The sequence below is a fragment of the Gossypium hirsutum genome, chromosome D03 (genome assembly GCF_007990345.1).
Source record: "Gossypium hirsutum isolate 1008001.06 chromosome D03, Gossypium_hirsutum_v2.1, whole genome shotgun sequence".
NCBI lineage: Eukaryota > Viridiplantae > Streptophyta > Magnoliopsida > Malvales > Malvaceae > Gossypium > Gossypium hirsutum.
The window spans coordinates 33,789,339-33,861,427 of record NC_053439.1 but is presented as its reverse complement, the minus strand read 5'-3'; the positions used below and the strand labels follow the sequence as shown (position 1 = coordinate 33,861,427).

Sequence of the window (72,089 nt, the reverse complement as noted above, 5' to 3'; positions counted from 1 at the left end):
AAAATTATTTTGTCAATTTTAGCTTATATTCAAAAATACTTTTAATTTGTTATATCAAAATCTTTTATCAAATAAAGCTTAGTTCGAAAATTTTGTGTTATTTATAGCATGGGGGTATTGTCATGATGATGTCTTTTTGAAGAATGAATTTTGTATATTTAAGCTTATGCTTTTGAAACCGTAGGTTTGATGAAAATTCAATAAAGTTATTATGTTTTATAATAAGCCCAAATTTATTCAACTTCGATTTATCAATGCTTCATGCCTTTTATATATAGATTTATATATATATGTACATGAGTAATGGTGTAATTTAAATTTTGGTGTGCGCCTAATATGATTTTGAAGAAATAGTGATTTCAAAGCAGTGACACACCATTCTTGGATCCTCCTTAAGGATCAGGTTTGGGGCATCACACATTGCTAACAGAAATGAATTTTCACTTTAATGATGAGGTAGTGGAGTTACTTGTTTTTAGCTCCGGTTTCGATACACGCGATAATTATAAAGCTTTTCGGGTGGAAGATATCTTCAAGCTTATGAAAGATTTTTATCCGGGCGATTTTACAGAGCAAGAAAAGCTACACATGAAGACTCAATTGGAACATTTTCAAATTGATGCTCATCAAACCACTATCGGGGAACTTGTTTCAGTCCATATATGGACTTCTTTAGCTTGCATACCAAGCATTCACCATCATTGGAGGAGAATCCTTCAAGTTATTTCAGGTATACCTCTTCCTCTAAGTCACCATTGAAAAAGGTGATTTTCACATCTATTTCTTGCAACTCAAGGTCAAAATGAGCTACTAATGCTAACACAATACGCAAGGAATCTTTCTTAGATACAAGACTAAAAGTCTTAGTATAATTGATTCGTTCTTGCTGAGTGAATCCTTTCGCAACGATTCTAACTTTATGTCTTTTTATGTTTTCCATTGAGTTTTTTTTAAGACCCATTTACATCCAATGGCTTTTACGCCTTCAAGAAATGACATAAGATCCCAAATATCATTACATTTCATGGAATTCATCTCTTCTTTCATAGCATTGTACCTTAATTCTAACTCTTTGCAACTCATAGCTTGTGAAAATGATTCAGGATCATTTTTAGCTCCAATATTATAGTTAGACTCTTACAGATACACAATATAGTCACTAGAAATTGTCGATTTCCTTTCTCTAGTAGATCTCCTCAATGTTGAACCAATATTTTCTTGTAGATCATGTTGTTCAATTGTTGTTCAATAATTTTTTGGTTTTCTTGAATAGTTTGATCTACTAGAGTGTTTTCAAGAACTTGTAGATTTTCATTGATTAGTTGTTCAATACCCGGTTGAGCTTGAGGGCTGTTATGTATGATAACCAATCTCTCACCTAAAGTGGAAGATTAACCTATAAGAATCGTGTCCTTAGATAGATCACTTCCACTAATTGAGTTATTCTCAAGAAATTTTGCATTTATCGATTCTACAATATAATACTATAAGATAGATGATAAAATATGTATCATTTGGACATTTCGTCATATCCAATGAAATACCCACTAATGGTCATTGGGTCTAGTTTCTTTTCTTGTGGGTTATAAGCTCTTCCTTTAGACGGACATCCTTATACACGTATATGTCGCAAACTCAATTTCCAACATTTGAACAACTCAAAAGTTGTATTTGGGACAACATTAGTTAGAACTCAATTTAATAAATACATAGTCATTTTGAGAGCTTCAACCCATAAGGACTTAGGCAGCTTAGAGCTACTAAGCATACTTCGCACCATGTCCATTAAAGTTCGGTTTCTTCTTTTTGCCACAGCATTCTGAACAAGTGAGTCTTGCATGATGTATTGGTCAACTATACCATTATCTTGAAGAAACTTCACAAATGGACCAAGTGCTTGTTCATCCTCAGTGCATCTAACATAATACACACAACCTCTATCGGTTCTTACAATCTTGGTTTACTTATCGCATTATTTTTCTACTTCAGCCTTGAAACCTTTAAAGGTTCTAATGCTTCGCTCTTATGATGAAGCATGTAGAGATACATGTATTGTGAGTAATCATCTATGAAAGTGATGAAGTATCTATGACATTGCACATCCATATCTAGGCAACATATATCAGAATGGATGATTTCCAATATGGTCAAACTCCTTTTGGCACCTTTCTTTGACTTGTTAGTCTGCTTGCCCTTAATGTAGTCTATACAAGTATTGGAATCAGTATAATCTAAAGTACTGAGTACCCCATCATTTACTAATCTCTTAATCCTTTCAATAGAGATGTGTCATAATCTCATATGCCATAAAATAAAGGAATCTTCATTTATAACACAACGTTTAGTACCAGTTTGAACGTGCATAACATTATAAGTGGCATTATTTTTCAAATTAAGAGAATAAAGACCATTAGAAAGAAGACAATTTTCCAACAAGTTCAAATTTATAAAATAAACTGAAATTAGTGTTTGAGAAACTAAAACAATACCGAAATGGTGCAAGTCTTGAAATAGAAACTAAATTTCTAGAAAAACTAAGAATATAAAAAATTATTTTCATCATTTACTAATCTCTTAATCCTTTCAATGGATATTTCCTAATCTCCAATGCCATGAAATAGAGGAATCTTCATTTATAACACAATGTTTAGTATAGTTTGAACGTGCATAACATTATGAGTGATATTATTTTTCAAATTAAGAGAATAAAGACCATCAGAAAAAACACCATTTCCAACAAGTTCAGATTTACAAAATAAACTGAAACCAGTGTTTGAAAAACTAAAACAATACCCAAATGGTGCAAGTCTTGAAATAGAAACTAAATTTCTAAAAAAAGGGAATATAACAATTCTTTTCTAAAATTGAAACAAATTCATTCATAAGCACTAATTCACATGTTCCAATTGCTTCCATATGCGACCTTGTCTTATTTCTTGAATAGATGTGTCGCTCAGTTCCCACTGGTTCCCTCAGGTTTCTTAATCCTTGTAAGGAATTTGATATATGGATTGTAGAACCAAAATCAATTCATCATGTGTTCATGTGTTATAACTAACATCAACCATATTTGTCTCGAAGCAAACAAGTGAGATTGATTTACCTATCTTTTCAAGCCAGCTCTTAAACTTGACACAGTTCTTCTTTAAGTGACCATTCTTTTTACAAAAAAAAAAATACTTGGACTCTTTCTTTATGTCAGTTTGAGGTTGCATTTTGGCCTTCCCCTTTTGCTTATCTTAAATCGTCTTCTTTTCTTAAGGAAATGTCAATGCACTCTCTCCCATCTCTAGTATGAGTCTAGCCTCTTCCTGATCACACATGGTCAAAAGCTCATTGATAGACCACTTATATTTATGTGTGTTATAGGAGATCTTAAATGGCCCATACTGAAGTGGAAGAGTGTTCGATATAAAGTGCACTAGGAGACATTCACACATTTCAACCTCAAGTGCTCTTAGTCGAGTTGTTAAATCTCCCATCTTGTTGATGTGATCATGTACACCTTTCATGATAGTGAGCTTCATTAATGTGAACTTCATGATTACGATGCTGGCTAATGACTTTTGAGAAGTTTTGAATTGTTTTTCAATAGCCGTTAATAATTCTTAGACATTCTCATAATGCTCAATTAAGCCACAATCATCAGTAGAACCTTACTTTTTATGAACATGATACTTAAGTGATTAGACCGCTCCTATTTTTCATACAAAGCAAGAGCAACCTGAGTGCTGGTTTCAGTAATATGTGGCTCAATTTTCCTTATGGCATAGTCAATATCCAAGCACCCCAATTGGAGAAGAATACTCACCTTCCAGAACTTAAAGTTCTCACTAGTTAATTTAGGGATCTCTACTCTATTATCAAACATATTCACAAGTTGTAAAACTGTAAATAAATGAACATACATGCTTAACAAAAATTTGAGGTAAACATAAATCATAATTTACCAACGCAAATTATGTAAATAATGAATCTAGTAACATAAAAAATTTGTGTGGGCTAAATTTTTAATTCAATTAAATCCATTTTATGATTAGATTATTCACTATCCTTTTGATAAAAAATATTAAATTCATTTTCATAATGCCTGTGGATAACTATGAAAAGTCATTTAATAATTTATCTTAATAAATTATGCAATGGAATTTAATATCTATGCTTTCCATGTGTAATTTTTAACTTTAATAATTTTATTTAACTAAAGATATTGTGACTAATTTTTAACTAAATAAAATTATGAAAATCACTTAGCTAAATATTAATCCTTAAAATTTTATTCAAGATTATTGCTAAGTCATTATGTAATATATAATGTCTATAAACCTTATAAGATCCTTGCTACAATAAATAATTTCATTTAATTAAAGTTGTTGTGGCTAATTTTCTAATTAAATAAAATTATTTGGATCCCTAGACATATATTCTAAAGTTTTATTACTAAATACCTTATGCAATAAGTCTAAAAAAAATTTATGCACCTAAAAAAATTGTATGTAAGTAATAACCAAATAATTCACATGCAACCATTTACTCCAGGCACACACAAAAAAAAAATTCAAACAACAAATTTCTAAAATTTTCACTAAATTATTTATAACATAATTAATTTTAGAAATTTCACTTCAATAAAATCCAATGATTTTGCACAAAAGTTTATAATAAAAATTATCAAAATAAAAATAAAAAATAATTCAAAGAAACATGGGACTGTTATTTTGAGAAATTTACAAACTTTTAAAATCGGACAAGGCAAAGATTAACCATGCTCAGATACCAAATATAAGCATGAATAACAGTTTAAATGTTATAGTGCAGTGGAAAAGATAGAACATAAATACCTCCAGCTATTACCTGACCCAAATGCCAGAGTCCAAATATTGTTACACCACTGTTGAGCACGTCAAACCACCGACGAGGTCGTCGAATTTAGTCGTACGAAAAATTGAAAATCACCAAAGTTTTCTAAGCACTTGAAAACCTCACTAAATGAAATATTTTTTTTGTTTTTAATTTTTCGGTGCATAAGAACCTTAATCTTAGTTGATATTTATAGTGGTAGTTCCCAATCAAAAATCACCAACTATATGTTTAGAGGTGATCAAGGGTTGGGCTACCCGGCCCGGCCCGACGGCCTACTTAAAAAATGAGAGGGTTCGGATAAAAATTTAGGCCTGAAATAGGGGTTTGGGCAAAAAATGAAATATTTTTTAGCCGGGTCCCAGCCCGGCCCGAATTATATATTAAATATATATGTTTTATTTTTAATCAAATATACTTTTTAATCAAATATATATTAAATATATACTTTTTTGGTGTTATAAAATTTAATATGGGCCGGGCCGGGCTTAGCAATTTTATTTCGGGCCGGACTTGGACAAATTTTTAGGCTCATATTTCGGGTCAGGCCGAGTCTAGGCCAATAAAATGGGCCTAAACTTTTGCCCGAACCCGACCCATGATCACCTCTATACATCAAAACGTGAGTTCATTCTCACGAACCAAAAGCAGCTCCAATACTTTACCAAGCTCAAACAGCTAGATCAATGCTTGCCTCACCAAGCCGAGGAGAACCAAGCCATATAGGCTTAGGAGATCAGGGAAAAATTACTGGTATATCTCCATTATCGACTTTAGCACCTTTAATGACCAAGTATGGTGGCTCAATAATGGGCCTTTGAATCATATTGGTAGCATCATTTACAGGCTGACAAATGACCACAACTCGTAGGCAAGTTTTCAAGCCAGGGCCATCCAAACTAATAGCATACTGCATACTGTCAGTAGAAGCTAAAGATAGGACCTCTGCATTAAAAGACTCGTCAATTGTGCGACTGAATCACTCTAAAAAAATTTATGTCATCACTTTAATGACTAAATAAAGATTAATAACATTATAAGATTAAATTATATCAATGAATAAATTTTATTTATTATGGGTGCATGAATTTTATGTACCATTAATTAATAATAATATGATATCTTATCATTAAATAAAATAAGAAGATATAAAAGACTTATAAATAAAATTAAAATTTTATTTAAATATAATTAAACATGACTTAATTATAATTATTATAAATAAATATTAGAAATAAATATTAAAATTATACATTAACATTGATACAATCTAAAATATTATGCATCAACTTTAATTTGGTGCATTTGTATATACCAAACTTTAATTTTAGTTCAATTTTCACATTTCACTAACCCCATTTTATGTGGTACAATTTTTCATTAAATTATGTGTAAATTGTTAACATAATATTTTATTGGATTAAAAAATAAACAAATAAATTTAAATTAAACCTAAGTTATAGCCTATTGGTCGAATATTCATCTTCTTCAGAAATAATTTTGGATTTAATTTAAATTTATTTGTTTATTCTTTAACCTAATAAAATATAATGTCAGCAATTTACACAAGACTTAACGAAAAATTGTGCCATATAGATAATGAGATTAGTGAAATGTGAAAATTGGATCAAAATTAAAGTTTAATGTTTACAAATACACTAAATTAAAATTAATTTATAACATTATAAATTATATATATATATCAAAGTTCATGTAAAGTTTGGTATTTATCCCTAAATATCAATAACTCAAATTGAGCGTTTAGGACTCTAGTTTTTGAGCTTAGAATTTTAGTATGTATTTATAATTATTTATTATTTAATAATATTTAAACAAACTCATTTATAAATCTTCCTTTCTTTTTTATTTTATTTAGCAAGGATGTGCCATGTTATTATTTATTGATGGTAAATGAAATTCTTGTATTGAGGATACATAAAATATTCTCCCTTATATCGAAGTATAAAATATTTTTTTAATATACCCTATAAAATAAATGTAATATACTTCTATAATTTTCCTAAGTAAAAGTAAATTATCTAAAACGTCAGCCCCTAGTCCTAATAGTCTCCTCCAATTGGATTATCTGTATCCAAATTTTTTGTGCTCAAAGTAACTTCAAAGCTATTCTTTGTTCCTGGCTAGGCCTTGATTTGCAGAGGAAGAACAGGCTTTTTTTCTCTATTTAATTTTCTTTATTTAATTTTCTTTTGTAATTAAGGTAATCTTTTTCTTGATCCCTGAAATGGACCCTTTAAACTTCTTCTTATTCTTCGTCTTCCTTCGACCAATTTTGACAAATGGTGAAATCTGCCCTGTGTTTTCATGCGGCAATGTAATAGTTGACTTCCCTTTCCGGCTCCCATATTCACCTCACTGCTGCGGCAATCCCAACTTCAACCTCTCATGCAGAATTGGACAGCATAATTTGCTAGATCAAACCATCATCAACCTCCCAATTTCTGGTGATTTTAGGGTCCACGCCATCATTTATTCCACTGCCAAATTACTGATCACTGACCCTTGCATTCCCAAAGGTCTCCTTCAGGGATTCCATCTCTCCGGTACTCCTTTTCACCCACCATACCCTGAAACCTACATATTTTTAAACTGTTCCTCCCAATCCAATATCTCAATGGTCTATCCTGGAATACGTTTTTCTTGCCTTAGTGGTATTAACTTTTCGATTTGGGGTATACCTACAATCGATTATAACTCATCTTCCTCATTGAGTTGGTGTGTAGAGATAGCAAAGATTATGGTGCCCCTTAGGAATCCAAATCATAGGTACTTCATTGATGATATTGTGTTAAAATGGAAACATCCCGGTGGTAATTGTTCCATAAAAAAAAAGAGAGGTATTTTTCCAATAAAGACATATTTATTTAGATGATATATGCCATATGGAAGAGACCCTTGAATTTCGGGCTTAACTTTTATTAAATTACATTCGTTTTTTAGGTTTTTCAAGCGGTACCAAATATGCCTTGATTTTTATCCTGGGAACACCCATCACCTTGATTGTGCTGTGTATTATTGTTTACAATGTTTTTCCTTGCTGTGATCATGGGCAGCAGCCAAATGTTGAAATCTCCAGCTTCACTGGGGAGCAGACTGTAAATGGTCTCGATGGTTCAAGGATCGAAGCCTATCCAATTACTTTGCTTGGTGAAAACTTCAAGCTTTCAAGGCCTAATGATAATACATGTCAATATGTCTATCGGAATATGAAGCCAAAGAGTCCATAAGAACCATACCTGATTGCAGTCACTACTTTCATGCTAATTGCATTGATGAGTGGCTTAAGTTAAATGCTGCTTGCCCTGTTTGTCGCAATGCACCGAACCAGACCGTTCCACATCCTCATTATCAAGACCACCACTATAGATGATTAATTTTGTATAATTTTTTTTTTGGGGGGTTCAAGTGTGTTTGTATTATACGTAGTGTTATAATCTTCAATGTATTAGAATTGATTTTTTTGACATGCTTGATGGCTAATCTAGCTCTTTCCAAAGGTTCATTGCCGTACCTCAAGTTCTTCATTTTCCCTGAACCTTTCATATATGTTTTTCTTTCATGATAATTTGAACCCAGGATAATTAAAACAAAAATTTGAGCATTTAATAGTCTATGTATAAAATAATTATAAATAAACAGAATTGTATGCATCATAGAATTATTATATATAATAGAATTTACTATGGAAACTTCTACATTAAGAGTCAAATTATATTTTTTTATTCAAAAAATTAATAAATTAACATTATATATTAAAAAATTATAAATTGATTATTCTATTAAAAATTCACTATTAAATAATGACAAGGTAGGAAACATCCAAGGCGAAATTATTTTTATTAAAAAATATAAAATCCAAGCTTGTATTATGGGAAAAAGAAAAAGAAAAGAAAATCATTGATGCTCACTGCACTAAGAATTGGATAGGATTTTGTCCTTCTACTCAAAAAATGAGAAAATTAGTTCATGTATATTAAATCAAAGAGTAAATTGATTCTATGATTAAAAATTCATACATTTCTACTGTTAAGTGTTGGCGTTGCTGAGGGAGCAACCGAACAATGACATGTGGATGCTACCTATACTTCATGTTGATGTGTACCTCAAATATTGCCATGTGATAAAAAATATTTATTAGGATTTTTTATTTTTTTTCAAATATTGTCATGTCAGTATAAGGTACACATAGCATGCATCCAAGTGTTTTTGTCTGGTTGCTGTGTCAAACACGTTAGCACTTAATAGTATAAATGGATAGAATTTTTAACAATAGTACCAATTTACTCTTTGATCTAAGGTACACATAGCATGTACTTTGATAAATTCTTGAATGAGATGCTACTAATTTTGGGTTTATTATTTGATTTTTGATTAGATGCAAAAGCAAACTCGAAAAGTAAAAAAGAATTGAAAATTTGGTTGCCATAAGAGTTTTGGTCCGAAGAACAAGTTGATGGACAATGATCTATTTTAAAACTTTTATTTTGAGGATTTATTTTTAAAAATAATATTTTAATTTTTTTATTATTTTATCTTTTAGTACTTTAGATAACTCTTTGTTTTATCTGTTTCGTTGTCTGCCCTTAGTAGCAGGTTAGGGGTTTTACCCAATTTTTTCAAATTGATTAAGCTTTCAAGACGAGAGAAGAGGTCGCAAAAGGTTTATTTGGTATACAAAATCATGGAAGACAAATTGGTAAACTTGAGTCTGGTAGAGAAGGAAGAAGATTCGGTTCATGATATCGAAGAAGAGGAAGAGTTTGGGGAGGAATTTAATCCATGTCTGGTTGGAAGAGTTCTAACTAATAGCGCTGTCCACTTTTCATCATTGAAGAATGTACTTGCGGAGTCCTGGCACCCAATTGAAGGAGTTACAATTTTTGAAATTGAGGACAAATGGATCGATTTTACAACGATTTAGATCTAAAAAGGGTAGAATATGGTATTTTGTGGTTTTTTAAAAGACACTTAATTCTTTTTTCATAGATTGGAGAAAGGAGAGGACCCAAGTCAAGTTCTTGTATTTCATACAATTTTTTGGTGCAAATTCATAACTTACCACCAAGGTGTATGTCTGAAGGAATGGCAAGGCAACTTGGAAATTTTATACGCGTATTCACTAATTACAATAAAACAATTGTTACAAGAGGAATTAGGAAGTTTATGCGCATCAAGGTGAAGATGGATGTTCGATGCCCATTGAAAATAAAAAAGTGAATTATTCATAGGCAGAACAAATCTTCGTATGCAACATTCCAATATGAAAAATTGTATCTATTTTGTTTATTGTGTGGAAGACTAGGACATGGGGAGAATTTGTGTCCCTTACGCCTTTCCCTAGGGGTGCAAGATGAGTATGGTTAGGATATTTCTCTAAGAGCACCCCCGAAAAGAGTTGAACAAACACCTAATAGATGGTTAAGGGAGGAACCAAAAGAATGTGTTCGAATGGAGAAAGTTATGGGGGAACGTGAAAGTAGACGGCAAAAGGAACAATTAGGCAAGGGGCAATAGTATAGATCTAGAGGAAGAGGAGGGTTAAGTGACATGAATAAAAGGGAGTTGGAAGAGAGTTACGGATTTAGGGTTAGAAGGGAAGCTAGGTAGGAAAATGAGACAAATATCGAGCATAAGGATAGTCCAATCAGTAATATCGACAGAAAAAAAAAGACAAAGAACTAACCAAGAAAGCGATAACAATAGTAATAAACCAATGGACACAAATTCATCTAATGATTTATCGGTTGCTGCTGGCAAACAGGCCGACCTATCGTGATGAAAATTCTAAATTGGAATGTTCGTGGTCTGGGGAAACCACAAGCAATAAGGCGTCTCAAGAACAGCTTGAGACAAAATTAACCCCAAACTTGTGTTTCTTATAGAAACAGAAGTTATTTCAAAAAGAATGGATTAAATAAGGGGGAAGTGTGGTTTTTCAAATGAAATTAATATTTGCACAAAGGGATCAAGAAGAAGTCTTTTGTTAGGATAGAAAGATGAGTTGTCAGCCTCCTTAAAAAGCTTTTCAAATTCACACATCGACGTTGCAGTAAATAAGGGTAATGGGGAAGAAAATTAGAGATTCACAATATTTTATGGCTCTCCAATTAAAATTTTGGGAAAGGATTCCTAGGACCTACTGAGATAATTGAAGGAAGATATTCGTATGGCTTGGTTAGTGGCGGGAGATTTCAATGAAGTAATGTTTTTATTCAAAAAAAGAAAAGGGTGATTAAGAGAGGAACATCAAATGTCAGCCTTTAGAAAAGCACTTCAAGATTACGATCTAAAAGACTTGGGCTTTTCAGAACAGTGATTCACTTAGGAAAAAGGAAAATTTGTAGAGAATAACATAGGAGAAAGACTTGATATAGGACTGGAAAATTCGGATTGGTGGGTCTGTTTCTCGAGTTACTCAGTTTATCATCTATCCCACAACATATCAGACCATTACTCGGTGATTGTTGATACAATATGTGGTAAAAAAAATTTCAAATTCAAGAAGATATCCCCTTTCGATTGAATGCAAATTGGGTACTTAAAGAATGCTTCGAAGACTAAGTGAAACATGGATGGTATTCAAATGAGACAGAGCTGCCTTTGAAGCTTAAAGAATTGAGAACGAAATTAAAAAAATGTGCGAAGGTCAACAAAGGAAGAAGGCATAAGAAAAACGAGGTGTTGAATACTAAGTTGGAAAAGCTAAACAAGCAAGACCCAATTAAGGAAAGGCTGGTAGAAATAATGGAAGTAAAATTAGCCTTAAACATAGAAGCTGATAAGGAAAAACTCTTTTGGGAACAACAGGAAAAAACAAAATTAGTTTCACATGGGAGACCGTAATACATCATTCTTCCATAATTCTACTACGCAATGAAGGAAGAAGAACACAATAATGCACTAGAAGATGATAATGACAATTTGGTCGAAAGGGACAATGAATTACTCTCATTAGCCATGAGTTATTTCAAAAATATTTTTGCGTCCAAATCAATACAAGATTGTGGGTACCTAATGTCTGAGTTTCAACCATGCATCAGTAGTCGCCTTAATGAGGAGCTCATGGAAAAATTTAAAGATGAAGAAATGTTGGAAGCAATTAAATCAATGGCTCCTCTCAAGGCTTCAAGTATCGATGGTTATCCCGCTTGTTTCTTCCAAAAATTTTGGCATATAGTGGGGAAAGACGTTATTAAATTTTGTTTAGAGGTATTGAACAATAGGAGGGATTTACATGATATAAACAAAACAAATATCGTGCTTATCCTAAAAATCTTAGCTCTAAAAAATATGGGACAGTATAGACCTATAAGCCTGTGCAATGTGATTTATAAAATTATTTCCAGAATGTTAGTTAATAGATTTAGGAAAGCCCTAAGCTTTTGTTTTGATGAGACACAATGAGCATTTGTACTAGGAAGGTAAATTTTCAGATAATATTTTAGTAGCCTATAAAGTCCTACATTCTCTTAAACAGAAAAAGAATGGAGGAAGTGGATCTTTTGTGCTAAAGCTTGACATAAGCAAAGCAGAGTAAAGTGGGAGTTCTTGGAAAAAATGATGAGGAGTTTGGGATTTTGTGATGACTAGATATCATTAATTATGAGACATGTTACAAGTGTTTCTTAAACAATCATATTGAATAACAAAAGAGGAGAAGAATTCAAGCCGTCAAGAGGGTTGAGGCAATGATATCCGTTAACCCCATATTTATTTATTATCTATGCAAAAAGATTTTCAAGACTAATACACATTGTAGAAAGGAAAAAGAAGATAGAGGGGATAAAGATGGGAAGAAGAGGATTATCAATTTCATATTTATTTTTTACAGATGATAGCATACTGTTTGGAAAGGCAACCATAGAAGGAGCTCTAGCCACTAAGGCAATTGTGAATGAGTATGAGAAATGTTTGGGACAATTGGTGAATTTTGAAAAATATCTAATATTTTTCAGGTTTAACGTGGAAGAAGAAATCAAGAATCAAATTGGAAGGATGCAGGGAGTTTGTATATCGAACAACTCGGAAAAATACCTAGGGTTGCCAACGATGATTGGTAAACGAAAGAAGAATGTGTCCGTAGAGATAAAGGAAAATTTTATTAAAAGAATAAAAGTGTGGAGTATATATAATCTATCAATTGGAGGAAAAGAAGTGTTCATTAAAGCCGTACAACAAGCTATTCCAACTTATTCCATGTAACGTTTAGTTTACCAATTTCTTTACGTGCGAGTTGGAAAATCTTATGCGAAAATTTAGGTGGCATAATTTAAAGACCAACAAAGCTATTCATTGGTGAGAATAGAATGCAATGTGCACCCCAAAATCGCAAAGGGATTGGCTTTAGGGATCTTACAATGTTTAATACGACCCTATTAACTAAACAGTAATGGAAACTAATTGTCAAACCAGATTGTTTGCTTGTACAAGTTCTAAAATATAAATACTATTCGAGGGGAGAATTTTTGAGTGTGAGATTAGGGTCTTACCCTTCTTTTACTTGGCGAAGTATTTGAGGGGCTCAAATCCTGTTGGAAAAAGGCTAGGGTGGAGAATTGGCAACAGTAACCTGGTAAACCTTTGGAATGACACATGGATACCAAGTCCTGGAAATGACAGATTCGAAGGTCAGAACATTGACATAAGATACACAATAGTGGCAGATCTCATAGATAATGAATTGTTTACCTGGAAAAATGATGTGGTTCAAGGAATTTTCCACAAAGGCCAAGCAGAAAGAATTCTAACCATTCCGCTAGTGAACACATCACAAAACGACGAAGTTGTGTGGAAGGGAGATAGCTCTAGAGTTTATACAGTCAAGAGGGGATACGATGGCTTATTACAAAGGGACAAACCTCTCAAAATTTCAACAATACAGACCACACTGAAGATACATATTACTACTTTACAAAGCTATGGCAATTCAAAATTCCAAGTAAAATCATGATCAGTCTATGCAAAGCTACACATAATTATCTACCAACACTAAAAAATCTAGTAAATAGACGGCTTCGAGGTGAAGTCCTCTACCCAATCTGTAGCAAGGAAGAGCAAACGATACCACATGATTTTCGAGATTGTACCTTCACAAAACAGGTCTTGAATGAAATCGAAATTTCCCCACCAAGTAGTGACATGTAGCAGGAGTGGAACCAATGGTTAGTAAATTTTTTTTAGAAATAATAATCAAGAGTAGTGCATAAACTTAGCCATCACTATTTGGGAATTTGATATAATAGGGACTAGGTATTCCATGAAGGTGTTAAAGACTCTTTACAAAATGTGGTGGGATCCATCCAAGCCTATAAGGCAGAAATAACACAGTTGGAAATACTAATAGAGAAAAAAGCTACTACAAGCAAGAGCAATTGAGAGCCAGTAGAAGTAAGTCAAGTGAAAATTAATTTTGATGCATCGTTTTTAAGACAATCAAACAGAGCAATCGCAAACATTATTATCAGAAATGGTACATGATTAGTTATGGAAACATGCGTTTACTCGTGGGATAAAGTGAGCGACCCGACCACTACTGAAGCCAAAGTGTGTCTGCAAGCAGTGATCTTCGCAGAGGATCTGAGATTCAGAGAGGTTAGTGTCGAAAGTGATGCTTTGACAGTGGTTAATAAATTTAAATCTGAAGAACTTGACAGATCGACTATTGGGAACATTATGAATGAAATAAATTCTCAAGTTTATTGGATGCTAACGTATTGTTATATACAAGCAAGGAAAGAAAGTAACAGAAAAATAACTACTAACTGACTAACAAGAAATTAATTTAAAACTATATGATTAATAGCCCCCTCAAGCTGGAGAGTGAATGGGAATCAGTCCCAGCTTGGACAAAAGAAGCTGGAAGGGAACAGCAGCCAGAGCTTTGGTGAAGATGTCAGCAAGCTGGTCTTTGGAAGAACAAGGAAGTAATTTGACAACACCGGACAACACTTTTTCATGAACAAGATGACAGTCGATCTCAATATGTTTAGTACGTTCATGAAACGTAGGGTTTGCAGCAATTTGGAGAGTAGAATTGTTGTCGCAAAACAAAGCAGTAGGCCCAGAAATAGACAGATGCAAATCAGACAGAAGAAATCGAAGCCACTGAATTTCACAAACAGTAGATGCAAGAGCCCTATATTCTGCTTCTGTGGAAGAGCGAGACACGGTGCTTTGCTTCTTGGCTTTCCAACTAACAAGGGAATCTCCATAAAATAGGCAGTAACCAGTCACAGAACGACGTGTGAGAGGACAACCAGCCCAATCAGAGTCACTAAATGCCTTCAGTGTAGGCGAAGAAGAAGCAGAAAAGAAAATACCAAAGTCAATGCATCCTTTCAGGTAGCGAAGAATGCGATGGGCAGCTTGAAGGTGAGTGACTGTAGGTCGGTCCAAGAATTGACTTAACTGTTGAACAGCAAAAGCAAGATCAGGTCTAGTAGAAACCAAATACAATAGGCGTCCAATAAGTTTTCTGAAAATAGTGTTATCAGGAAGCAATTCGTCAGAAGCATTGCGAGGGATTTTAGTAACCATAGGAGTTGTAACAGGCCTGCAATTTGAGAAACCAAAATCAGCCAATAGATTGAGAGCATATTTTTGCTGGCAAAGATGAATACCAGCAGAACTACGAGCAACTTCAAGGCCAAGAAAATACTTGAGATCCCCCAAGTCTTTGATGCTAAAGGCAGAATGCAAGAAGGCTTTTACCCGTGTGATTTCTTCCAAAGAATTACCAGCTAGAATAACATCATCAACATAAACCAATAAGGCAGTAAAGGAAATTTCATCCTTTTTAACAAACAGAGAAAAATCTGAAGAAGATTGAACGTAACCAATTGAAGTGAGAGCTGCAGTGAGTTTGGCAAACCACTGTCGACTAGCCTGCTTGAGACCATATAATGATTTTTGCAACTTGCAAACCTTATGGGAAGTGGAGAAAGCAAAACCATGAGGTAAAAGCATGTAAACCTCTTCAGTCAAATCTCCATGCAGAAATGCATTGTTAACATCAAGCTGGTGCAAAAACCAGTCTTTGGAAGCAGCAATAGCAAGCAATAATCGAACAGTAGTAATCTTGGCCACAGGGGAAAAATTATCAAAATAATCAACACCCTCAGTTTGTGTGAAACCTTTAGCAACCAAACGAGCCTTGTAACGCTCAATAGAACCATCGGCTCGATATTTCACACGTAGACCCATTTGCAACCGATTGCAATTTTGCCTGGAGGTAAGTCCATAATGATCTAGGTGTTATTTTGTTCAAGAGCAGAAATTTCAGCTTGCATTGCTTCTTGCCAATAGGGAATTTTGCTAGCTTGTAAATAGGTTGTAGGTATGGGAGAAGCATTGATAGCAAGAGTAATAGGTGTGGCGCATCGAAGATGATTGGCAACAGCTTTGCTGGAAAAGCAGTGATACTGGTCTAAATATGAAGAAGGTTTCCTAAGACGAGTTGGCCTAGAAGGTTGTAAAGGAACGGGAGGTGAAGGTTGTGATTGAATTGGCAAGTCATAGGTAATGGTGGGGTCAAAGGTTAACTGTGGGATGGAAGAGGAAGAAGATGGTTGTTGAGAAAAAGGGAAAACGGACTCATGGAAATGGACATTTTTGGATATAAAAATGGCATGGGTTGATAGATCAAAAAGAATATAGCCTTTGACATGAGGTGGAAAACCAAGAAAGACACACTCACGTGCTCGAGGATCCAACTTATGACGATGAATAGTAAGAGTGGTTGCAAAACAAAGACAGCCAAAGAAACGAAGGTGCTGAAAAGATGGCTTAGTTTGGTATAATTTGTCAAAAGGGGTAAGGTTATCCAAAATGGGAGTAGGGGTACGATTAATAAGAAAAACAGCATGAAGAATAGCATGTCCCCAAAAATGCTTAGGCAAATGAGAATGAAATAAGAGAGCCCGTGTAACATTATGATTGTGTTGGTGCTTGCGTTCTACAAGACCGTTTTGTTGTGGGGTTTCAACACATGTAGTTTGACGAATTGTGCCTTTAGAAGCATAAAAGGCTGGAATGGCAAACTCACAACCATTGTCAGATCGAATGACTTTAATTTTGGATGAGAATTGAGTTTCAACAAGTGTGAAAAAATTCTGAATGTGAGTACGAACTTCAGATTTTGCTTTCAATAAAATAATCCAAGTAAAGCAACTAAAATCATCAACAATGGTTAAAAAATAACGATGACCAGTAATGGAAATAACATCAGTTGGACCCCAAATATCAACATGAACAAGTTCAAAAATTTTATTAGAAACGGAAGCGCTTACAGGAAAAGATAATTTCTTTTGTTTGGCCAAATGGCAGGCTGTACAAGGTGCATTATTTGACAAAGACAAAGAAGGAATGTAAGGGAAAAGTAGTTTTAGTCGAGAATCGGAAAGATGACCGAGACGATGATGCCAAAGGGAACAGGAAGATGTGTTGGCTGACAAGGCAATGGGAGCAGAAATGGAAAAAGTTTGAGCTGGGGAGTCCAAAATATAAAGACCATGGAGCACTCTAGCTATACCAATCATCTTCGAAGAAGGAAGAGCCTGTATAGAACAATGAGTTTTATGAAAAGTAAAGGAACAAGGTAATATAGCAGTGAGTTTAGTAACAGATAAAAGATTAAAGGTAAATTGAGGAACATAGAGAACATTAGTAATGTAAAGACTATTATTGAAAATGACTGTACCAGAAATTCGGGCACAAACTTTAGTGCCATTTGGAAGGTTGATGTATATAGGTTTAATGGAATGAAAAGAAGAAAAAAAACGATAAAGAGTGAGCAATATGATCAGTGGCACCTATGTCAATGATCCAATGATGGGATTGAAGAGAAAAGAGGTTACCTGAGGATGGGGAAGGGTTCGGTTGTGAGGAAGAAGCAGTATTGGTAACATGAAGTGGGGAGGTAGACGCTGGAAGTAATGCAAGTAGCTGTTGCAACTGATCTTGTGTCAAAGTAACAGAAGGATCAGATGGCAAAATATCAACATGCTGCGAAGAGTCCAAAGGTTGTGAAGCACAATCATTAAGGGCTGCATGTGCACGAGAGGCCCGACCTCGAGACTTGTAACCAAGGGGATATCCATGCTTTTCATAACAAGTATCAACAGTATGCCTGGATTTACCACAGAAAGTACATTGCCGTGAATCAGTAAATGATTTAGCCTGAGGTTTCTTTGAAGAACTGTGGTGGCGCAGTGTGTTGCTAACAAACAACTAAGATGAGCCAGTAGGAAGGTGACGTTCTTGTTGAATAACCAGGGAAAATACTTTGTTGATTGGAGGCAAGGGATCAATAAGCATGATTTGAGAACGAACAGCAGCAAATCGATCATGAAGACCCTTAAGAAAACGAATAGCGTAGTCGTTATCATGATATTTTTGGATAGTGACAAAAACACCGCAATAGCAAGATGGTGAACAAGAACAAACTGGAATTGGTCAAAAGTTCATCAACTCATCCCAGAGAATTTTTAACTCAATAAAGTAATCAGTAACGGAATGATCATCTTGCTTGAAAGCATTGATCTCTTCTTGGAGAGCAGAAATGCGAAAAACATCACCTTGAGAAAAGCGTTCACGAAGATCGCGCCAAACATCATAAGCAAAGTCGAGCCAAAGAACACTGTTCATGATCGAGGGTGAGATGGAATGGTGCAACCAAGAAAGCACTATAGTGTTACATCATTCCCAGGCAGAATAAAGAGGATCCGTTCGAGGTGGAACCGTGATGGTGCCGTCTACAAACTGAAGCTTGTTCTTGGCTAGAAATGCCATTGTCATAGCTCGAGACCAAGAGTGATAGTTTGAGCTTGATAAGACAGGAGAAACAAGAACCAAAGCTGGATTTTCATTTGGATGCAGATAGTATGGGTTAGAAGGCAGCATAGTATCATGAAATGCCATTGGAAGAAAAGGGAATCAAGAATGCAGGTTATGGAGAAAGCAAAAAATAACGTCTGATACCATGTAGAATAATAAAAGAAAACTTCTCAAGTTTATTGGATGCTAACGTATTGTTATATACAAGCAAGGAAAGGAAGTAACAGAAAGTAACAGAAAAATAACTACGAACTGACTAACAAGAAATTAATTTAAAACTATATGACTAATAGATCGACTATTGGGAACACTATAAATGAAATAAAATGCAAAATTCAAAGATTTATATACTTAGCTTTCAAACATATCCCTGGAACAGCAAACGGAGTGGCGTACAGACTGGCGGTTTGGGGACGACAGTTCGACTCGCCGAGATTCTAGGTGGAAGAGATCTCTTCAGAATTGGGTCACCTTTTAAGTGAGGACAGAAATGGAGGATAACTGTTTTTGGACAATAAGGTTGAGTATTGAAACCGGAGGAAAGGCAAGGCTTTTGGAAATCTGGGGAATCTCAGCAGCTTGTGAGACTATGGAACACGGCAAAGTATAGAAATATTTGGGTCAAGGTCACCACAATCTCACCTTGAGTAGTATCGATGCAAAGGAAGGGAAGATTAGGGGAGGGCTAAGCCACTCATTAGGGTTTCTTATTTTCTTAGGAATTTCTTTAGGTTTGTTTGGTTTCTTTTTTGTTCTATTGCTTTTACATTTAGGAGATTTGATTTAATGTAATTAGGGCCCGATGCACTACCCATCAAAGATAATGGATGAGTGAAAGATGGAGGCCATGTAGATTTTTGTTTTTTGCTTAGCCTTTTTCAATCGAATGAATGTATCAGGTCATTTTAAACTCAAAAAAAATTTAAAGAGTTGAAGTAGAATTAGACATTTATATTTTAATATATATATGCGTGGGAGGGGTGCACCTAGACCTGCTCATGGGTCGGGCCACCCGGCTCGGCCCGAAGGCTCGCCCAAAATGTAGGAGGATTTGGGAAAAAAATATAGGCCCGAAAAATGGGTTTGGATAAAAAAAGGCTCATTTAAAAAACGAGTCGGGCTCGGGTAAGGCATTTCAGGCCCGGGCCCGGCCCGAATTCACTAAAGGACAAAAAACTATTTTTTTAATATTATTTTCTTGTTGTTTTCTCCCTATTTTGCTACCATTTTACTATTATGTTGCTACTATTTTGTTGTTATTGTTTGGATATTGTATAAAACTTATTTTATTGTTAATTTTGTTATTATTTTAAAGACATTTGTTATCATTTTAGAGACATTTGCTTGTTAAGTTGCATCTATCTTAGTGTTATTTAAGTATACATATTTTTTAAAATTTATTTTCAATTTGTTGGGAAATATTTATTTTGATGCTTTTAGTATTTTTGATGTATTATATATATATATTAAAATTATATATAATTAATATAAAAATTAATATGGGCGGGTCGGGCCGAGTATAGGTTTTAGCATTTTTATCTTGGTCGAACTTTGGCAAAATTTTAGGCCCATTTTTCGAGCCGGGCCCGGGCCTAGCAAACGGGCTTAAATTTTTAGTTGAGCCCGGCCCGGCCCATGCACACATCTAGGTGCGCCCCCTGTACTTTGAATTTTAATAGGAATTACTACCTTTTTAATTCTGTTTCATGTTCTTTAGTTTTAATTTAAAATTCCTATTTAGTTTTAGGCCAGTAGAGAGTTAATAAATTCGTAACCACACTTAAAAACTTTCATATTGGTATTTGTTATTTTTCTAATTTAGGAGGTAAGTACCATCGTCTTATAAAATTGTATTGATATCAAATTAAAAAGAGCTCATTAATTCGGTGTTGATAAACATAGAGTTGGAAGAAGTGATATGATCGTCTATCGTATTTGGTCTATCGGGGAACACATTGGTGTGTCCAGTGGTTGGTTGGATCCGTCAAAGGAAATAGCAATCGGGTTTAAACGACCCGCGCAGTTTAGGTTGTTGGTTCGAGTTCGACCCTTCTAGTTTCCAAGGCTACCAAAGAGCTAAATCATGGACGTGTGTTTCGTGGTTGTTTGTTAGGTAAGGCTACGGAAAGATTGGTGGTCTGAGGCATCCTCATTCACTATAATCGATTTATCAGTTGAAGGAGGAGACTTGTTATCAAGTATCAGTTTGAAATCATAGCAAAAATCGAGCTTGAAGCTAGAAATTTCATTATATTGGTTTATTTAATTTAATTTCTTTTATGCTTATTTTTATTGTTATCTAGATTTTAATTATTTTTACCTTTATCATATTTAAATCCATCATTTTTACTTTTGCAGAAATCGTCACATGTTGTGGGCATAACAATTGTCTTGTGCGCAACTCAGTTAAATCGAAACAACAATTTTAGATATTATAATCTTTATGGGATCGATTATACTCTCTATATTGCTATTTATTTATGGTTTAAACATAAAAAATATTATTTTTTATGGATTCAAAACCCATCAATTAATATATGTTAGGATCGACCCGATTAAGTAACAAGTAAAAAAATAGCGGAATAAATTGAAAAATTAAACACACAAATTTAACGTGGAAAAACCCCTCCAAAGAGGATAAAAAACCACGGGCAAAGATAATTTCACTATAATGGCAAAAGAACGAAGAGTACAAAAGCTGGAGATAAAAACTAAACCCCGAAAACCCGAAAACAAATAACCCTCAAAACGTAAACATAAAATTCTCTAAATGTGTTATGAGTTCTAATCTCTAATGGGTATGTTTTCTAAGGTTGTAAAATAACCTATTTATAGGCTAAATTAGTAAGTCAAATAAACTATGTTAATAAATGCTAAACATATTATACTAATAAATACTAAATCTTCTAGAAAGAAAATATATTTTGTTTAACTTAGCTTGCAAGCAATCTCTTAGAATTTGGGTCACACAACTCTAACAATCTCCACCTTGACACGAATTTTTACAACGCCATCTTTACCAAAGCCCGCCACCAGCCTATCTTGAACTATGCAGGGAATTAACTGAGTCGAATCTGTTCTTAGAAGCTGGAAGACTTCTAGCCTTCGACTTGTGTACTGCCAAATCAAAAATAACCCGGGTCTAATTTTCACGAACACAGTGCCCTAACTTTTCAAAACTTGCATCCAAAAGAGAACCTCTCTTCAACAAAACGGTCATACATTTTTCCCTCCTATGACCAAATTGCCTCCGCTCCAAACAAGTTAACTTCGACTCCATAACGGACGAAGGACATCCAATTTCATCGGTCACTGTAGAACATTCTAGAATATAAAGACTGCTGGTTCTTTTACCTTTTAACAAAATGAGAGCTCCACGAGATACTTTAATATCACTCGACTCGATGTTGATTCTGCATCCTTTCAAGTCTAAAATACTCAAGGAGATGAGATTCTTTCATAAATCAGGTACATACCTGACATCTGAGAGTGTCCTAATCGTCCCATCGTGTATCCTAATTTTAACAGTACTAATGAATCGTTTCTCATGCGCACAACTACACCTTCAATCGAACTATATGTGGAGTATCATTATCTATTAAGACACATGTGGAAAGATATTGTAATGAAACGTCCTTTTTAAGATACTTCATTATGAAAAAAAGAAGCGTAACTTATAGATACAAGACGTCCTTTTAATTCCCACAACGTATACTCATTTTTTTATAAATTGATTCACCAAATTAATAATTAAGACAATATAAAAAGCTATTGTGACAATGAAAGGAATTGTTTTTTTTAACCTTGGTATTTAACTTAATTACGAGAATGATTGCACAAACAAAAAATCACGGTCAAACGGTAAACATCATTAAAAAAAGCCTAATCTTGGTTTTAGTCCTTGTACTATTCTACAATTTAAAATTGGTATAATAACTTATTTGGCTCCCTAATTTTACAAAAAGAAAAAACAATTTTAACTATTCATTTAATTTTTCGCCTTTATTAATCTTTAAACTTGTATTTTTTTTATCAAATCACCATAAAATAGACAGAAAATTTAACGTGTTTAACTTCATTGACGTGGCATAAACGTGAATCAGCACATGAATAAAGCATCAATATTTATTTATTCTTTTTAATTTTAAAAATAAAAATATGTAAAAATTATTTTAAAAAATTAAAAATCGTTGAAATTATTAAAATAGTATAAAAATCATAAATAATATTTTTACTATTTTTAAAATTTAAAAAAATTAATTAAAGGTTGACATGTCATCCATGTAACAATCTACGTATATGCTTCATCAATAAAATTACCAAATATTAATTTTTTTTCATTCGTTTTGAGATAATTTAATAAAAAAATATAAGTATAAAAATTAAAAAGACGCAAAATAAAATAAATGAATAAAATGATTTTTTTTTTAACATGATGTTGAATTATCTTTTGTTAGTGGACCGTATAATGGAATGAGTTATAAAATTTTGATTGTTTGATTGGATAATGGTAAAGAAAGAAACAAATATGACAACATAAAATTATACCACCGAAAAACTATGGAAATGATCCAAAACCACAGCCTCCTAATTGTCTCGTTCGATTGGATTATCTGCATCTCCCTACGGTTTTTTTTTTTTGCTCAATTAACTTCAAAACTACTCTTTGTACGTAGTCCTTGCGTTTCAAAGGTTTTTTACTCTGTCTTTCTTTTGTAATTATGGTGAAAATTTCTTGATTCATGGCCCCTTTAAAGTTCTTCTTCTTCTTCTTAGTCTTCCTCCCCTTGTTCCTTTTTCAACCAATGTTCGCAGTCGATGATTTCTGCCCCGCAGTTTTTTGCGACGATATATTAGTTTCCTTCCCTTTCCGGCTCTCATATCAACCCTATTGCTGCGGCGATCCCAACTTCAACCTCGCATGCAGCAGCACAGACCAAACCATCATCAATTTCCCATTTTCCGGCGAGTTTACGGTCGATGTCATCAGTTATTCGCCTCGTTATTTACAGTTAAGTCAGTATTGCATCCCGGAACGTCTCCTCCAGGGACTCGATCTATCTGCTACTCCTTTCAAGCCATTGTACCCTGAAAGCTACACATTTCTCAACTGTTCCTCTGAAACCAATGTGTCAATGGTCTATCCTGCAATTAAGTTTATTTGTCTTAGTGATTTAAACTTTTCGATTTGGGGTATACCCACAATCGCTTATAATCAATCTTCTTCGTTGAGTTCATGTCTAGAGATAGCAAAGATTTTGGTCCCCCTTCCTAGTCCAAATTGGCCCACGTACGGTTTTGATGATATTGTGTTAACATGGGAACAGCCCGATTGCCAGTCGGCACCATGTAATTACTGTAGAAGCAGTGAAAGTAATTGCCAGAACGGAAATGGTGACGGTGTCGATGGTGAATGCTCTAATCTCCACAAAAAGAAAAAAGGTATGTTTCTAATAAAAGCCATGTTTATTTAATGTTCCACTTCATGCTTAATTCTTGTTAATTTACTTTTCTTTTCTTTTTTTCTTCTTTTATCAAGGTCTTTCAACCAGTACCAAATATGCCTTGATTTTCATCGTAACACCCATCATCTTGATTTTGGTGTTGATTATTATTTGCAATGTTAGAGTCCATTGCTATGATGGCCGCCGCGGCCTCCACCACAGGCCAAATGCTGAAATCTCCAGCTTCATTGCAGAGCCGCCAGTAGCTCCTAATCCAATTACTGTAAATGGTCTCGATGGTTCAAGCATCGAAGCCTATCCCATTACTTTACTTGATGAAAACTTCAAGCTTCCAAGGCCTAATGACAATACTTGTTCAATATGCCTATCGGAATATGAAGCCAAAGAGACAATAAGAACCATACCTGATTGCACTCACTACTTTCATGCTAATTGCATCGATGAGTGGCTTAAGTTAAATGCAGCTTGCCCTGTTTGTCGCAATACACCGGACCATGACCCCGCTAGTCTGATAACCCGTTCCACATCATCCTCTCCATCGAGACCACCGCAATAGTTGATTAAGTATTTAGCCTTTTTTTGGGTTATAGTATGTTTGTATTATCCATGGTGCTATAATCTTCATTACATGAGTTTATTTTTTTGACATGCTTGAGGGCTAATCTAGCTCTTACCACAGGTTCATTTTTCTACCTTTCTCGACTCATTAAAATTCCAAATTAACCAAGTTTTTCATTTGTCTTGTAGATTTTTTTTTTAAATTGGATAATTTTAAATGTGATAATACATGTTTAAAAGCACATTCAAACTTATATACATTTAATTATTACAATGAGCAAAAACATTTTGAGAGTTTAGCTCCTTGCTAATTACCATTCAATCATTAAACCTCCTTTTTTATCAACTGTGAACCATTTTAAATAGTTACCCTTACTGGAAATTTTCGAAGAAAACATCGTATAATATATTCTTTTGGCTTTTGTGTTCCCATTAAGCTTTGAACTCTTCCTTTTGTCCTATGTCCCATTTTGTTTAGATCATATATAATAAACTATTAAATTCTTTAAACGTTTCTGTTCTTACTTACCATTCATGAAAGCTTAACAAGCAAAACAGGATTTCTGTATAGCTTCACTTTAGTACCACTTGAGATAGTTTTTCTACCTCTTTGAGCTATTAAAATTCCAATAATCAAGTTCTTCATTTGCCAGGAAGCTTATTATATAGGTTATTTCTTTTGCAAATTTTATCATTTTGAACCAATTATATGAGATGAATATGATAAAAAGAAAATACTCAAAATATGATATAACATCTAACATATCAAAATCTACAAAAGGTGTAAAATTTATATAAAATATTAAACATTTCCAAAGGTTTTTCTTATACAAGTACTCAATTATTTGTAACCTTACTCTCCATTTAAGCGTGTTTACAACAGTAATCAATAACCTAAGATTCAATGGCTGCTTGCTCATTACCATTGGCTCATTAATACAAATATTGATTACCAATTCAAACTTTTTTTCTTACTTGTATAAAAATTTTAAATGATTACCTGGAAATTTCGAAGAAAACATCATATTCTTTTGGCTTTTGAGTTCCCAATAAGCACAAAAATGACATCTTTGAACTCTTCCATTTGTCCTATCTCCCATTTTCTTTAGACCATATATATATAATTAACTATTAAATTCTTTTAACATGTGTTTGTACTTATCATTCATTAAAGCTTAAAAAGCAAACAGAAGCTTTCAATTTAGCACCAGATGGCTCTTTTCCAAATCTTCTTCTTTGTAGTCTTCTCCTTCATTTTCCTCCCGGTTCAATCATCAACAAGAACTGAAGTTTGCCCAGTTTCTTGTGGTGATAAATTGATTCGCTTCCCTTTTCGTCTTAGCAACCAACCCGATCGCTGTGGCTATCCTCGCTTCAATCTCACATGCAAAAATCAAACTAAACCAATCCTCACCCTTCCATTTTCCGGTGAATTCATAGTCGAAAACATCGATTATTTGTATCAAAGTATATGGATAAACGACCCTGATTATTGCATCCCAAGACGTTTCTTCAAGGGTCTTAACCTCTCCGGCACTCCTTTTGAAGCTCAAGACCTTGAAAGCTATGTGTTTCTAAATTGCTCAAATGGTGCAATACCGAAACAACTTCCCCAAGTCAGGTATATTTCGTGTCTTAGCGGGGAAACATTCTCTGTTATAGCCATTCCAGCGAATCGTCTTGATGAGTATATATTGAAGCAATGGTTAGCATGTAGCAATCACATGTTTTATTATTATTATTATTATTATTATTATTATTATTATTATTATTATTTGGATGTAATGATGTAACTTAGTTGTATTCCAACTAAGTTTGTTAGTGTAGTAGGTGGTGATTTATTTTAAGTGGATGTAATGATGTAACTTAGTTGTATTCCAACTAAGTTTGTTAGTGTAGTAGGTGGTGATTTATTTTAAGTGGATGTAATGATGAAACTTAGTTGTATTCCAACTAAGTTGTCAAGTTGTAAGCTTGTATAAATAGGCTTTATGCCATTTTAAAAAAATATGAATGAATTCAATCAAGATTTCATCCATATACTCTCTATTTTAGCTTTGCTTAAAATTTATTTCATTTTTCTTCTTTGTTTCTGCCGCAAGTCTCGATTCTTGCTCGGCAAGCTTTTTGTTGAACCTTGCTATTTGTTGCACTTAGCTCCAACAATTGGTATCAAGAGCCTATTTCTTAAGGGATCTGTTATACAAATTCATGGCTTCATCAAGCTTTTCACCAGCTGCACCTCAAGTCTTCAATGGAGAAGGCTACCACATATGGGTGGTTAAAATGAAGACCTACCTACAAGCTTTCGATCTGTGGGAGGTAGTCAACTCAGATGTTGAACCAGAGCCACTTAGAGGCAATCCAACAGTAGCTCAAATCAGGCAGCATGCTGATGAGAGGACCAAGAGGCACAAAGCCATGTCTTGCATCCAGAACTCAGTGTCAGATGTGATTTTCACAAGGATTATGGCCTGTGAATCACCAAAACAAGCCTGGGACAAGTTGCAAGAGGAGTTTCAAGGGACAGAGAGGACAAGGCAGCAACAGTTGCTGAACTTAAGGAGAGATTTCGAGAATTTGAAGATGAAGGAAGAAGAAACTATCAAGCAGTACTCTGACAGGATTATGGCTGTGGTTAACAGCATTAGGCTCCTTGGAGAGCAGCTCAAGGAAGCTAGGATAGTGGAGAAGGTTATTGCAACTCTGCCCGAGAGGTATGAGGCAAAAATCTCATCTCTCGAGGACTCAAGGGACCTGTACACCATCTCCCTGACAGAGTTGATCAATGCTTTATATGCTCAAGAGCAAAGAAGAGCAAGCAGACTGGAGGAGCATCAAGAAGGTGCCTTTCAGGCAAGAACAAACACTGCCTACAAAGGTAAGAAGGCCTGGAGAGACAAGCCAAGGACTGATGTTGCAAGAAAAGAGGGTCAGACTTGCAAGCACTGCAGAAGGGCTGGTCATCCAAAAGAAAAATGCTGGTTCAATCCAGATGCTGTATGTCAGCATTGTAAAAAGAAGGGTCATGTTGAGAGAGTCTGCAAGAGCAAGGCCAAATCAAGGCAGAGTCAGTTTCAACAGATGAAAGCTGAGGCTCGAGTAGCTAAGGAGGACAGTGACCAAGAGGAGCAAGTCTTTGCTGTGTTATGCTCAGCTGCTCAAGAAAGGTTCTCATCTGGTTGGCTTCTAGACAGTGGATGCACCAACCACATGACACCTGATGCTGCAATCTTCAAGTCTTTAGACAGAAGCTGCAGAACTAAAGTCAAGATAGGAAATGGACATTTTATTCAAGCTGAAGGCAAGGGTGATGTGCTGATATGCACCCCCACAGGTGCCAAAGTGATTTCAAATGTGCTTTTGGTGCCTGAAATTGACAGAAACCTGCTCAGCATAGCTCAGTTGCTGGAGAAAGGTTATTCTGTTGTGTTCAAAGACAACCAATGCCAAATCAATGATCCAAGTGGATCCAAGCTGATGGCAGTTCCTATGGCTAATAAGAGCTTTGTAGTTGACTGAACCAGGGAGTCAAACATTGCCTACACAGTTACATCAGATGAATCTAAGCTTTGGCATCAAAGACTGGGACATGCCAACTTCAGATCGATGGCTCGAATGGTCAGAGAGGACTTGGCTGAAAACTTCATCAACTCAGTGGATCATGATGATGTGTGTGAAGTGTGTCAGCTAGGAAAGCAGGCCAGACTCCTATTTCCCTCGAATCAAGCCTGGAGAGCCTCTGAAAAACTCCAACTGGTGCACACTGATGTGTGTGGCCCTATGAGGACTGAGTCATTAAGTGGAAACAGGTACTTCATACTGTTCATTGATGATTTTTCAAGATATTGCTGGCTTTACTTCCTAAAACAGAAATCAGAGGTGGCCTCAGTGTTTTGGAAGTTCAAGACTGCTGCTGAGACTGAAACAGGTTGTAAGCTGAAGTCCATAAGGACTGATAATGGGACTGAGTACACCTCAGCTCAGTCCCAAGCCTTCTGTGATAAGGCAGGCATCAAACATCAACTTACCAACACATATACACCTCAGCAAAATGGTGTAAGTGAAAGGAAGAATAGGAGTTTGATGGATATGGCCAGGTGCTTGATGATTCAGAAGAATCTGCCTAAAGCACTATGGGCAGAGGCAGTTAACACTGCAAACTACATTCAAAATAGGCTTCCAACCAAGGCCTTGGATCAGAAGACTCCATTCGAAGCCTGGTTTGGATTCAAGCCATCACTGGCTCATCTGAAGGTCTTTGGATGCATCTGTTATGCTCATGTACCTGCTGTCAAAAGGGACAAATTGTCTGAAAGGGCTCGACCTGGTATTTTGGTAGGCTACAGCACTGTTAAGAAGGGCTATAGGATCTTGGATCCTTCAACAAAGAAAGTGCCAGTCAGTAGGGATGTGGTATTTGATGAAAAGTCATGTTGGAACTGGGAAAAACATGAACCTGAGAAAGTTTCAGAAGGACTTGCAGCAGATCAAGCTGAGCCAGATCAAAATGTTCCTGAAATGGACATTGATGATGAACCAGTTAGAGGAACAAGACCATTGACTGAGATTTATGAAAGAGCTCATGTAGCCATAGCTGAACCAAGCAATTTTGAAGAGGCTGAAGCTCAGCAAGAGTGGAAGCAGGCAATGGCTGAGGAGATTAGCATGATTGAGAAGAACCAGACCTGGGAATTAGTTGAAAGGCCAGTCAAAAGGAAGATAATTGGGGTGAAATGGGTGTACAAAGCCAAGCAAAATGCTGATGGTACCTTGAACAAACTGAAAGCAAGGCTAGTTGTCAAGGGGTTCAGTCAGAGGTATGGCCTGGACTACCTGGAGACCTTTGCACCAGTGGCCAGGCTAGACACCATCAGATTACTGATTGCCTTAGCAGCACAGCTCGAGTGGAAGATCCATCAACTCGATGTGAAATCAGCCTTTCTGAATGGTTTCTTAGATGAAGAGATCTATGTTGAACAACCACAAGGGTTTGAGATAGCTGGCAGAGAGCATATGGTCTACAAACTGAAGAAGGCCCTATATGGCTTAAAACAGGCTCCAAGGGCCTGGTACAGCAGAATCGATGGCTACTTGACTAATTTGGGATTCGATCGAAGCAAGAGTGAGCCAACACTGTATGTCAAGAAGCAAGGGACACAAACACAGCTCATTGTATCCCTATATGTTGATGACCTGCTGGTGACAGGAGGAGATCGAGCAGTGCTGGTCGATTTCAAGACCTAGATGCAAGAAGTATTTGAAATGTCTGATCTAGGGGAAATGTCTTATTTCCTTGGAATGGAGGTGACTCAAGCACAAAATGGGATATTTCTAAGTCAGAGTTGAGATAGCTGGCAGAGAGCATATGGTCTACAAACTGAAGAAGGCCCTATATGGCTTAAAACAGGCTCCAAGGGCCTGGTACAGCAGAATCGATGGCTACTTGACTAATTTGGGATTCGATCGAAGCAAGAGTGAGCCAACACTGTATGTCAAGAAGCAAGGGACACAAACACAGCTCATTGTATCCCTATATGTTGATGACCTGCTGGTGACAGGAGGAGATCGAGCAGTGCTGGTCGATTTCAAGACCAAGATGCAAGAAGTATTTGAAATGTCTGATCTAGGGGAAATGTCTTATTTCCTTGGAATGGAGGTGACTCAAGCACAAAATGGGATATTTCTAAGTCAGAGAAACTTTGCCACAAAGATTCTGACCAAGTTCTCCATGCAAAACAGTAAAGCAACTAAAACACTTGTTGCTGTTGGAGAAAAACTATCGAGCCAAGGTGATTTTGAGAAGGTTTGTGAAACAACCTACAGAAGTCTAGTTGGTTGTCTGTTATATTTAACTGCCACTAGACCAGACATAATGTATGCTGTAGGATTGCTCTCAAGGTTCTTGCATTGTTGCAATAAAAAGCATTTACAAGCTGCAAAGAGAGTGCTTAGATATGTCAAAGGCACTTTGAGCTATGGTTTAAAGTACAGCAAGGAAGGAAATCTGAAGCTAGTTGGCTACACTGATAGTGACTGGGCTGGCTCGATAGATGACATGAAAAGCACCTCAGGGTATGCTTTCAACCTTGGTTCAGCCATGTTTTGCTGGAGCTCGAAGAAGCAAAGTCTGGTGGCTCAATCTACTGCTGAAGCAGAATATGTGGCAGCTGCAAGTGCTGTCAACCAAGCCATTTGGCTAAGGAAAATCTTAGCTGATTTGAAAGTGCATCAAAAGGAAGCTACTGAGATCTTCTGTGACAACCAATCTTCAGTTGCAATTGCTAAAAATCCAGTGTTCCATAGAAGAACAAAGCATTTCAGCATCAAGTTGCATGTTGTTCGAGAAATGGAGCAAGCTCAGGAAATGAAGCTGATCCATTGTAATTCTGAGGATCAACTTGCAGACATTTTGACTAAAGCCCTTAATGTCACAAGGTTCGAATGTCTAAGAAGGAAGCTAGGTGTTTGCTCCATGCAAACCAAGGAGGAGTATTGAAGCAATGGTTAGCATGTAGCAATCACATGTTTTATTATTATTATTATTATTATTATTATTTATATTATTATTATTATTATTATTATTTGGATGTAATGATGTAACTTAGTTGTATTCCAACTAAGTTTGTTAGTGTAGTAGGTGGTGATTTATTTTAAGTGGATGTAATGATGTAACTTAGTTGTATTCCAACTAAGTTTGTTAGTGTAGTAGGTGGTGATTTATTTTAAGTGGATGTAATGATGTAACTTAGTTGTATTCCAACTAAGTTTGTTAGTGTAGTAGGTGGTGATTTATTTTAAGTGGATGTAATGATGAAACTTAGTTGTATTCCAACTAAGTTGTCAAGTTGTAAGCTTGTATAAATAGGCTTTATGCCATTTTAAAAAAATATGAATGAATTCAATCAAGATTTCATCCATATACTCTCTATTTTAGCTTTGCTTAAAATTTATTTCATTTTTCTTCTTTGTTTCTGCCGTAAGTCTCGATTCTTGCTCGGCAAGCTTTTTGTTGAACCTTGCTATTTGTTGCACTTAGCTCCAACAGTATAGATCATTATCATGGACGTGTATGAATATAGGTAAGGTTTTAGTTCCACCTTGGGATCCTAACTATGGTATGAGATTAACATGGAATGAACCCGATTGCCTGTCTTGTGAAATCGACGGTGGGAATTGCATGTTCAAGAGTGATACGGGTTTGGATATCCGGTGCTCCGGTGGTTTTAGCTCTGGTATGTCAATGTTCTATTTTGACAACTCAATTATGTTTGATACATTTTCAGTGTATTTAAATACATATATTTTACAGGTATCCCAAGAAGTGCTATAATCGGTATAAGTTTTGGAGTGGGAATATTCCTTATATGCGTTCTGCGGCTTGTATGTCATCTCCGAAGGAAGGCTAACAATATTTACACTGACTATCAACAGCATAACCTGGAAATCTCCGGTCCAGCCGTAGTCCGACCCCGATCAGCTACTGATGATGCCAAAGGGCTTGATGGACCAAGTATCAAGGCCTATCCAATAACTTTGCTTGGTGAAAGCCGGCGATTACCGAGGCCTAGTGATAACACTTGCTCAATATGTCTTTGTGAATATCAAGCTAATGAGAAATTAAGGACTATTCATTATTTTCATGCCATTTGTATCGATGAGTGGTTAAAATTAAATGCTGCTTGTCCAAATATGTCGTAACACTCCACAAACATCTACTCCAGCGGCATAGCGACGGCAGGCTGGGCCCTATTTTGAATGTGTTTTTTTTTAATTTTATACTTAAATATTAGTAAAAATATATATTGTAAAACAATATAAATTCAAATACATTTTATCCTCCTGACTATAAATAGTTTATCCAACCTCAATTATTTTATCCATCAATGAACCAACTATTGATTAGAAACCGTGCACGTACTAAATCCAAATTCAGCCAGCAAATTAAAAGCCCCTCCATGTAACCAACTGCAAGTCTACAAGTAAAAGAAAATACAATAAATAACTAAAAGTTTTTCATCTCAATAATTAGTTAAACGACTTACCATTACTCAACTCTGTCCTTATTCGCTATTTTTGGCATTTTTATTTTAGTTATTCATTTAAAAATTTGTTATTTTAATCTAAACAAATTGTTAATTTTAATCACTCTCATTAGATAAGTTGTCAATTTAATCATTCTACCGTTAAGATGGGTTTGATTACCAAAGGAAGTGTTGATGTGACCTAGAATAACAACAAAATTTGCCCTCAATATTTACCCATTTTATTAGTGTAATCTTGATTTTGAAAAATACAACAAATTTAACCATTAATATTTATGCATTATACCAATTTGATAATGATTCTAAAATTTATGAAAATATAAATTAAAATTAAAAAATTATTCAAATTTATAAATAAATATAAATTACACAAAAAAAATATAAATATTGTTATAAAATAAAGAGAGATGGGGAGAATAAAAAACAAAGAAAATATGAAAGTAATAGAGAATGTGTTTTATTAATCAAAGGGATGATTTACAATGCTTCATTAGAATCTCTATTTATAGGCATAAGAAGTATAAAAGAAGTAGATATCTAATTCTAATAACTATTAGAATTTAAAGTGCACCAAAACTTTATCTTAATCATGATGGACATCCACTTAATAAGATATTCATAACACTACCCCTTGGATGTCCATTGGTAGATAATGTGTCTCGTTAAAACCTTATAAGAAAAAACCTTGTGGGATAAAAACCTAATGAAGGAAAAAGAGTACACAATTTATAATACGCATAATATGTTGCCTCATTAAAAACCTTACCAGGAAAACCTAATGGGACAAAACCTCGATCAAGGGAAAAAGAGTGCAACGCGTATTTACTCCCCCTTATGAAAATATCACATATTTTCTCATATTCTACGTATTCAATCTTGAATACTAGTTTTTCAAATGACTATTTGAATGTATTTGCTAAAAATTTATATTACCATTCTTTTAAAAGTCATGACTAAGGGAAATTTGGGGAAATATGTTTTGATCTCTTCAGGAGATTCAACAATAATCGTAGCAAACTTTAATTACAATTCTTTTATAAAAACAGGAATAGGCATTTTGGATCACTTTATAATTCTCCTTCAACTACTATTCACTAAGTCAAATTTACCACATATGTTCAAATTATTTCAATTCATATAAATGAACAATTTCTCGAGAACTTCAATATGCTTCTAGCATCCTAAATCCTTCAAGGATTTTAATATAAATTTTACTATATAGTGATTCATAAAATTTTGTAACAATAACCATTAGACAAAGTTAAATCTTTTATTAATTGTTAGTTTAATAATATATCTAAAGGTTATTGCATCCACCACAAAAGAATATCATATCTTTTCATAATCAATGCCAAGACTTATCGAAAAACTTCATATTTCGCTTTTGAAAAACTACTTCAATTGCACCTTCACTGGCTTTATACCTTTAGATATTTGGACTACTGGTCCAAAAACTCCACGAAGTTAATTGTACTTGAGTTACGTCTTTTTATTTTAATCAATTTATTCCATATCTATATTTCTCAATAGATTTATTCAAGATCCTTCTTTTATTTCATTATTTCAATAACAATAATATTGCATGCAAAATCATTGTCGACCACTTTTATTATTCGATTCCATATTTTCTCGAATTGACATAACTTATCGAGATTTCTTATTTTCATTATTTTAGAATTCAGTTTTAGGTACCTGAATCTCTTCTGAAGTTTTACTTATTAGTTATGTCTTGGGTCTCTTCTGGAGCACCGCCTCCACTATATGACCATCTAAAAGAATTTTTATCTTTGGAATTGATCAATCTATTATTTATTCTAACTGATTGTCCTATTAGGACTTTGATTCAAATTAAAATATTAGATGATATATAACAATTAGTTATTCTCATTAAGTTTGTAAATACATCTAATAGTTAACTTGTAATGAGTTATCCTTATTGAACTTCTGGTTCAAATTATTCTCCCCCTAACTCATTACAGGTTATTATTTCTCCGCTTTTAATGTCGAAACAACTATCGAATCAAAATTGTAATCACATATCATGTCATAATTGAATCTCGAATACATTCAAAACATCTGATAGTATAAAGAAACTTACAATTAATATATATTCTCAACTTTCTTTGAGGATTCACTCATCTTTGTGCGTTGTGGTGGAGCAATTGGAACATATACGCACTTACAAAAATTCAAAGATGAGAAATATTTATCTCTTGATCAAAAATCAATTGTAATTGGAGTATTTATAACTTATTAGCTTGATGCGTACAACATATAAGTCAACATAAAAGTTTAGTTCTCATAAGTAATGATTTAGCTATTGTTTGGAGGCATTTGATAAACAATTTAGCTAAATCATTTTGTGTGTGAACATGAGCTATATTATTCAACTTTTATCCCAATTGACATCCAATTATCATTGAAATCTTGGGATGTAAACTCACCAACATTAGCAAAATGAATTGTTTTAATTGCATAATCTGAAATTAATCATTTAAATAAGCAATCTTGCAAACAATAGGTTGCAAATTGATAACACATATGTGATTATTTTGTAGATGCATCTACCAAAATCATATAATATCAAAACTATCTACATGGTGGATGAATGGGCTCATATTTGTTTCAGAAATGCAAGACATTAAATCTCAACTTTAGCTAGTGAGTTTCTAATAATCAATTTTCATTGGGAACAAGCAACATATGAGAATTCTTTTAAATTAAAGAATCTTCTGATTCTTTAATGGATTTAATGGATGTCCATATGAATTCTCAATTAATTTTCGCATCATATACAATCCATGATGGTCTAATTGGTCACGCCAAGTAGTAAACGCATTTGTATTAGTAAACTTCTGGTTTATTTTAACATGTGTTTCAATTGTACTAAATTGTAACAAATTGATAATTTTATTATCATTCTTTTTAATTTGTATTCACATATAAGTACTATTGTGACATTTACTACTAGAAATGTCTAAATCAATGTGAACTCTATAATGCCACCAAGTCAATAAATATAATTTCCAAATAATTATATGCAATATTCGCTTCAGGGAATATGCTAAAATCTTCAAATGCCCAAAAATCTATTAATAGCAAACTTTAAGAGAGGATCTTATTTTCTAGGTGTACAACAGGTACATAACCAATGACTTTTCTTACATAAGTTTTCTCTCTTGCAAGTTCTCATCAGTAATATTTTACCACGTAATTTTAATTAAGAACTTATTCTGAATACTATAGAGTTATACTCACAGTTTTTAAAAAAAAACTTGCAACTTTAGGTGCATCCAACCATAATAAGCTTTAGATAGAATTATCATATTCTATCACTCATAAGTAGATCTTTCACAGTCAAATATTTTGCTTTCAACCCTTTAATAGGGATGATGACAAAAGAATATCACAAAGATTATAAAATAAATATAAATTAATAACCCAATCCCTTTTTTTTATTCATATGAAATATAATATTTTCCTCATTCACAATCTCAATATGAGATCCATTACAAATAACTTTTAAAAGTAATGCATTAACCATCACAAATTTTATGCTTTTTAGATAGTGATATATTAGCTCTTTTGGAGCTTTCAACTAAATTTGTACTATCAAATATTGGAATAATATTTGTTTGTTTCAGTACCAAATAAGTTAAATATTTTCTATCTGTAATGATAGAATTCATTACTACATTTTCATATCTTCTTCAAAGAATATTAACAGAAGCAAAATATTTGGGCATACGCCACATATGTGGCCAATAATCTTTTCATATCACATTGATAACAAAACTTATCTTGAGAACTCTCATTAATCTCTTATTTATTACTATGTTCCAACTTTTAGTGGTCCATGAGTATATCTTTTATTTTCTTTATGTTTACATTCACTTCGGGGAATGCAATAGATTTACTAAGATGAACATATAAACGTATCAATAGATTCTTTATTTCATAATCACAATCACAAATATGCATGGATTTTAAATTAAAATCTATCTATTCATGTTGTCATGATTAGTCTCCAATTATAATAAACATGATATAATAAATAAAATATAGTAAAATATACTTGAAGATCTTTAACATCATCGTCATCACCATGATCCATTATGAGATTGAATCTTTCAACATCCTGGAGATGAAGCTGTAAGGGTGAAAGTTTAAGATGAAAGAGGAATTGGATTTGGGGGACGACTTCGAAAGATTTTAAAAGAAAAAAAATATAGAATCATCGTGTTAATAACGTGTTATAAAATAAAGAGAGATGGGGAGAATAAAAAACAAAGAAAATATAAAAGCAATAAAGAATGTACTTTATTAATCAAAGGGATGATTTACAATGCTTCATCAGAGTCTCTATTTATAGGCATAAGAAGTATAAAAAAAGTACAGATCTAATTCTAATAACTATTAGAATTTAAAGTACACCACAACTTTATCTTGATCATGATAGACATCCACTTAATAAGATATCCATAACAAATATATATTAAAAAATTGTTAAAATTTAATATATTTTCACACCTTCTTTCACCCAAAGTCTACACTTTTCCTTCTCATCTTTCTAAATCAACATTAATTTTTCTTCCTCATTCACTCAAATATTTTGTGTGCTTATCATTCTGAGCTTATATAATTTTGCCTTTAATTTTCTATTGTAAAAATGTATTAACTTTTCATTTAAGTTTTCATTGTCAATTTGAATTATTTATTCGAATCAAAATAATTACAAGGAGGATTTTTGAATTTTAGAATTTGAAAGGCAATTAATTAGATAATGCTGCTAAAGAGGAAATCAAATTCCATTGCAAATCACTTAAAACAAATACAGACCAAGTGTTTGTTAAAATGATGACAAAGATTCGATTTTCCCAATCCAATTAATATAATAATAACTGTAACACTCCATATCCGACCAAATTGCTATGTCTAAGCTATGAGATACCACATTCATTGTCGGAGCATCTACAATCAATTATAATTTAATTCAACCATGAGTACATGTTAATAATTATATTACTCCTTTCAAATATATTATACAATCATTTTTAGGATTTATACGAGTTTACGAAATATCTTAAGATGACTCGAGATAAAATAAAGACCGGATTCTAAAGTTTGTAAACTACAAAAATTTAAATAACTTAAATCTAATAAGTAATATTAGATAATGAATTCGGTTTGGAAAATAGCTAACGAACATTATCAAAATGAGAAAGCAAGTTGTATTAAGAGTCCCCATGTCTCTCATTAAGACATAATCCCCTTGTTAAGGTTATGTAAAGAAGAAAAATCAACTTACCTATTTCCCCATCATGCTCTTGTGTTGGAGCTGTTATTTCTTCCATCAACTGCTCCTACTTCATGGGGTCATCATGCCCCAATGAATCATCATGATCCATATGTTGTTGTTGTTGTCACTGCTTCATGGGGTCATCATGCTCAACTGATGATCCTGTTGCTGCATTGGGTTATCATGCCCCAACTGATCATCCTCCATATCCTAGAACTGATATAAGTTCTCTACAAAAATTTAAATAACTTAAATCTAATAAGTAATATTAGATAGTAAATTTGGTTTAGAAAATATCTAACGAACATTATCAAAATGAGAGAGCAAGTTGTAATGAGAGTCCCCATGTCTCTTATTTAGACACAATCCCCATGTTAAGGTTATGTAAAGAAGAAAAATCAACTTACCTGTTTCTCCATCATGCTCTTGTGTTGGAGCTGCTATCTCTTCCATCAGCTGCTCTTGCTTCATGGGGTCATCATGCCCCAACGGATCTTCATGATCCATCTGTTGTTGTTGTTGCTGTTGCTTCATGGGGTCATCATGCCCCAACTGGTGATCCTGTTGCTGCATTGGGTTATCATGCCCTAACTGATCATCCTCCATATCCCAGAGCTGATCTAAGTTCTCTACAGAAATTTAAATAACTTAAATCTAACAAGTAATATTAGATAGTGAATTTGGTTTGGAAAATATCTATCAAACATTATCAAAATGAGAGAGTAAGTTGTAATGAGAGTCCCCATGTCTCTCATTTAGACACAATCCCCATGTTAAGGTTATGTAAAAAAAAATCAACTTACCTATTTCCCCATCATGCTCTTGTGTGGAGCTGCTATCTCTTCCTCTTGATTTTGAAAGCCCCCCGTTTCTTCATCTATGACATTCCAAAAACAATTTAGAATACAAAGGAAGCAAAAAGTAAGAAAAAAAGAGGGTCGCGGGGCAAGGGGGGAAGGGAGACACAAGTTCAGGATTACCTGCAATATACAAACATCACCAACGATCACACCAGACTGGCATGAAATTTTCATGTACGAAGGTCCAACCTCTCTTCTATCTTCCCCTAGATTTTTTTTTACATTTACCATGTTTCTTGCGAATAGTAGAGATATAACCCATCTTGGATTGAAAATGATAAGATACATGTAGTTGCTTTTACTCTGAGACAGGAAGACCATGGAGAATTACCTTCTCCATAGATATAAATAATGTCAAAGCATGTTTCGAAGGAACTTGAAAATCATGTGGAGAAGGTAAGAAATTTCCTGGTAGTTTAGCATATGAGGTCCATTCAACCTATTTGAAACATTGAAATATAAAAGACTAAAAAAATAAGAAAGTCATTTGAAAGAGTTAAAATTAAATCATTATAAAGAATAAAATGACTTCACTTACTCTAGCTGGCCGTAACTTTCTGAAATATTCATCAAATTCAAAAACCATGTTGCGATGTCTATGCTTCTTGGATGGCGTAATCAGCCTTTCATGCCACCCAACCAGCAAAGGGAAGTCCTTGGGACAATTTTTCTTATTTTCAAGTATGACAATTGCATTTATTTATTCAATGGTAGGATGGAGCAACCGAGATGCAACCCACGATATGCCCTCCAATATAAGCACCTACAACAAAGGAAAATAAAATGTTAATCCACATGAAATAAAGAGAAAATCTACTAAACAAATGAAACTATAAATATAACTTCTATCCTCACCGTAACAAAATGAAAATTTCCAAATAGATCTTGTCCCTTTGATTTGTGGTTCTCCAAGTTGCAGTGCAAAGTTGCTAGCATGACCGCACCCCATGCATAACTTCCAATTTGATCAATGTTCCTAAAAATGTTAGATAAAATGGAGCCACCACATCATCACTAGAAGGGAGTACGATAGACCTTATGATGTAAAGCACAATTGCCCAAATATAGTGGTCAAGTTCCTGCCCTTCAAGAACAAGATTTTCATCCCAATGCCCATAATTTTCTTTGAGCCAAGCTAGACGAATTCCACTTTTCATTGGGCTTAGGCACTCGTCAATGCCAAAATACTCTATACACAAGTCATTTAAATTTACATTTTGTTCATTTCCTATAACTGGAAAATCATTTCTTAGTAATCCAGTAATTCTCAAAACATCCCCTAAACCCATAAATAGTTTAATAGAACTTACGCGTCCAAATACAAAAAATCTTTCTTTTATATTATATATATTAGTTATTATTGTTATAAGAGATAGAAAATTCTTTAAAGGGCTTGTGAGCTTCAATAAATTCTCAAAGCCCATTCCCCTCAATCTGACTCTACAATCGGGTGAATATTGAAGTTTATTGGTAACAGATTTTTAGCAATGTCGACAACATCAAAAACATACCTACAAAACAATCAAAGTGTAGATAAGAATCAAGTTATCGACAAGATTAAACAAAAACATGTCATATTGTAACAATATTTTAATTTTACATGTTTAGATTTTTAATTTAACCCGAACAATTTCACTCGGCTAGACTCAACTCAACTCGACTCGAACCGAATTTCATTTCACTCAGACCGACTCGAAAAAATTCAAATCGAGTTAGAATGCGTCAACTTGATTAACTTGAATTTTTTTGACTCAATTCAATCAAGCGCTCACCCCTAATTCTTTCCACCTATAGATCAAAATGGAATTAGTTCCTAATTCTCCATGCATGAACAAAACAAATGTTGTACTCTAAGAGTCTATCAAGATTTATGAAGTGATATTCTGATATTGTACCATGCTATCATTTGAAAAAGAAAATTAAAAAAATAATACTTTTCAAGTGATAACATGGTACAATATGAGTTTTATGTTAACAAACTTTTACATTTGCCAAGTTCAAATTAAAATGGACTTAGTTGCCAAGTTTATGTGCCAAAGTGGACAAAAGAAAAAATACAAATACCAAAATGGACTCAATTACCAAATTTAAAGGCTAAAAATTATATTAAGATATATTTTAGAAATGGTTTGTACTTCAATATAAAAACACATTTTGTAGAAAATATATAACATTATAAGTATGAACTAACAAAAAAATTGTTAAATCCATTTATGTGATATATATTTAATGAAATAAGTATTCTTTGTATAGCATAGGTTTAAAATTAGTATGATAATATGAAAGAGTTTATACAAACTTGTTGTTTATAATATTTAATATATTATCAACGAACCATGTAGAGATGATTATGGGTTGAGCTGGGTCGCGTAGCCCAACCCATGATCACCTCTACTATGCTGCCGCTTTTGTGAATTTTTTTGTGAAAACGTTATATCATTTAAAATTACTTGCATGAAATATAACAAAATTTTGCAATCAAAACATCCTTTTCAATCATGCATACATACATACAGATTTAGATGCAAGAGGTCCTTTTAAGTTTCATTCCCCACAATCATATTAACATATATTTTTGTATAAATTTATCCACCGTATTCATAATTCGTAAATAATAAATAGTCTGGTTCGTTCCGTGTAAATAGATAATTACTTAACTATATTTAATTAAAACAATCATTTTGATATATATATATATTAAACTTTTATTAAATCAAATCATAAAAGATTGTGGTAGATATAAATTGTTTCAGGTTAAATTCAGGTTATAACCCCTCTATTATGTTTAATTTTATGATTTAATATTTATAATTTAATTTGATATAATTTTCTTCCTGTACTTTTATAATATCTTCAATTAGTTCTTGTTGATACTCTTAAATATTTTAATTAAAATGTTAAGGCCAACTTTTTTTTTTTTTTGTATATGTTAGAAAAGTATTTTTAAAAAATCATCCCATCATTTTAATTAGAATAACTAAGGATTTGACTAGCTAATAATGTTTCGTTAAATTAGAGAACCAAACGTGACGATCAAAATTGCAATTTGGCCACCATCTTACATGGCTAGAAAAAGAAAAGAATGGAGTTGGACACGTGTAAAAAGCCTTTTATGTAGAGTATAGGTCATAATATTGTGGTATCTCTACTATGTTTAAATTTATGATTTAGTATTTATACTTTAATTTGACTTAATTTGGTTCTTGCACTTTTATAATATCATCAGTTAGTCCAAATAGTTAGCAGTCTTGATTATTTTGATTAAAATACTGAGACAATTTTTTCCTTGGGAAATATCCTTTCCAACTTATCATATTGAAATATGTGTTAAAAAGGTTTTTTTTTAATAAAAAAAATTCATGTCATCATTTTAACTAGAATAACTAAGGATGTTAACTCTTAAGACTAACTAATGTCATTGTAAAATTAGAGGACCAGATGATGTAAAATTAAAATATAAGACTAAATCTCAAATGTGAGCATAGTAGAGGGATCAAATCTACAATTTAAAGTTATCTTATAATGGTGAAAAAATAAATAAATTGGAATGAGAATTCCTTTTTTAATTACATATAGAGTATAGATAAACTAAAAGAATTAAATCCCAAATAACCTTTGTTTATAATGGCAAGAGATTAAATTAAGAAAGTATAGTAACAATGAAAAGAAATTTATTCTTATATATATTAGTACATATAAGACGAAGGGAAAATGACTAGCATTGGGGGCAAAAGCGTAGTTGATAGGGGCAGGCAGGCAGGGGAATTTCGCATTTCATGTACAAGTTTTACATTATGTAATGTGTCAAAATATTTTTAATTTAGATTTAATGTACAATTACTTTTAAATTACACACCATCTATTAATTTTACCTTAACTTTTTACATTTTTAAGTCATTAAATGGATACATTTGCATTAATTATTTTATTAGTAAGAATTTCCATTTCATGCTCTTAATCGGTACAAATTGGATCTTATTTTTTCTTTTTTGATAAACAAAGCTTATATAATCTAAAACTTAGCTATTGGGGACGAAGTCAACAAACAATGAATCATCGGCCTCCTAATTCATTGGATTATCTGTATAACTTTTTTTTATGCTCCAACTTAACAACAATTCTCTGTTCCTAGGCCTTGATTTCCCAAGGAAAGAACACACCTTTTCCGTCTTTACCTTTCGTTTCTTAATTAACGTGATTTTTTCTTGATTCCTTAAATGACCCCTTTAAACTTCTTCGTCTTCCTCCTATCGTTCTTTCTTCATCCATTTTTTACCTACGGTGAATTCTGCCCCAGGGTTTCATGCGGCAATGTATCAGTTGACTTCCCTTTCCGACTCACAAATCAACCCGACTGCTGCGGCGATCCCAACTTCAACCTCTTATGCACAACCACAAACCAAATCATCATCAGTTTCCCATTTTCCGGTGACTTTATGGTCAACACCATCAATTATTCCAATCCTTATTTACAGCTCACTGACCCTTGCATCACCAAACGTCTTCTTCAGGGATTTAATCTCACCGGCACTCCGTTTCAGCCCCTATACACTCGAACCTACATATTTTCGAACTGTTCCACCGATTCAAATATCTCAGTCGTCTATCCTTCAGCTTTATTTTTTTCTTGCCTTAGTAGTATATGTTGAATATTGGCAATATCCCACATTAGGAAAAGATAGAAATGGAGGGGGTTTGGTTTGTTATATATAGAACCCCTCCCCCTTTGGTTGTATTATCCCAAAATCTTCTCCTTTGTAATATTTCTAGAGGAAATATTAATTTGGTAGTGTCCGAGGACGTAAGCTAAATTGGCCGAACCTCGTTAAAACTCTGGTATTTTATTTCTTATTTGTTTGCTTTTATTTAATAGCTTTATGTTGGTTATATTTATTTAGTTATTATTGTTATAAATATCTAAGTGAGTTCTGTCTAGTTGTTGGGTTTTAAGCGGGACCATTTGTGACCCCTCCAATTTAACTGGGAATTTTCTTAGTATAATTGTTGGCATAATAATTATCTAAATATTTCTGATAATATTGTTATTAATATTATCGTCGCTTCTGCAACAATTGGTATCCGAGCCAAGGTTTTGTAGTATGCTCTGTGTTTGCAGCTTAGTCTGATCTTACACATCAGAAACATTTCCTAAAGCTTGTGGGTATTCCGCATTTGGTGGCTATTAAATAGAAGCTATGGCAAAAATGACAGAAGAAAAACCATCCATATCAACAACTTCCACTTCGTACATTTTGTCGAGGGTTGGAACTGCAAATACGAGATTTGCAGTGGAAATTTTTGATGGAACAGGTCATTTCGGCATGTGGCAAAGTGAGCTTCTAGATGCCTTCTTTCAACAAGGTCTAGATATTGCCGTTGAGGAAGAAAAACCAGAAGGGGTTGATGATAAAGAATGGAAGACCATCAACCGATTGGCATGTGGTACAATTCGATCATGTCTTTCCAGAGAGCAGAAGTATATATTCAGTAAAGAGACTTCTGCAAGTAAATTGTGGAAAGCATTGGAGGAGAAATTCCTGAAGAAGAACAGTCAAAATAAGTTGCATATGAAGAAAAGACTGTTTCGTTTCAGTTATGTTCCTGGTACCACGATGAACGAGCACATTACCAATTTTAATCAGCTGGTGGCTGATTTGTTGAATTTGGATGTGACTTTTGAAGACGAAGACTTGGCGTTAATGTTGTTGGGATCGCTTCCTGAGGAGTTTGAGTACCTTGAAACTACTCTACTTCATGGAAAATCGGAAGTAACTTTCAATGAAGTAACTGCTGCATTGTATAGCTATGAACTACGCCGAAAGGATAAGTTGAAAGGTTCAGGTGAAGCAGCAGTGGAAGCATTGGTAACAAGAGGTCGTCAGCAAAGTCAGTCTAAGGGGAAGAGAAGAAAGTCCAAAGGTCGAGCTGTTGCCAAAGATGAATGTTCTTTTTGCAAAGAAAAAGGACATTGGAAGAAAGATTGTCCAAAATTGAAGAAAAAAGGGAAGACTCCGCAAGATGCAAATGTTGCAGAATGCAATAGTGAAGCAGAGTCAGACTTTTCTCTTAGTATGACATCTTCAACATTATATGCAGATGAGTGGATCATGGATTCTGGTTGTTCCTATCATATGTGTCCCATTCGGGAATGGTTCTTTGAATTTCAAAAACTAGATGAAGGGGTTGTTTACATGGGTAATGATAACACATGTAAAATAGCCGGGATAGGTTCAATTAAACTGAGGAGTCATGATGGATCTACTAGAATTTTGCGGGATGTACGATATGTCCCAAAGTTGAAGAAGAATCTCATCTCTTTGGGGTCGTTAGAATCTAAAGGCCTAGTTGTGACAATACGAGATGGAGTTCTTAAAGCAACTTCAGGAGCATTGGTGATGTTGAAAGGCATAAGAAAGAACAATCTGTATTACTACCAAGGTAGTACAGTGGTCGGGACAACAGCAGCAGCAATTACGAGTACCAAGAAGGACGCTGAGGCAACACAGCTGTGGCATATGCGTTTGGGCCATGCTGGTGAAAAATCCTTGCAAACTCTAGCCAAGCAAGGATTATTGAAAGGTACAAAGACTTGCAAACTTGAATTTTGCGAGCATTGTGTTCTGGGAAAACAACGAAGGGTGAAATTTGGCACTGGGATTCACAATACTAAAGGTATTCTGGATTATGTGCATTCTGATGTATGGGGACCGTCCAAGACTCCATCACTTGGAGGAAGACGTTATTTTGTCACCTTTATTGATGATTTTTCCAGACGAGTTTGGGTGTTCCCTATGAAGAACAAAGATGAGGTGCTTGAAGTTTTCCTTAAGTGGAAAACTAAAGTTGAAAATCAGACAGGAAGGAAGATTAAGGTTCTCCGATCAGACAACGGTGGAGAATATAAAAGCGATCCTTTCCTGAAGATATGCCAAGATTGTGGCATAGTAAGGCACTTCACCGTAGGTGGAACACCGCAACAGAATGGGGTGGCAGAGCGTATGAATCGAACGCTTGTGGAGAAAGTTCGATGTATGTTATCTAATGCTGGATTAGATAGAAAGTTTTGGGCTGAGGCTGTGACGTACGCTCAACATCTCATCAATCATTTGCCATCATCTGCTATAAATGGCAAGACTCCTTTGGAGAAATGGTATGGAAAACCTGCTACTGATTATGACACCTTGCGCATTTTTGGTTCTATTGCATATTATCATGTGAAAGAATCAAAGTTAGATCCAAGAGCAAAGAAGGCTCTATTCATGGGCTTCAATGCTGGTGTTAAGGGATATCGTTTGTGGTGTCTAGAGGCAAAGAAGACGATAATCAGTAGGGATGTTACCTTTCATGAATCTGCCATGTTGAATAAGGTAAATCCAGAAGGAGTGAGTAGTACTTCGCAGCAGGTGGAGTGTACTCCGCAGCAGGTGGAGTTTGAGCAGAGTGTGGTAATTCCAGCAAAAGGTACCACTAGTGATTCTTCATTGGCAGATGCAGAGTCAGATGAGGAAGAGGTTTCTACCCAAGAACCTCAACAGCAATCAGAGCCAATTGCAGTCAGAAGGCAGAGACGAGAAATTCAGAAACCTGCTCGTTTCACTGACATGGTAGCTTATGCACTTCCAGTTGTTGATAATATTCCATCCACTTACACCGAAGCCATTCAGAGTTTAGAGAATAATAGATGGTTAGGTGCAATGGAAGAGGAAATGCAATCTCTAGAGAAAAACAAGATGTGGAAGCTGGCACAACTACCAAAAGGGAAGAAGGCGATTGGTTGCAAAATTGAAGACACTATTGAAGTTTGTGTTATGAGAAGATGTTCGAAGATGTGGAATATCGCCAAGGTGGAGATTTGTTGAATATTGGCAATATCCCACATTAGGAAAAGATAGAAATGGAGGGGTTTGGTTTGTTATATATAGAACCCCTCCCCCTTTGGTTGTATTATCCCAAAATCTTCTCCTTTGTAATATTTCTAGAGGAAATATTAATTTGGTAGTGTCCGAGGACGTAAGCTAAATTGGCCGAACCTCGTTAAAACTCTGGTATTTTATTTCTTATTTGTTTGCTTTTATTTAATAGCTTTATGTTGGTTATATTTATTTAGTTATTATTGTTATAAATATCTAAGTGAGTTCTGTCTAGTTGTTGGGTTTTAAGCGGGACCATTTGTGACCCCTCCAATTTAACTGGGAATTTTCTTAGTATAATTGTTGGCATAATAATTATCTAAATATTTCTGATAATATTGTTATTAATATTATCGTCGCTTCTGCAACAGTATAAACTTTTTGGTTTGGGGTATAGCCAAAAACTTTTACGATCCGTCGACGCCGGTGAGTTCATGTCTAGAGCTAGCAGAGATTTCAGTCCCCCAACACGATCCAGGTTGGCCATTCTATATTGATGATATTCCGTTAACATGGGAACAACCCTATTGCCATACGGTACCATGTAACTACTGTCCAAGTAGTGAATGCTCCAGAGATAAAGGAGGTATGTATGTTTCAAATAAAACCATTTTCATTAAATTTAGATGTACAACTTCATGCTTAAACATTTATATTTTGTCAAGGTCTTTCAAACGGTACCAAATACGCTGTGATTTTCATCCTGGGAACACCCATCTCCTTGATTGCGGTGTGTATTATTTATTACAACGTTAGAGTCCATTGTGCTGATCATCGTCGCCACCAACCAAATGTCGAAATCTCCGGCCTCACTTCAGAGCCGCAGTTAGCTGGTATTATTGTAAATGGTCTCGATGGTTCAAGTATCGAAGCCTATCCAATTACATTGGTCGGTGAAAACATGAAGCTTCCAAGGCCTAATGATAATACTTGTTCTATATGTTTATCGGAATATCAAGCCAAAGAGACAATAAGAACAATACCTGATTGCAATCACTACTTTCATGCTAGTTGTATTGATGAGTGGCTTAAGTTAAATGCAGCCTGCCCTGTGTGTCGTCGTACACCAGATCAAGACTCTGCTCATTTAATCACCCATTCCACATCATCTTTTTCATCGAGACCATCACTATAGAATATTAATTTTGTATAAATATTTTGGTTTTTTTTTGGGGGGGGGGGTTATAGTATATGTCTGTATTATACATGGTGGATGAGAAATTTTATTTTATTTTTCTTTGACATGCTTGATGGCTAATTTAGCTTTATCTAAAGGCTCAACTCTTCATTTGCCATGAACCCTACCATAGTTTTTTTAGAAAATTCGATGATGAAGATAAACAATTAAGACAGGACAGAAATTTTTTTATAAAATTCCTTATTCCGTAGAGAAAAAAACAAAGGGAATTGACATCTTTTTTTAGTTATAGCTCCTTACTAATTACCATTTATTCATTAATACAAATGTCAATTACTAATTTACACCCTCTTTTTCTATTACTACATATAACAGAATAATTTTAAAACTTAAATGTTAATGTTATTATATAATTGAATCTAAATATTCAATATGGAACCGACCATTCTTGTAGTAAAGGATTCATAAATAAACATTAAGAATCTTATTCAAGTACAATTACATAATAATTAATTAGGAATAAATATAAAACTCTCAAGATTCTAAATATAATAGCTATTAGCATTTATTTATAAGAGTTATAATTAACTGATATTTAATTATTTTAAATAAAATTATTAATATTTGTTTATGAGTCTATAATTTTTTATTTTATTTAATGTTAATAAATTAACAGTGATTAAATATTATCTCATATACTTGAGTAAAGCATCAACTTTCTAATTGTCTCGTTGAATTGGATTATCTGTCTAAATTTGATGCTCGAGTAACTTAGGCGTTAATTCCCCAGGGAAGCAAACACTATTTCCGTCTTTAGTTTCCTTTTTGTTCATTAACGTGAATCTTTTCTTGATTCCTTAAATGGACCCTTTAAACTTCTTCTTCATCGTCGTCGTCGTCATCCTACTGTCGATCTTTCAACCATTTTTGACCAATGGTGAACTCTGCTCTGCGGTTTCATGCAGCAATGTTATAGTTGAGTACCCTTTCCGGCTCACAAATCAACCCGATTGCTGCGGCCATCCCGATTTCAACCTCTCAGTCTCATGCAGAAGCAGATACCATTTGCCAGACCAAACGATCATTTCCCATCTTCCGGTGACTTCGGGGTCGAAACCATCGGTTATTCCACTCCCTACTTACTGCTCACTGATCCTTGCATGCCCAAACGCCTTCTTAAGGGATTCGATCTCTCCGGTACTCCTTTTATGTCATTATACCCTCGGATCTACATATTTTTTTAACTGTTCCACCCAATCCAATATCTCAACCATCTATCCTTCAGCAATAAGTTTTTCTTGCCTTAGTGGTATGAACTTTTCGGTTTGGGGTATACCCAAAATCTTTTACGATCAGTCGACACCGTTGAGTTCATGTCTAGAGCTAGCAGAGATTTCGGTCCCCCTTCGCAGTCCAGGTTGGCCGACGAACTATATTGATGATATTCTGTTAACATGGGAACAACCCTATTGCGTGTTTCCACCATGTAATCACTGTGAAAGTAATTGCCAGTCAGAAAATGGCGATGGTGAATGCTCCAGAAAGAAAAGAGGTATGTATGTCTCAAACAAAACCATGTTTATTTTGTTGTTAAACTTCATGCTCAAACATTTATTGTTTTTTCAATGTCTCTCAAGCAGTACGAAATATGCTGTGATTTTCATCGTGGGAACACCCATCTCCTTGATTGCGGTGTGTATTATTTATTACAACATTAGAGTCCATTGTTATGACCATCGCCACCAGCCAAATGCCGAAATCTCCAGCTTGACTGAAGAGCAGCAATTAGCTGATATTACTGTAAATGGTCTCGATGGTTCAAGGATCGAAGCCTATCCAATTACATTGCTGGGTGAAAACTTCGAGCTTCCAAGGCCTAATGATAATACATGTTCAATATGTCTATCGGAATATCAAGCCAAAGAGACAATAAGAACCATACCTGATTGCAATCACTACTTTCATGCTAATTGCATTGATGAGTGGTTTAAACTAAATGCAGCTTGCCCTGTCTGTCGCAATACGCCGGATCATGACTCTGCTCGTTTGATCACCCGTTCCACATCAGCTTTCTCATCGAGACCACCATTATAGAAGATTAATTTTGTATAATTATTTCGGGTTTTTTTTGTTATAGTATATGTTTGTATTATACGTGGTGTATGAGATTTTTTTTTCTTTGACATGCTTGATTGCTTATTTAGCTTTATCTAAAGCTTCATTTTTCTATCTCTTTGACCTATTAAAATTCCAAATAAACCAAGTTCATCATTTGCCAGGAATCCTACCACAGATTTTTTTTAATTCCATAAAAATAATTAAACAAATAAAATATGACCAAAAAAAAGTTAAAACGCGTTAAAAGTTTGGGTAAATTATATTGTTAGTAGCTAAATAATGAGTAAGTTTACATTTTGGTCGCTTAACTAAAAAAAATTACAATTTGGTTATTAAACTATTCAAAAATTTTCATTTAAGTCATTGGGCTGTTAAAATCGATGTTATATGGCTTTCTCTATTTATATTGTTTGCACCAATCGAAAGCTTTCTTTTCCCTTCTTTTCTACAATTCAATTTTTTTTCATGAAACAACTTTAGATGTTATGAATCTGCGAACCAAAATTCAGACATTTTTTTTCCAATCTCCAACATTGACCATTAGATCGACTAGGATCTAAGCTAAGATATATTGTTCTACTCATCGATGGATACTAATCCACTATATCAATTGTCAAATCGTTGCTTGGAGCTCACTGATGAAACTTCTTTTAAAAAAAATTTAACAACTCGGTGACTTAAATAAAATTTATTGAATAGTTCAGTTTACTTAAATGAAAACTTTCAAATAGTTCAATGACAAATTGTAACTTGTTTTAGCTAAGTGACCAAAACAAAAACTTACCCATTATTTAGTGACTAATTGTGTAATTTACCATAAAATTTTTATAGAATTCTTTTGCTTTCCCATTCCCATTAAGCATAAAAATGACATCGTCTCATTTTCTTTAGATCATATATAATTAAAATTCTTTTAATGTTTCTATAAAAAAAATTTCTTTTAACGTTTCTGTTTTTACTTACCATTATGAAAGCTTAAAAATCCAACAAGATCTTGGTATAGCTTTCACTTTAGCACCACTTTAGATGGCACTTTTCCAAGTCATCTTCTTCATAGTCGTTTCCATTTTACTATCATTTCAACCATCAACAAGCGCTGGAATTTGTTCAGTTTTTTATGTGGGGATCGATGGATTCACTTCCCTTTTCGTCTTAGCAATCAACCTGATCGTTGTGGCTATCCTCGTTTCAATCTCTCACGCAAAAAATCAGACTAAAGCAATTCTCACCCTTACATTTACCGGTGAATTCATAGTCTATTTGTATCAAGGTATATGGATCAACGATCCTAACTATTGCACCCCAAGGCGTCTCCTTAAGGGTCTTAACCTCTCTGATACTCCTTTTAAGCTTGAATATCCTGAAAGCTATGTGTTTCTAAATTGCTCAAATGGTGCAATATCGAAACAACTTCCCGAAGTAAGGTACATCTCTTGTCTTAGCGGAGAAACTTTTTCTGTGGTGGCCATTTTAGAGAATCAGCTTGATATGTAGAGATCATTGTTATGGAGGTATATGGAGATAGGTAGGGTTTTAGTTCCAGCTTGGGATTCTGTATGAGATTAACTTGGAATGAACCCGATTGAATGTCTTGTGAACTGGCGGTGGGAACTGAATGTTCAAGAGTGATACGGCTATGGATATCCAGTGCTCCTGTGGTTTTTAGGGGAGCAAAATTCATTCGATTAGAAAAAGTAATAAAAAAATCGATTTTTGAAAATCGAGTCGAATTATTTACTTTTTTTAAAATTTTATGTTCGAGTCAAGTTAAATTTTACAATTTAAATAACTCGAATAATTTGAATAACAGATTTGTGTAAATATCTTTTTGGTCCTTGCAAATTTTAAAAATGAACAAATTAGTCTCTCAACAAAAATTACAAAATAATTCAAAATAATTTTTAAAATTCAAAATATTCCAATATTTATATTTTCTAAAAAATTATAAATTTAAAAAAATAAAAATTCTAAAAAAAGTTCTAAAGGATATTTAAAAAAGTTAAAAAAATATTTTTTTCTAAAATAATAATTTTGGAACCTAAATAAGTTAATTAACTATTCAAGTTTATCATATTAAAGTATTTTTTTCTCCTTATTTTGCTTTGAAAAATATTTCAAATATATATGGTTTCTAATTTATGTGCTCTAATATGGAATTAGTTATATTGTAACAAGATTTTAATTTAACATGTTTAATTTTTTAATTTAACTCGAACAATTTCACTCAATTCAACTTAACTCGAATTTTATTTCACTCGACTCGATTCAAAAAAAGTTCAAATCGAGTTAAGATGATAAAATAGAACTCGTCAACTTGATTAACTTAAATCTTTTTTTCACTCGATTCGATCAAATGCTCACCCTAAATAATTTTAACTTTGGCTACTTAGAAATTAATTCATTCATTCTCGATAAATTTAAAAAAAGAAAAGAAAAAACTTCGCAAATAGAAGTAAAATAAAATTTAAAATAGATCTATCATTAAATTTATTAGTTTTTTTATATACAATACATTTTCAAACTCGCATAGACTCACACTAACCACCAACACGGGAGAATCTGTGGATTGAACCCTGCTCATGAGTATGGGTGAACTCTCTTTCGGCCAATGGACTACTTCTCGAGTTCCATTAAATACTAAAATATTATCATTTGCAAAATTTTACACAACAAATATTTTATTATATGTACTGTAGTGTCATATTAACTTATTATTCTTACATAATGTTAACAGATAATTCATGCCATTTTAGTTAATAAATTTAGCAATCATTAAAATTTCAAATAATATAGTCTAAAAATAATTAAATTAGAAAATAATTACTAAATACATAATTTACGCATAATACGAGACTAACAGTAGAATTTAACCTAATGAATTTAACTAGTACTATTTAAGTCATGACTAGAAGCTTAAATTTTCAAAAAGACAAAGATTAAATTTGATTAAATTAGAGTACAAGGATTAAATACGTAACTTGCATATGATATATGGACTAATACAAAAATTTAACCTCAATTCTTTTTACTCTGTTCATACAATTGTTTATTTATTTTGCACATTCAAGTAAAAATTATTTAGAATTATACACCAATCATTTAAGCCAAAACATCGACGTGAAATAGCACATTGTCTTGTATTATTACACTAGTAACTAAATATTATTCTTTTCACTTTTACAGGAATTTCAAGAAAAGCTAAACTCTGCTTAATTTTTGGAGTGGGAATATCCCTCTGATGCATCCTAGGGTTTGTGTGCCATCTCCGGAAGAAGGCTAACAATATTTAAATTGAGCATCAACACCATAACCTGGAAATCTCCGTTCCAGTCGTCGTCCCACGTTGATCAGCTGCTGCTGATGCCATAGGGCTTGATGGACCAAGTATCGATTCCTATCCAGTAACCTTGCTTGGCGAAAGCCGGCGATTACCGAGGCCTAGTGGCAATACTTGCTCAATATGCCTTCGTAAATACCAAGCTCATGAAAAATTAAGGACTATTCCGATCATTATTTCCATGTTGATGAGTGGTCGAAATTAAATGCCTGCTTGTCCAATATGTCGTAACACTACTGATAAATTTCATTCCACTGTTCCATCATAATATATAGGATTAAATTAATCCAGCGTGCGTAATTTTATGGTTTGCTGTTTCCATAACTATTGAATTTCAACGATATAAATATAAAGTGTTCAAACTAAGGTATTTTCCTTGCATTTACGTAAAAATAACTAGAGATATCGATATCAAGTGTACATGCCAGCTCGAAACTATATATAAAACTTACGTCACGTTTGGTTCATTGAAATGAAATAGGGCTATAATGGAATAAAGCTGTAATAGAATGTAACTGTAACGGAATAGAGTTGTAATCAGTAATTCAATTATTTGGTTGAATGTAATGGAATAGAACTGTAATAGTATTCTTGTGTTTGGTTGAATAGAATAAATTTGTAATAACATAAGAAAAAAAGCTAAAATAACCAGAGTACCCTTAGCATAAATTTTTTTAGGGAGATGATTATTGTTATAAAATTTTAATAATATTATTATTAAATATAGTTTAATTAAAATAATATATAATTTAATAACATTCTTAATATAATTATTTTATATTAAATTATATTAAAATATTTAAAATATTTTATTTACTACATTTTAAAATAATACACTATTATTTGAATCCACTGCTTCTCAAGTTATCTCCATTATAGTTGACACAACAAACACATGGTTAGAGTAGTGCATTTGCATGGTTTATTATGATATTGAAACCTTCAAACCACAGCCACTTGCACTATATCTGCTAGAATAGGAGGTTAAGTTTATGGCATAAAATGTTGTTTCATTAGTAAAAAAATTCAAATTTAACATTAAATAGATTGCGGTTTACAACAAGCGATATGAACAACCTTGAATTTTACTTTTCTTCCTCAATATTGTCTGAATCAAGGAGATAACAAGAAACACAAAAAACAAATTCTATGTTACTTACTCTAATTCGTGTAAAGAACGGGCTTGGTTATAGGGAAATGTGAACGAAAAGGTTTAAAAGAAATATATAAGGAAAATTTGTTCTGTGCATCATCGAATTTCGCCATTTATGCGCAGATGTATCATTGTTAGCTATCATCCGGCTACTCAACTACACCATGCCAACATCCTCTTCCCACCAAGTAAAAGTCTGCAATAATTCATGATTTGGTTTGTTGGTTATCTGATTAAATTTTCACGATGCTTAATCTCTACTATGTAATATATGTATATAAACCGAATTTCCCATCTTATTTCCCCAAGTTTCATTTATTCGTACTACGATGTCAAATTATGTGTACTTTTGAATAATCCAACGCAGAATGCCCTCTTAATTTCTGAGAATACCAAGCTGAAGTGTTATCATATGGTCAAAACATGTAAAACCGGAAGGAAGAAATTAGGATACACAAGTCAAGCAACATAAATTCCTTGTTGCAGTGCTAATACAACCAAAACAGTAGAAAATAGAATCGCACCTACTCCAATAAATAAATATAAAAACCTATAAAATTAGAAATTAGAAGGTCAAAACTTGAAAGAATATGCAAGAAATTCTACTCAAATAAGGACTTGAAAACAAGCATAAAAATAAATAAATAAATAAATCAGTACTAACCCAATAAATAAATAAATCAGTACTAACTCCTTCAATAATACACTTTACCATGAGAAATCAGAGAACAAATAGTTGGCAGGAAAAAAAAAGAAAGAAAAAAGTAAATGAAACTTGAGGTGGAAAAGAAAAAGAGTTCAAAACGTTAACAAGAAGTAAAAATATAAAATTCAATATGACACATAGACCAATTAGATTAGTGGGGCAGGAATAGGAGCAAGCAGAAGGGACAAAGGATTTCAATTCACCTCATACCCCATTGACTTCCTTGGCATCTCAAATCTGAAAATTATTGCTTATCAATGGGTGAAACCATAATGATAAGCCATGAGAATAAGAATTTTCACTTTGACATGGTAAAAACCCAACCACCTCATGTTATTAACATCATTGGTAATGTAGATTTTGCTCTTTTGAAAAGCCATTTGCAGCTAAAGTAGTTTTAGGGAGGGAACATACAAAATTAAGATCATGGCTGAGGAATAGGTTCACATGACATGAGCATTGTGTAAATAATCCAAAACTACTGAATATATAATCTATTTGTGTTCCACAGCGGAACACAGCAAAATAATGAATAGAAACACATGTCATCCCTCTCAAGACAATAAAATCTTGGTTACATTTAAATATTATTAATTTCCTACTACCTAAAAATAAAATTGTAAAAGGTTCTTTCCAGATTGCTAGTCATACTTTGAACTTCAAAATTCTAGTACCTACTGATTTCTATCCCATGCAGAAATTGAAAAGGAACATGAAAATGGATAGCTATTACAAGTAGGTTAATGGTCCCTTATAGTAGAAAATTATGAAAAAGAGTAAAACTTTCTTGTTCACATGCATTGAGCCACGCACTTTGCATTGCAGTGTGAACCAAACTTGCAACCAATACAAAAAAAAAATAAAAAGAATCAGGCTTTGCATCAAAAACCAGATAAAAGCCATATCTTAATGCCACAATAAAGTCCTCAAAGGTATAGCACAAGAAATGGTTAAGTTAAAATAAGAGAGATAAAAATCAAACATGTACCATGAATTGCACATCAATTAACAAATGTAGAAATATGGTACAAATATACAACCTTTGGACATATCAGCAGTAAGAGCTGTAAGAAAACACCAATAACCTTGGACTATCATATCCAAAACTTGTACAGTACTACATAAACACCATAAACAAAATCATAAGAATACCTTCAAATCAAATGCAACATTCCAAACAAGCCATCCGAAAGACATCTGAAATATAACATATAGCGTCAGATACCTGTAAAAATATAGAACACAATTGATAGAATAGTACAAGTTGTCTTACCTAAAAACAAAGAGATGTTGTACAAATTGGTCAGTCTAAATGTTCACCAGGTGTCCAGGAGATTGTTCATTCAAGTGGGAGCATTGTGAAAATGAAATTAGTTAATTGAATAACTTCATTTATGTCTCAAATTTGAGCAGCAACTCCTTAAATCCATACGTGTTGATAGCTTTATATGGTAGCATGTTGTCGAGTATAAAATTTAGTGAAATCTAACCGGAAAAGGAGGAATTTCAAATCTACAAGTTGAACAGGCAACTGAATTAAGAAACCCTCGCTTGTAACTCATGAATTCCTTCATATAACCGATTTGCATGACTTCTAAATTGCAGTATAAGGTCAAAAAGGACAGACAATGACTTCTAAAGGGTTTGAGATCTTTCACCCATGAGTGATTTTTGTACAATTGAGTGGAGGTACTTCTCATATGCTGCTAGTAGATCATCAAGATCTTTTGCTACTTCCATATCATTGGAAAAATTGGACCATGACATCTCCAAGACTTCAAACATGATAAACTATTGCAAGTTGGTAACAAAATGATCCATCTCATCCTAAAGAACCTGCCATCGCCTTAATGTTGAAAGCAGTTACAATTTTACAGCATGTTGCAACTTTGTGTATACATGTGAAGTAAGACAATTGGATTTATGAAAAAATACTTCCAATACCAAAATCTAGAATTTCTGAACTTGGAATTAACAAATTGGTTAATGAAAAAGGTCAAAATACCAAAATCTAGAATTTATACTGTATAAGATAATTGTTAAATTTCAATTTTGATCCCTCTACTTGTTTTAAGGTTATATAGCAATAGACAAATTTAAGTTGTGGTTACTATTCTTTGTTCAAATTTGAGATTTAATATTTATGCTTTAATATTTGACATAATTTGATACCTCAACTTTTGCAATGCCATTAATTTGTCTAAATATTTTATTCTAATTAAAACCTTAACGTATATTTTAAAAATTGTTAACCTTGTTAAAATTCTTTATTAAATTTCTATCACAATTAAGGTGTAAATGAAATATTAGTGTTCATAAGTTATTCGAGTTCTGCTCAAAAGAGATTTGAACTCAATTCAATAATTATTGAGTCAAGATCGAGCAGTTGATCGAGCCAAATTTAAACTTAGTAATACTTTACTCGAATAGCTTGCAAGCCTTATCGAGTTTTTCATATTTTTATATTATTAAATCACATTATTACACTTAATATATATTATTAACCCTAAGTTTAATTATCGAACCGGAGTACAAAAATTGGTAATGAGCTTATTGAGATCGAGCTCCATTATATCTCAAGTCATGCTTGAGTTTAAAAACAAATGTTCGATTGAGCTTGAGCTGACTATTAAGATCCAAATTTCGAGTTGAGCTCAAGCTCGACAGTATTTGAACTCAGTTTAGCTCGATTACTCCCCTACGAACATACCCTGTAACTTCACTTCATCAAAGCCGGCCATTGGGAAAGCAATGACAACGTGGGAGTACTGAACCAAAGAGATTTTAAGAACTATGCCGAGCTGCAACCACCATTTTCATATCAACTGCATAAGCGATAGGGCGGCTTAAACTCCTTCAAATATTTTCCAAAAGTCAGCTATTAGTTTGAGGAGCCTGCTTCAATCTTGTCTAGTTGATCACCATTCACTCATTAATACAAATGTTAGTTACTAATATACCAAGAACCATTTTAAATTATTACTATTTCAAGGAAATTTCAAAGAAAACATCATAGATAGTATATTCTTTTGCCTGCCGAGTTCACAATAAGCATGAAAATGACATCTTTGAACTCTTCTTCTTGTCCTATGTCTCATTTTTCTTTAGAGCAAAAATTGACATCTTCTAACGTTTCTGTTTGTATTTACCATTCATGAAAGCTTGAAAAGCAAACAGAATTTCCGTATTTTTCAAATCTTCTTCTTCGTACTCTTCTCCTTCGTTTTCCTCTCTTTTCAACCGTCAACAAGTACTGGAATTTGCCCTGTTTCTTGTGGTGATCAACGGATTCGCTTCCCTTTTCGTCTTAGCAACCAACTTGATCTTTATCCCCGTTTTGATCTCTCATGCAAAAATCAACCTAAAGCAGTTCTCACCCTTCCATTTTCTGGTCAATTCATAGTCGAAAATATCGATTATTTGTATCAATGACCCTAATTATTGCCGCCCAAGACATCTCCTTAAGGGTATGAACCCCTCTTGTACTCCTTTTGAGCCTCAATATGCTGAAAACTATGTGTTTCAAAATTGCTCAAATGGTGCAATATCAAAACAACTTCCCCAATTAAGGTACATTTCTTGTCTTAGTGGCGAAACTTTCTCTGTGATGGCCATTCCATGAATCGTCTTGATATGTACGCATCTTTATTATGGACGTGTAGGAAGATAGCTAGCGTTTTAGTTCCTGCTTCGGATCCTAAGTATGGTATGAGATTGACATGGCATGAACCCGATTGCACGTCTTGTGAACACAGCTGTGGGAATTGCATGTTCAAGAGTGACATCGGAGCTCTGGTATGGCAAGTGCTAAAATGGGTATAGTTTTCAGAGAGGAAATACCCCTGTTATGCATCATAGGGCTTGTGTTTCAACTCGGAAGGAAGTCTAACAATTATTAGAAAGGACTTGATGGACCAAGTATTGATGCCTATCCGGTGATTTTGCTTAGTGAAACCCGGCAATTACCAGGGCCTAGTGATAACACTTGATCAACATGTCTTTGGGAATACCAAGATAATGAAAAGTTAAGGACCATTCCAAACTGTGAGCATTGTTTTCATGCCCTTTGCATCAATGAGTGGCTGAAATTAAAATGTCGCAACACCCCCACTGTTTTATGATTTTACATTGGTTCTCTGATTTTGTATTTCCATTCTCCACAATTACTAAATTTCAGACAACCAATGCAAATTAAAGTGTTAAAACTAACATCTTTCTCTTGCATTCATATAAATATAATTAAAGATATTATGAATTAGTATGATTATAGAATGATATATTAAGAATCAAGATACACATTATGTTCTGGAAGCTAATTAAATCTTTTAGAATTTTAGAGGGCTTAATGAACATTTTCAAAAATTTTGACAACTTCAATTAAAAATTATAAAAACTTAATAAGATTTTTTAAAAATTTTGGGAGAATTAATTAAAATTTATAAAATAAATATTAAAGAGACTTGAGGAGAATTTACAGAATATTGGGAGGCTTAATTAAAATTTAAAGGGCTTAATGGTAATTTCCCAAAGTTTTGGGAGGCTAAGTCACCTCTTTGGTTTCCCTGAGGATCCTCCTTGTACAATCTTTTGAATTAATAAATATTATGGTCAACGGTAGTCAATACTATCAAAGTTGGCATCGATTATTTGATGTGTTTTCATTGGCCACTACTTTTTCAACATCATTAGCTTCAGGGGTAAAAAGTACAATTGAGTAACAATCACTAAAATTGGGTAAAAAATCTTTAGGTATCAATGTATAAAAAGGGGATAATTCAAGGGTCAAATCATGAATAAACCCAAGGAAAAAAATAGTGGGAATGACTGTCAGTCTCCAAGTGGGCTAAGCTAGACCCAGTATTCTCAATGGTGACCCATTCTGTTCGCTACAAATGGATGGAATTTACACAAAAAAGAAAAAACAGGTACTGGGCGAAACAAAAGAGCTGTACGGAGAAGTAAATACAGGGGAGTTGATCACTGTTCTGTTTCGAGTTTCGAAGTGCACCTTGTTGGTTTCTGCACTTAACAAGACTTTTTCTCTTTCGAACTCAGCACTGTGATGTGAATGAAACCCTGAGTTTTTGCTTCTTACTTGCGGTACTCTCTTTGAACTCCCAGATTTTAGCTTCAGAAAATCTCACTGTATGGCCTCTTCTTAGTGATTTAGTTCTATTTGCTAGAAATGAATCTCGAGGCTTTGGTTTTTAATATTATTTTAGCTGCATTTATCTTGCTTTGCTAATGGTTTTAATTTGATCGTACCCTTTCTTTTGTTAGAGGAATTTCTATTCTTTGTATCAATGGCGTTTAGGCGTAGCCTTTCCAGGAGAGCAACCCTAATCGCTAGACGATGTCAACCGTCATTTGCCTACATTGTCCATGAAGATGACCGTAAAAATCATCCTTTAAACGAGTCCTACTCTCAGCCAAAACCTAGCAATTTGTTTCAACAAAGATCTTTTGGAACTGGGTTTAGTAATTCATCATCAGGCTTTGGTGTGTTGTTTCAAGATAGAAGATGTTCCAAACTATCTCTCATTCCTAGCACTGGTGTGTCGTTTTTTCGGTATATGTCGACTACAGATAATGATGGGGCAGATAAGATTGAGTTTATGACTGATGGGGCAGATAGGATTGGGCTTATGACCGATATTTCGGAAGCTCTTAAGGATAGTTCTTTCGAAGCAGTGGCTTCGCAGGCTCCTGCTGTGAATGAGGTTGCTGTTGCTGCTGCTGATTCTGCGTTACCCGTTGCTGCCATACAGTACGTTATCGATGCAGTTCATTCTTCTACTGGCTTGAACTGGTAATTCCTGCTTGTAATTATTTAGTTTTTTTGTATTTATGTAAATGTACCAAGAACGAATGGAATGCACTATGAATTGGATTCAAATCTGATGATTTAAACTATCTACCTGATCAATATTTCAAATGGCCAAAAGGGTGGCAAGCATAAACTATCAGTGCTATAAATATAAGGACTTCGATCTATGAAACACTGATCTCCATTCTCCATTATATGTAATCTATCAGATTCTAGTCAAACCAGTTTGCTATTATCTCTTACACATGGTTGAATTAAATTTATTACATGCAACATGATGACAAATAAATCTTAATGAGAATCTTCGTGGTGTGTCTTATGCGATATGTATCTTGTGACTTCTTGGTTTATGCTAATCTCCATGTTTTGATAGCGTGCAATGTTGAAAATCAAACCTTTCTTTTAATCTTTTTAACACTATAGGCTTCCTATTTGTTTCAGGTGGAGTTCCATAGTTGTGACAACACTTTTGGTTCGAGGTTTAACTCTTCCGTTTTTGATAAGTCAACTTAAAGCTACTGCAAAAATGACGGTGTGTGATGTTTCTGCTTCTTTTTCTTGTCATGTTCTTTTACCTTGTAGCATGCCCTTTGTTCTTCACTTATTTTATTCATAGCCCTAAGTCTATGTACTAGACATTACTTTTGTGATTACCATGTATATGAAGCCACAACTTGATAATATGCAAATACTGGATGATTCACATTTGGATGATTTCAGCATGTGGCATCTTGCCTTTGTACCTTGTTAGTGGTAAAATGGGAAAAGAAAGAACTGAACATCCTTATCTTATTCATCTAATTCTAGAAGATATAATATGCCTCTGCATGATCTGTACATTTTTGCCACTTAAAAAAATTCAACTTTTCCTAGTATGAATGCAACAGTATCCATTGATTATTACTGAATTTTGACATGTGTAAGAACAAAGAAAGGAAACTTATATTCTCTCTCAGATATTCTTTCTCCTCGAATGTGACTTCAGTTTTGTAGCTTAGAGACTGTTCTTTTTTATTTTTCATACCTTCATTAATGGGAAAATCTGTTCATTTGAATTTTTCTCTGCTGTCTTTATCCTGCAGTTACTTAGGCCACGATTGGAGGAAATCAAGGAGCGCATGCAAAGAACGGTCTGGTGCCAGCTTTTTCTGTGATTTGTGTTATTATTTTGAACAATCTACTTTGTGGATAGCATTCCGGTATCTGATTTTGTGCATAATCCTAGAGCATTTTCAGATTCCATGGATGTTCTTGTTTCTTTTACAATAGCTTGAAATAAAACTTAAAAGTTTCTACCTATTTTCTGCAGGGTATGGATCCCCAGGCAGTAGCTGAAGGTCAAAATGAAATGCAAAAGCTTTTCAAGGAGTAAGAACTTTTCCAGTAGGACAGCTCATTTACCTGTTTAGAGTACATGTTGCATAGCCCTTGGTTCCATGATTGAATCACTAAAATCATTTAAATGTTTTTTCATTTTAATAATTGCAGATATGGTGTAACTCCTTTTACTCCACTGAAAGGGTTCTTTATTCAGATGCCAATCTTTATCAGCTTTTTTTTAGGCGTAAGATAAATCGTTTTTTTTAAAGGTTCTGTAAAGATTACTAGTTTGGTTGTAGAATTGAATGTAGTACATTCAGATTTAGACTTGTCTTTCACCCTCAGATTTCGAATATGGCTGAGAAAATGCCATCATTTAAATCCGGTGGAGCTTATTGGTTTATAGATCTCAGTACACCAGATAGTTTATGCATCTTTCCAGTTTTGACGGCTCTGACATTTTGGATAACAGTGGAGGTAAGCTTCTATTTTTGTAGATAAAATGAATGCATTGAGAGGTATAGAGTATGCCTTTCTATCATCAACTCGGTTTTAATTAAATGCTTGATGCCCTCAGTGCAACATGCTAGAAGGTACGGAGGGGAATCCTTCTTCTGGAACTACAAAAAATGTTGCTAGAGTCTTTGCTGCTCTATCGGTTCCATTGACCATGAATTTCTCAAAGGTATTTCCACTTCCATCTTCCAGTTTCTGCACTTTTTTTCGAATATCAGTTGTCAAAACAATATTTTAAGAATTTTACTTGCCATACAAATAATCTGGGTTTACATTCTAGTTTCCTTTAACAAGCTCATAAAATTGATTTGCATTGCCTACTCTAACAAGTTCTTTAGGAGCTCTTTGTATCTCATATAAATCCTGAAATTTTTAGCCAAACCCAAAAAGGAGGACGATATTATTTGCAGATATATAATGATGATGATGACGACGACAATGATGTTAACTTCCATCTCATTTGTGTCCACAGGCCATTTTCTGTTATTGGATTACATCAAATGTATTTTCCCTCGCCTATGGACTAGGTAAGTCCTTAAAACTTTACATTTCCGATCAATTTTAAGTTTTATCTTCTCAAGATTTCTCTGTAGTTCTTTGTATATTTTCCATTCAAAATTTTACTTTTGCAGTGCTTAAGGCTCCTGGGGTGAAGGCGGCTGTAGGTGTTCCGCTAATACCTAAGCCTCCGGCTGGTACCACACCGCAGCCTTCTATCAATCTGTATTCAGCTTTCAAACAACCCGAAAGAACAGCATCACATCAGTCTACCTCACCACCTGATGAACCAACTAAAGCATCGCATAAAAAAATATCGTCGTCTTCAACCATGGATCAGAGGATTAAAATTTTAGAGAGACAATTAAAGGGAAGGAAGAAAAACAAGAAGAGGTGAGAAAAGCTTCCTTCCTAAAATGTTGAAATGCCATTAATTTCCATATATGTATTAGGAATTTGCTTCATATAGGGCCATAGAAACAAACTGACACTGAATTGTTTTATGAAATTGAGTAGTTTTAGAAATTTTCCTTCTCCCCATAGTTTGGGTGCTTTTGGTTTCTACTGGTAATGAATGTATTCACAACATTGAGGGGCTTCAAATACAGTTAACATTACAAGGAATATTATTCTGTCCATTTGTTCTTTTGTTTGCATTTAATGTATTTAAAATTTATTAGTTTTTTTTTATCACGGGTGCTAACTTTTGAGTATTATTAAAAATGTTTTAAAAGAAAAACTCAGTACCAAGCCAGATGTTAACGACTATACCTATTTGCAGTCACCATTTTCATGTCTACTGTATAAACAATGGAGTGGCTTCAACTCAACCAAACAAGTATTAAAACAAAAATTGAAGAAAGCCCACTAAGTACCTTTGGATGAAAATTGAAGAAAAACAAAATATAGATAGAAATGACTGACAGTCACTGGACCAAATATTGCCAATAGCGGCCCATCCAGCTTCGCTAAGGTATTACCACTTCCCCTTTTCCCTCTTTATCCACATTCTTTTGTATATAAGTTTTCAAAACAATAGCTAATCCGGGCTTATTTAACAGTTTCCCTTAACAAGCTCATAAATGAATATTGCTTTCAGGTCATATTATTTCCATCAATTTGTTCCACATGTTGGGGCAAATATTGCACTTCCAAAATACGAGTTGAACGTGTTATGCATTGTTCTTAATAATATTTTTTTTATTGTACAGCGTATGTCTTAAAATTCAATAAATTCTTAGGAAAAAATAAAATAAAATAAAGTAAGTTGAGTAAAAAGTGGATTTCACTTAATCAAAAATAACGAATTTAGATTTAACTTCAATCAGTTAAATTATTTGTAGTTTGACTAAATGTAGGTGTTATATGCAAAATACATTAATTTTTCAGACTCAATTCCACTCTCGCAACTTAATTCTTGTGCTATTGAATTACATCAAATTTGTTTTCCCTAATAGAATAGATAAATCATTGTAAATTTTAGGTTTTGGATCAATTAAACAGTCTTTTTAAAGATATGTGAGTTCTACTATCCATTGGTATTCAGCTTTCCAACTCACTCTCATTACCTGCGGACCCAACAAAGCACATCATCATTTTAGAGAAACAAGTAAAGGGAAGGAAGAAAAACAAGATAATGTGAGAAGCGTTGAAATGCCATTCATTTCCACACTTGTTGTTATATCTTATAAGAATTGGCTTCATATATGGCTCATTAATTTGGGGCCATAGAAACAAACTGACAGTGTGTTATTTTTAGAATTTTTCTTCGGACCCTGGGATTTTGGAGGTTATTGTTCACAGCATATTGACTAATCTAAGGGGGGGGGGGGTTAGGTGTATCTGTTTAACTAACGTTCAACGTACTTAAGGATTAACGAAGACATATAGTTTAATAACATATACATTAATGGACGTCAAATACAGTTCAGCATTAAATAGAACAATATTCTGCCCTTTTCTTCTGTGTTTGTCCATAACTCTATAGGTATTATTGCAATTCTGCATTAACTTCTTTTTCCTATCATGTTAAAAAGAGATGGTAACTGGTTAACACTATAAACTCCACTCATGTTTTAATGCAGCTGGTCTTATACTAATTAAGAGGATATAAATTTGAGCAAGAGGTTACTGATTCCATAATTTAAGACTTGAAGGTTATGGGTAGGAATATGAAAAATTCTTTTCTTTTGCTTGTTTTTGAAAGGGATAAGTAAATCATGCACTTTGTTTGATATAAATATTTATTTTCTCTATTGATATTATAGAGGGATTAAATTAATTTAAGCGGATCGTTATAGAAGTTTAGGACGTTTTGGTTCCTCAAATGTTAAAATTTTTGAAGATTCTTATTAGTCTCATAAAAAAATTTAATTAGATCCTAGTTGGTTTGTTTGTTTTTTAAATTTTCATTAAATTCCTAAATTTTTAAAATTTTACTAAACCTCAAGATCCGAATATAATTATATAACAAAAAAATGAGTGGATGAATTCATTCTCATTTGCGTAGACATCTAAACGTTGGTCCACAGACGTGTTAGGAAAGGTTTCAGGGTTGTCATGCTATTTGCATTTTTAACGTTAGTTGACCTAGCAAGTTCCGTGACCGGTTCAATAACGCTAACTACAACCTTTTAAACCAACTGTGATGGCAAACTTTCGTCATTGCAACAATGAACAATCCAACATTTTGTTATTTAATCCTTCACTCCATTTTATTTACAATTCTCAAATAAACTTTAATTTGTTCGAAAGCAAGGACTTGTATATATCTTCTTAAAATTTACATATTTCTCAATTTCATCTTGACTTAATAAATTTATACATTCTGTCAATATTTACTTTGAATATATAAACATAGAGGATTAAAATTATTATTAATTGAACTTAAGAAGGGATTGGTGTTATGTTAATTTAGAAATAAAAGTTGAAAGTTTCATCCCAAAAGAAAATTTAATTAATGGGTTGGGTATATAGGTAAGGGCTATATTGGACAAAATCAAAACTTCCTTTTCTTGCAAAGGCAACTGATTGCCACTTCTGGAAAATTAATTTGACCCACCCACGTTGAATTTAATGAAAATGATTTTTTTTATTTTATAATTTAAAACTTTTTTTGTAAAACAAAAAATCTTCTTTTTTAGACTCAGTGATCAATGTAATAATCTTATGATACGAAAACCACAGGTTTAACAAATATATAAATAATGTAATAAACATGAAAGATGAACACACACATATATATATATATATATAATTAATATGTAAATTTAGAGTGCGTTTACCTTTGAGATTTTTAAAATGTTAAAATTTTAGAATCCATCGTTTCAGAAAAGTTAAAATTGGTAATTTTTTTGTTTCCATAAATATTTGATTTATGAAAATTTAGGTTATTAAAATTTTACAATTTTAAAAAAATTATAATATAAATAATATTTTTAAAATTTTATAAATAGTTTTCATAAAATAAAATAATATATTATATGTTATAATTAAATAAAAATGAAATTTGAAGTTTAAATTTATTATCTTATATGTATCAACAAAAATTATCTTATAGTAGGACCATGTGCATTAAATCAAATAAAATTCTTGATGAATTTTGAAAAACTACTTATTTGGTTGGACTTTGGAAATGAAATTGAGCTATTACAATCCCCTCGAAATTACTCTCAAATTTTAAAATTCTCTAATATATCTCCCCATACAAATAAATTCATTTTTAGAACTTTAATAACCTTAATACAAATGAAATCTTTCCTACAAATTTCTCACTCAAACACACCCTTAAGGTATATATATTTTGTTCTAAAGAAACTTTTAACTCAACTAATATTTTTTTCCTTGTAATCACTAATGTTAAAAAAAACATTAAATGATATAATGAGGGTGGTTCACATTGTAAGGCGGTGCAAAGAGCCATTAAAATAAGGGTGATTCACATTGTAGGTGATGTGAAGGACTATTCAAATGAGGGTTTGAGAAGGCAAAGGTTGGATTTGAGCAAAGTATCAATACTATGTTTCTTTTTCTTACCCACCCTTCCTCTAGGAAGGGATATTTATATATGGATGAGAGCTTAAAACATGTCTCTTATCTTATGATTACCTTTCTAATAGAGCCCAACATAGGCCCAAATTAGGGTATGGGCTAGATGTGACCACCCTCTAGTGTCATGGGCCGTTGTTTGAAACCCGTGACTATTACACAAAATGAGTCTCATGGAAGTCCATCGATTAGATAGGGCTCACTTGAGCCACGAGAACTGATCTGATTCAAAGAACTTATAGAGAAACTTGTATATTTGAAGCTTAAGTGGCCCAATGAAGCATATATGGTAAATTAGGGTACCTTGGTAAAAAGGAAAATTAATCTTAGAAGATTGGAGGGAATAAAATCTGATAAAATTAGATTAGATTTGATTGTGTAATCTTATAAATCCCTTAATTGTAAGGATATGCTTCATCTTGTCCGTCAATGTAAATTTAGCTAGACCGTTGGATTTGAGGGAGCACAACTATAAATAAAGAGTCTCCCCCTCATTTGTAAATCACCCATTGTCAGGAGTGTAAATGAACAGAACGTTCGATGAACTGTTCGTGAACCGTTCGTATAATATTTATTTATATTCATTTATTAAGCTAAATAAACGAGTATGAACAAAATTTTTATATTCGTTTCATAAACGAACTAACACGAACAAAGGTGTGTTCGGTTCGTTTATGTTCACGAACAATGAAAAGCTTGTTTATTGGCTCGTTTATAAGCTCATTTATTGACTTTTTTATGACTCGTTTATTTATTAATGATATTTTCTTATAAAAATATTAAAATAATATATCGCTCTATTTTTATATTTGAATTTCAACTCATTAATTTAGGATATGTATTATATTTGCAATCACTATTGATAATCCATTGATTCATTAATAAATGAAACTTTTCTTTACGCCCTCTATCAAAGCAATAAATGCAAATTCACCTAATTGGCTCACCCTAATTGAGAAATCTAACGGCTACACGAGTTAAATCAAACAAATTATAAAAGAAAACCTAAAATAAAAATAACAAAACACCTAAGTCTTCAGTAGAGGGTAACTGAACAGTTCCCATTTCTTCCTACAACCGATTCAATCAGTGATTATTTCCAGTAACATTCAACTTTTGCAACCTTCCACTCCGATGATCTCCTATTGGTCCTGATTGCTTTTCCACTCCGATGATCTTTTTGTAACTTCTTGTTTTATCCCCTTTTTATTTCATAATTCTATCATTTCCTCCCCATTGCATTTGCCTTCTGCCCTCTATTACCAGTTCTTCTACTCTCATTGGGGCTTCTTCAATCCAGTATCTGGTTGTTTCAAACCTCTTGTCTTCCTAATACGAACTCGCTTACGGGAGTAATTGAATCATTGATTGCCCGATCGTCAAATTAAATAATTCTCATTTTCGGATTAACAAAATGGCTAAGTTATAAAAAGATAGTTGTTTGGCAGCGGATAAACAAAGTTGAAAATGTTAGAAGATGGATATAATGATCTTAAAACACGAACGAACCCATAATAATGATTAGGACCCAATTCGTATAAGTCTTAAAGTGGAGAATGGATAGCTGGATAGGACCGAGACCCGTTATCTAGGGAGATAGGAACCTACGGTATAGGTGAACGCCACACTTGAAAGTGATAAGTTCAAGAACAGAGATAGGATGACGCCACTAGTAATGCTAGATAAGTCAGATCAAATCACCAAGAACAATAAGAGTGAAAAACTCACAAAGTCTAAAATATTTCATAAATTTATCAAAAGGTTTTCAAACAATGTTTCTTACAATCTATTTATAGGCATTATTATGACTAATTCAAATTCAACATTCATACCAGCTATTAACAAAATATTAAAATTCGGTTATAACTCTTAATAGGCAGCCAAAAAGTCATGTCTTTTCACTTGATTCATGCATAGTTGAAAAGTCACGCCTCTTCACTTGATGAAGGCTTAATGGTCCATTAAATGTGTTGCTTAATGTCCCTTCATTTTCCCCTTAACCAAATGTCTTAATGCTTGTGTATTCATCTCTTAATTGACACCATAACCAGCTTTGAATGCATGAAACTGATCAGACTTGAAGAGTCACTCTTGGTCCATTTGAACAGTCACCATAATAAGCTTTGAGTGTTTCAATATCCCCAAAAATCTTCCAAATATGCACCAGCAATTAAGTGACCAAATGCACACTCTTTTATGCCAAAACTGGACAACCAATTGAATGTGACAGCATTTGATTCTTCTTGGCAAACGAACAGCCCTATTGTAGTTATATGACTAGCCTTTTGGACTTTCCTACAACAATCACACAATCAATTTATTTAAGAAAAACTAAACACACTATAACTTAAACATTATAAAAAATAACAGCCAAATTAAATAACATACTAATATAAACAAACTCAAACATATTTAACAACTAAGATGCTTAAATGCTTGGTTTTAATTACGATGTAAACTAAGTGAAAAATGAATTACTTAATGCATGACTTCATTAAAAGATACAAACTTTAATTAATATGGGAGTTACATAATGCATGAATTTATTAAATGCAGAACACAAAATGCATAACATAATTAAAAGATGTAGATCAATAATGCAAGACATTAATTAAATATGCATTTAATAAACAATACATAATTAAAGACTCATATTATAATAACTGAAGTAACTAAAATAAATAAATCAAAGTCCTTATTCCAGCAACCAAATTAACAAACTGGAATTAAAAGCTTCATTTTACACTTGGGCCCCTCGAGTTTGGGCCAATTTCGATATCGTCGAATTGTTTCAAAACATGATGCGATCGGGATTGCATCATACCCTCCCTCTTGATGATGATTTGTCCTCAAATTGGGCCAATTGCTCGAAAAAAAAAATTATCATCACAAACCTGGAAACTACACAAGACTCAAAAAGGAAACAAATTAATTGCTTGCCCTCCCTCTTTAGGAGGAATCCATTTCAAAGTGTCACCTTCATGAAAGTGAAAGAGGTTAGTAACAACATAGATGATGAACTCGAAGGAACTTTCTGAAACGTTATGCACAGATTGAACATATGTTCCTATGTCGGGATCAAAAACATAAGCTGGCCTTACCTTTTCAAGATGAATCAAGAATTTCATGTACAGCCACATAGAAGAAACAGGAATCAATTCAAAATTGTAATTAGAATTCGCGAGTTTTGTTTTCTTATTTAAAGTCCAAACAACAATTAAGCACACATTGCGCTCACACTTATCTTCACAAAATTTGTAAGGCTTGATCTCTCTCAATGTCGAACAAGAATGGTAAACTCCCAGTTTGAACACACGAAATTGTTCGCTCGTCCCAAAATGCGAGATGAATTTTTTAATCACCAACAATTCACAAAAGTGAAACAAATTAGTGACATTATAAGTTATGGGCACAAAATAACTTGTCGGTATCCAACTCAAGAATGGAACGCATGAACCAATGCCAAAATAAAGGTTACGAGTTGGTCTTTCCTTTTCAGAATGAATCACAAACTTTATCGATGGTAACAAATCAGAATCACAAGACATTCGTAAATTATAATCTTGGAAAATAAAATTTCTTCGTTCAAATCCCTTGAACAAAAACATAGAACAATAATCTCCGGGATCAAAAATAAAGTTTTCTCTTACCTTCTCGATCTGACATGAAGATTTCATGGCTAGTAAAAAAGAAGGAATTGGAAGTAATCAAAAATTATAAACATGCAAGAGAAGCTTAAATACTCTTAACCAAAATGTAGAACAATAATTTTCGCAAACAAAGAATTGATTTTGTTTTTGTACACCAGCAAAGTTTACATACTTTGTTTTCGAAAATAATGATAAAACATGATGCAAATAGAAAGGGCCAACATATCTATACAAATTAAAATAATGGTGCTTACTTTCTCTCACCAACAACTTAGAAAAATATGCTCCAGGTTTAAACACATGATTTGGGTCACTTATGTTCGAAAACAATATAAAGACATAGTCCATCAACAATGCAATCATGTTTAACAAATGGAATTTAGTCACATACCTTCGAACAGGCAGCAGCATCCACAAAATTTCATTGCATTGATTGAAAGAATTCATGTAGCAATCAAAACTAATCAAATTAAGCATTTTACATGAATACTTTTTATCACATACAACAATCATGTTTTGCTGACTTATAATTGGAGCAATGTCATCAACGTCCACAACATCTTGCAATTTGATGTGATTTGAACCAACATGAATCAAATGATGATAGAAACATTTCGTGACACTATTCGAAATAGGTTCAGCAACGAAACTCATGTCATCGTGTCTTTTAACACAAAGCAAAAGATGAAAGAAGCTATGCAAGTCACTTTTCAAAACAGATTCATCAATTCCAATCAATGTATAACAACTAAACAAGTATTCACAAAAAAATTTAAGATCAACGGTATGAACAGGCTTGGCAACGAGAGTTAAAGAGTTCCACTTCGATTGGTTTTCAATAGATTCCTTACCTTTCTCACCTTTGGAAATGTCAAAAACATTTGGACTTTCCATCTTACCCTCTTCAATCAATTGAAACCGTCATTCG

General features: G+C 33.6%; 6 protein-coding genes across 8 annotated transcripts; all 6 read left to right on the top strand.

The window, feature by feature from the left end:
• The first annotated feature begins 7,105 nt into the window (after positions 1-7,105).
• Positions 7,106-8,108, top strand: LOC107950946 (putative RING-H2 finger protein ATL21A). The gene is made up of 2 exons (XM_016885844.2): positions 7,106-7,718; positions 7,822-8,108. Exons 1-2 carry the CDS (start codon positions 7,106-7,108, stop codon positions 8,106-8,108), a joined length of 900 nt encoding a protein of 299 aa, XP_016741333.2.
• Positions 8,109-23,282: 15,174 nt separating this feature from the next.
• Positions 23,283-24,838, top strand: LOC107950086 (putative RING-H2 finger protein ATL21B). Its single transcript, XM_016884831.2, has 2 exons — positions 23,283-24,156; positions 24,254-24,838. Exons 1-2 carry the CDS (start codon positions 23,457-23,459, stop codon positions 24,733-24,735), a joined length of 1,182 nt encoding a protein of 393 aa, XP_016740320.2. The 5' UTR covers positions 23,283-23,456; the 3' UTR covers positions 24,736-24,838.
• Positions 24,839-31,809: 6,971 nt separating this feature from the next.
• LOC107950085 (putative RING-H2 finger protein ATL69) lies at positions 31,810-32,438 on the top strand. Its single transcript, XM_016884830.2, has 2 exons — positions 31,810-31,972; positions 32,050-32,438. Exons 1-2 carry the CDS (start codon positions 31,810-31,812, stop codon positions 32,436-32,438), a joined length of 552 nt encoding a protein of 183 aa, XP_016740319.2.
• Positions 32,439-43,252: 10,814 nt separating this feature from the next.
• LOC121215412 (putative RING-H2 finger protein ATL21B) lies at positions 43,253-47,986 on the top strand. Its single transcript, XM_041089884.1, has 3 exons — positions 43,253-43,380; positions 47,223-47,437; positions 47,517-47,986. Exons 1-3 carry the CDS (start codon positions 43,253-43,255, stop codon positions 47,984-47,986), a joined length of 813 nt encoding a protein of 270 aa, XP_040945818.1.
• An 864-nt stretch (positions 47,987-48,850) lies between these two features.
• LOC121215411 (uncharacterized) lies at positions 48,851-50,083 on the top strand. The gene is made up of 3 exons (XM_041089883.1): positions 48,851-49,186; positions 49,297-49,406; positions 49,630-50,083. The coding sequence occupies exons 1-3, from the start codon at positions 48,851-48,853 to the stop codon at positions 50,081-50,083; spliced, it is 900 nt and encodes a 299-aa protein (XP_040945817.1).
• Positions 50,084-60,197: 10,114 nt separating this feature from the next.
• Positions 60,198-64,700, top strand: LOC107950761 (mitochondrial inner membrane protein OXA1). 3 transcript variants are annotated; one of them, XM_041089985.1, is made up of 11 exons: positions 60,198-60,403; positions 60,584-61,112; positions 61,572-61,662; positions 62,213-62,260; positions 62,440-62,498; positions 62,619-62,694; positions 62,796-62,927; positions 63,028-63,135; positions 63,439-63,493; positions 63,599-63,857; positions 64,246-64,700. In XM_041089985.1, the coding sequence occupies exons 2-11, from the start codon at positions 60,607-60,609 to the stop codon at positions 64,307-64,309; spliced, it is 1,398 nt and encodes a 465-aa protein (XP_040945919.1). In that variant the 5' UTR covers positions 60,198-60,403; positions 60,584-60,606; the 3' UTR covers positions 64,310-64,700. The 3 variants fall into 3 exon arrangements, with proteins under 3 accessions (XP_040945919.1, XP_016741206.2, XP_016741207.2); XM_016885717.2 differs by lacking the exon at positions 64,246-64,700 and having other exon boundaries at positions 63,599-64,102; XM_016885718.2 differs by lacking the exon at positions 64,246-64,700 and having other exon boundaries at positions 60,209-60,448; positions 63,599-64,102.
• Positions 64,701-72,089: the final 7,389 nt, after the last annotated feature.

Bases quoted from the DNA above. Each gene is read 5' to 3' on its own strand.
- LOC107950946 (XM_016885844.2), top strand. From the start codon at position 7,106: ATGGACCCTTTAAACTTCTTCTTATTCTTCGTCTTCCTTCGACCAATT. The intron at 7,719-7,821 runs GTATTTTTCCAA...TTCGTTTTTTAG, and splicing joins TTCCATAAAAAAAAAGAGAG to GTTTTTCAAGCGGTACCAAA.
- LOC107950086 (XM_016884831.2), top strand. From the start codon at position 23,457: ATGGCCCCTTTAAAGTTCTTCTTCTTCTTCTTAGTCTTCCTCCCCTTG. The intron at 24,157-24,253 runs GTATGTTTCTAA...TCTTTTATCAAG, and splicing joins TCTCCACAAAAAGAAAAAAG to GTCTTTCAACCAGTACCAAA.
- LOC107950085 (XM_016884830.2), top strand. From the start codon at position 31,810: ATGAATATAGGTAAGGTTTTAGTTCCACCTTGGGATCCTAACTATGGT. The intron at 31,973-32,049 runs GTATGTCAATGT...TATATTTTACAG, and splicing joins CTCCGGTGGTTTTAGCTCTG to GTATCCCAAGAAGTGCTATA.
- LOC121215412 (XM_041089884.1), top strand. From the start codon at position 43,253: ATGTATCAGTTGACTTCCCTTTCCGACTCACAAATCAACCCGACTGCT. The intron at 43,381-47,222 runs GTCAACACCATC...CTTCTGCAACAG, and splicing joins CATTTTCCGGTGACTTTATG to TATAAACTTTTTGGTTTGGG. The intron at 47,438-47,516 runs GTATGTATGTTT...TATTTTGTCAAG, and splicing joins ATGCTCCAGAGATAAAGGAG to GTCTTTCAAACGGTACCAAA.
- LOC121215411 (XM_041089883.1), top strand. From the start codon at position 48,851: ATGGACCCTTTAAACTTCTTCTTCATCGTCGTCGTCGTCATCCTACTG. The intron at 49,187-49,296 runs GTACTCCTTTTA...TTCTTGCCTTAG, and splicing joins TAAGGGATTCGATCTCTCCG to TGGTATGAACTTTTCGGTTT. The intron at 49,407-49,629 runs GTTGGCCGACGA...TCTCTCAAGCAG, and splicing joins GGTCCCCCTTCGCAGTCCAG to TACGAAATATGCTGTGATTT.
- LOC107950761 (XM_041089985.1), top strand. From the start codon at position 60,607: ATGGCGTTTAGGCGTAGCCTTTCCAGGAGAGCAACCCTAATCGCTAGA. The intron at 62,928-63,027 runs GTAAGCTTCTAT...TGATGCCCTCAG, and splicing joins CATTTTGGATAACAGTGGAG to TGCAACATGCTAGAAGGTAC. The intron at 63,494-63,598 runs GTAAGTCCTTAA...TTACTTTTGCAG, and splicing joins TTCCCTCGCCTATGGACTAG to TGCTTAAGGCTCCTGGGGTG.